The sequence below is a fragment of the Carcharhinus amblyrhynchos genome, chromosome 15 (assembly GCF_965287045.1).
Source record: "Carcharhinus amblyrhynchos chromosome 15, sCarAmb.v2.hapA, whole genome shotgun sequence".
In the NCBI taxonomy this organism is placed as follows: Eukaryota; Metazoa; Chordata; class Chondrichthyes; order Carcharhiniformes; family Carcharhinidae; genus Carcharhinus; species Carcharhinus amblyrhynchos.
This window is the reverse complement of record NC_137338.1, coordinates 34664622-34736710: the sequence shown is the minus strand read 5'-3', so window position 1 is coordinate 34736710 and position 72089 is coordinate 34664622. Positions and strand designations below refer to the sequence as shown.

General features: G+C 42.7%; 1 protein-coding gene across 2 annotated transcripts; it reads right to left on the bottom strand.

The window, feature by feature from the left end:
• Positions 1-28863: 28863 nt before the first annotated feature.
• LOC145353233 (uncharacterized) lies at positions 28864-57562 on the bottom strand. 2 transcript variants are annotated; one of them, XM_080203778.1, is made up of 7 exons: positions 57272-57562; positions 43515-43820; positions 40075-40350; positions 38386-38502; positions 33075-33134; positions 32942-32983; positions 28864-29069 (listed from the first exon to the last, which is right to left on the bottom strand). In XM_080203778.1, the coding sequence occupies exons 1-7, from the start codon at positions 57408-57410 to the stop codon at positions 29050-29052; spliced, it is 960 nt and encodes a 319-aa protein (XP_080059904.1). In that variant the 5' UTR covers positions 57411-57562; the 3' UTR covers positions 28864-29049. The 2 variants fall into 2 exon arrangements, with proteins under 2 accessions (XP_080059904.1, XP_080059905.1); XM_080203779.1 differs by lacking the exon at positions 32942-32983.
• Positions 57563-72089: the final 14527 nt, after the last annotated feature.

Here is a 72089-nt window from a genome sequence, read left to right as displayed (position 1 = left end):
CACAATGGCAACAGCCGCCCAAACCCAAAAATAATAACCTGCAATATCACTGGGCAGCTGTGTGTGTGGTACTTATCCGGTCCCTCAAAGATTGGCCCACACTGCCATCAGCACCAATGGAGAACACCCCACCAGATGGATTGTGTGTTGCATGTCCATTATCATTCATAGATGGAAGGATGCTAACAAGGTGGAGTAAACTGGTGTTTATTAAAGTGTTTAACTCTGGTGGGGATGATGTCTGGAGTAGGGAGTGAGTGGAATACACTGCTAGATACATTCAAAACAGTCTTAATTTTCACTGTGAGTTGGTAAGTTAAAATGAATTCTCCTCTTGAGAGATGACACACTGACAAAAGTGCTGAAGCAGTCCACAGGTCAGTCACAGCATGTGAGGAGAGGCGTGCCTCTTCATCAGACTTACAGGCTGGATTTGACACTCCCCTGCTGGTGGGTTTGAACACAGTAAGAAGTCTCACAACATCAGGTTAAAGTCCAACAGGTTTATTTGGTAGCAAAATCCACTAGCTTTCGGAGCGCTGCTCCTTTGTCAGGTGAATGGGAGTTGTGTTCACAAACAGGGCATATAAAGACACAAACTCAATATGCAAAATAATGGTTGGAATGCGAATCTTTATAGGTAATCAAGTCTTAAAGGTACAAACAATGTGAGTGGAGAGAGTGTTAAGCACAAGTTAAAGAGATGTATATTGTCTCCAGACAGGACAGTTAGTGAGATTTTGCAAGCCCTGGCAAGTCGTGGGGATTACAGATAGTGCAACAAGAACCCAAGATCCTGGTTGAGGCCGTCCTCACGTGTGCGGAACTTGGCTATCAGTCTCTGCTCAGTGCCTCTGCATTGTCGTGTGTTGTGAAGGCTGCCTTGGAGAACGCTCACCCGAGGATCAGAGGCTGAATGCCCGTGACCACTGGAGTGTTTCCCAACAGGAAGAGAACAGTCTTGCCTCGTGATTGTCGGGCAGTGTTCATTCATCCATTGTCATAGCATCTGCACGGTCTCCCCAATGTACCATGCCTCGGGACATTGGTAGACAACGTTGGCCAAGCTGTGAAAGTATGTACCATGTACCTGATGGATAGTGTTCTCACGTGAGATGATGGCATCTGTGCTGATGATCTAGTACGTCTTGCAGAAGTTGCTGTGGCAGGGTTACGTGGTATCGTGGTCACTGTTCTCCTGAAGGATGGGTAGTTTGCTGCGGATAATGGTCTGTTTGAGGTTGTTTGAAGGCAAGAATTGGGGAATGGGTTTGAAGGCAGCAGGAGAAACATAAATTCCCGCTTTTGACCCACTGCCCATCCTCGAACCATCTGAAATCTTACAAGAGGGTAGGACAGGCATCAAGGATGATCTGCCCGCCCCTGGGCATATTGAGGCCCTTCAACAGATGACTAATGGTCACTTGAAGGCCTCACCTGTCCTTACTGATATTTTACCCAAGGCGAGGGGTGGCCAAACAGATAGCCCAAGCAGCTTCAGCTTTGCAATAAAGGCAAAATACTGTGGATGCTGGAATCTGAAACAAAAACAGAAACTCAGCAGGTCTGACAACATTTGTGGAGAGAGAATAGAAGCAATGTCCCGAGTCAGGATGACCCTTCGTCAGGATGGGTGCGACTGAGGCGTGGACCAGGGTGCCACACAGGGAATGGTCCCTTCAGAATGCTCACAGGGTGGGCAGGAGATATGGTGTCTGGTGGTAGGATGACAGTGAAGATGTTGCTAATGCAGAAGGTGACCTGCTGAACGTAAGGCTGGATATAGGGGTGAAAGGTGAGGACAAGGAGAAACTATCACCATTGGGAGAAGGAGGGAAAAGGGTTGGGGCAAAAGTATGTGAACTACTCCGGACACGGTGAAGAACCCAATCAATCATGGTGCGGGAGGAGAGGGAATCCTTGACTAAGGAAGAGGAAGACATGTGGATGTGCTAGTTGGGAGGCTGCATCATCTAAACAGATGGTGACAGAGGTGAAGAAACCGAGAGAATGGGATGTGAGAAAGTGTAGTTAAGGTAACTGTGGAAGACTGTTGGAATGGGGTGAATATTAGTTCATGTCCTTTCCCTAGAGACAGAGGGTCAAGGAAGGGAAGGGAAGAGTCAGAGTCAGAGGGTAAAGGTGGTGAAAGGTGGAAACTGAAAACTAAATCAATGACATTTTCCAGTTCAAGCAGAAAGCAGCACCAACACCATCCTCAAAAGGAGATGAATTTGGGGTTCCCTGGGATTGGCGCATGTTCCACACATCAAGCGGCACGGTGGCACAATGGTTAGTGCTGCTGCCTCAGAGCGTCAGGGACCCCAGTTCAATTCCGGCCATGAGTGACTGTACGGGTTTCCTCCGGATGCTCCTGTTTCCTCCCACACTTCAACGATGTGCAGGTTTGGTAGGTTGGCCATTGTAAATTGTCCCTTAGTGTCCCAAGATTTGTGGATTAGGGGGATTAGCCATGATAAAATGCACAGGGTTACTATCACAGGTTGGAGGTGAGGGCCTGGGCGGGATGATTTGTCGGAGGGTCGGTACAGAGTCAATGGGCCGAATGGTCCCCTTCTGCACTGAAGGGATTCTATATCCTGCAAAAAGTAGGACCTGTGTGTTGTCACAGGAATATCTTCTATTTGCAGGAAGTCAGTGGAGTTGAAGGAGAAGTTGTTTAATAAGAGCCCGTTTAGTCTGTGGGCAGGGCCTGGTTGCAGATGGGGATTGGTCAGCCCTCTATTCAAGAAAGAAGTGGAAAGGCCTCACACTGTGTTGGTGGGGGAGGGGCTGTAGAGGGAATGGATATACTTGCTGAAGAGATGACATGTAGGGCCTGCACACTGTGGACATCGTTTAGAGCTCCCATTGCCTACTGCCCTACTGTTTGTTTCCAGTGTTTTCTTGTATTTTGTTTCAGATTTACAATGTCTTTAATGTTTTTCTTATGTAACATTGAGTTCTTCGAATCATTATGGTGCAACATCCCCATCTGTTGACAATTGCTAGTACTACAAGAGCACAACAAAACAACAACTTTTCAGGGGAATTCTCCTTCATGATCCCGCCCAAAGCCTAGTGTGGTTAGAATCATTGAAATCCTACAGTGCAGAAAGAGGCCATTTGGCCCATCAAGTCTACACTGACTACAATCCCACTCAGGCCCTACCCCCATATCCCTACACATTTACCCACTCCTCCCTCTAACCTACGCATCTCAGGATACTAAGGGGCAATTTTTAGCACGGTCAATCAACCTAACCTTTCCCTTTGCATGAAAAGGTTTTTTCTCAAATCGCCTCTAAAACTCCTCCTCCCATGGAAAATTCACCACTCCAGCTGCACATTTCCCTCCCCTGCCCATGCTTTCTGCCATCACTGCAGCCTGTTCCATCCCTGCCCAATGTGAACTAATGAAGGTGGGGGGAAAGTTAGGCTCCTGGGAGGTTCTTTTGATTCCTGAAAAGTTTATTGCTGATTCCAGGGGCCACCATGTGGATGGTGGGTCTGGGTCCCGAGAATCATAGAATCATTGGATCCCAACAGTGCAGAAAGAGGCCATTAGGCCCATCGAGCCTGCACTGACAACAATCCCACCCATGCCCTATCCCCATAACGCCACATATTTACAGTACAAATTACCCTGACACTAGGGTCAATTTAGCATGACCAATCCACCTAACCCGCACATCTTTGGAGTGTGGGTGGAAACCAGAGCACCCAGAGGAAACCCACATGAGGAGAATGTCCAAACTCCACACACACAGTGACCCAAGGTCAGAATTGAACTTGGGTCCCTGGTGCTGGTTTAGGACCTCAGCACCATAGCTGGTATCAATCCAGAGGTGGGTGTTATAGAGTCGCAGAATCTACAGCACAGGAAGAAGCCTTTCAGCCCATCACTTCTCCACCAGCCATCAAGCACCTGTTTTCGAATCCCATTTTCCAGCACTTGGTCTGTAGTTTTGTTTACTATGGCATTTTAAGTGCTCATCTAAATGCTTCTTAAATGATGTGAGGGTTCCCACCCCTACCACCCTTTCAGGCAATGAGCTCCAGATTCCCACCACCCTTTGCTTGAAAAGGGTTTTCCTCAAGCCACCTCTAAATCTCCTCCTCCTTACTTTAAATCTATTCCCATGGGTAATTGGCCCCTCTACTAAGGGGTAACTCTTCTTCCTATCTACTATTCTATGTCCCTCATAATTTTGTACCTCTCAATCAGGTCCCCCCTCAGAGTTCACTGGCTCGCTAGGAATGGTTCGCTATGGCACATTTGCTTGTAGGCTCCCTTGTTCAAAAGAACTCAGTGCTTAACTAAGGGACCTGGCACCAATAAAGGGGAGAGCCATCCACCTATGCCAAGGTCACTCCTCAATCCTAGGTCTTGGTTAGGTGTCAAATGGCAGCAGCCTCCGCCTCCCAGGTGATGCTGCTGAGTATAGAAGAGCTGCCAGCCTCAGATTGGGTGGCAGATATTGGCAGCTGACTCTTATAGGGTCATTGATCCCGGGGAAAGACCCACAGCAGACTCCACTAGAGGAAACATCTGCTCTATTTCTATTTTGTCAATAACTTTTATCATCTTAGCAAGTTCAATTAGATCTCCTCTTGTTCTTTTAAACTCTAGGGTGTGTACGCCTCTACCGCTCAATCTGTCTTCATAAGGCTTATCCCTCATCTCTGGAATCAATCTGATGAATCTTCTCTGAACTGTTTCTAATGCCACTACATCTTTCCTCAAATAAGGAGATCAAAACTGTACACTGTACAGAGATAGGTGAGTTTTCACCAATACCCTGTATAGTTGCAGCAACACTTACTTACTTTTATACACTATTCCTTCAGCTATAAAAGCCAAAATTCCATTTACTTTCCTTATTACCTACTGCACCTGCATACCAATTTTCTTCAGCTCATGCACAAGGACATCCAGATCCTTTTGCACCGGAGCATCCTGACGTCTCTCCCCATTTAGATAATAAGTTGTCTTTCCATTTTTCTGACCAAAATAGATAAGCTCACACTTATCCGCATTAAACTGCATCTGCCACATTTTGGCCCACTCACCTAACCTATCCATATCCATTGTAAATTTCTTATTTCCTCATTGCAACTCCATGATCAGAGATGTGGAGAAGCTGGCTTTGGACTGGGGTGGGCACAGTAAGAAGTCTCACAACACCTGGTTAAAGTCCAACAGGTTTATTTGGAATCATGAGGTTTTGGAGCGCTGCTCCTTCATCAGGGGAGTGGAGAGGTGGGTTTCACAAACATGACATATATAGACAGAGACACAATTGCAAGATAATGGTTGGAATGCAAGTCTTTTCAGGTAATCCCATCTTTAAAGGGACAGACAATGCAAATTGAGAGAGGGATGATTTGTCTCAGTTAGTAGGATTTTGCAAGTCCAGGTCAAATGGTGGAGTTACATATAGTGTGACACGAACCCAAGATCTCAGTTGAGGCTGTCCTTGATTACCTGAAAAGACTCGCATGCCAACCATTATCTTGGTCTATAAATGCAGTGTTTGCAAACCTGCCCACTCACCTGATGAAGGAGCAGTGCTCCAAAAGCTCGTGATTGCAAATAAACCTGTTGCACTTTAACCTGATGTTGTGAGACTTCTTACAATGATCAGAGAGCAGAGTTTGATGAAAACAGGGAGTAGAGTACTTGCAGTTTGGTTACTGTTTTTCAACAAACATTGAGGGGCCCCACAATAAATCCAGTAAAGAATGCTGAGAGAGGCACTGAGAGTAACCACAGAATTTGTAATATTATGTCATTGATGCTTTTTATTGTCGTGTCTGCAAAATGAAAACTTAATTCTTTCCCTTGGATTTTAAGTTATGTTTTTCCTGTGCAGAATAATTTCATCCCTTCCATTTCCTGGTTTTGAATTTGCAATGCTGACCTCTCATCAAATAGCCAACTTCCCTTGCCACAGTGACTAAAGCCATTTTTAGTTTACAAGCACTTCTATTTCTACAGTGCTTTTACACAGTAAAAAGGTCCCAAAACCCTTCACAAGTGTTATGAAAATTTGATGCCATGGGCACAGGAAATGTAATCAGTGCCTGAAAGGTGGCGACAGATGGAATGGTGGAATACTAAGGGAGGATTTTTGAAAGCTTAGGGCCTATATAACTGAAGGCACAACTAACAATGGCAAAACACCAGAAAGGAAGAAGTGCAGATATCTTGGAAGTGTTACTGGGCTACCGGTGGTTACAGAGTTACAGAGAAAGGTACAGGGTGGAGGGAAGTTGGTGTTAGGGAAGGTAGTGTGGGGAGAACCATGGGGATATTTAAAAATAAGGATGAGAATCTTAAAACTGAGTTCTTGCCAGATTGGGGCCAACATATGTCAGAAAATTGGGGATATCAGAATAACCTTTTTGTAAGTGTTTACATAAAATGCACAGAATGCTGCTGAACCTGAATCCAGCTCAACACAAACAAGATGGCTTCCGGTGCCCATGAATGCCCGCCACCTTGTAGCAGGCCATCCTTTGAAGAAAAAATTACAATGTAAGCATAATATGTGTGTGGAAATGTGCTTGCATGGAAATGTTGCTGATTTACTCCTTTGTATTGCACTTTGTTTTAACATTGGGATAATTTTGGTACTTATATAATGGTTCATGAAATTGCTATTCACACAAATAGGGATTCTTTCACGTATAAGGAGGCTACATGATTATCAGACTTCGATTTTCTTCTTGGCCATCTGAAATTTATTGAAATGCTCATTCACATTGTTCAGGTTCGTGTCACTGTCTACAAGAGTGTGGACTGGTTAATTCATATAGACTAGGTTAGTGTCACTGGGCGTGATTCTCCCAAAAGTGCTGAATTGGCAGGAAAACTAATCTGGATCACGACTGCTTTTTCAGTGCAACTTCAGACCCGAATCTCCCCATTCTGCGCAATGTAGAGATCACAATCGTGAATATCATTAAAAGCTCAGAGGTGGGGCCTATTCACACCAAAGCGCCTGAAATTGGCAGGATGAGTAGGGAACCCACGCATGCACACATCTCTGGGAAATTGCTGAAAAGACCTCACAGCATCCAGATCACTGCCATCCAACCCCCATAGACATCGCTGGCCTCAACGCTGGCCTCCACAACCCCCCCACAGATATTGTTGGCCCTCACAAGCTCCCCCACAGACATCAATGGCCCTCCTCCCCCAGAAAGCCATCGCTGCCCCCCCATCTCCCCCCACACACAGATATGGCTGTCCACTCACCCCATGGATCCGGATAATGTGGATACCCAATCCCTCCATCTCTTGAACATTCTGTCCTCACCGCTGCCCTGCAGAGAACTTGCGTTGTTCTGACATGCACAACCCAGCTTGTGATCATTCCCCCTCTTGAATGGAAGCCTTGAGTATTGCATCCCCTCTCCCTCCCGAACACAGCAGCTTATCGATTAGGAGCCCTGAGTATTGGAACCATCCCCCCACCCCTCTCCACTGTCCTGCCCCGTCTCAGACACAGCAGCCTATTGAATGACAGTCAGTCAGCTCCCTGAGGGATGAATGACACTCAACTGAAAGCAGCCTTCAAAATTTCTCACGAGTATTTGTTGCCAGCTGACCGTTGACTGGCCACACTCATTGCACCTGCACTCCGCTAATAAGCCAGAGCTGTATATAAGCTGCAGGAATTGACACACAGCCAGTCATGCCACAAAGATGTCTGTGTGCAAACCTGCACCCAGATTTACAGGAGCACCTGCTTGATGCCACGGAGGAGAGGCTTGAGCGGATGTACCCCAGCCAGGGCCCTCACCCAAGGGGTACATCCACCATGGCATCGTGGGAGGAGGTGGCAGAAGCGGTGAATGCCAGGAGCTTGACACCACATTCTGGCCAGCAATGTCGGAAAAAACATGTACAACTTTCTTCAAGCAGTAAAGATGAGTGAGCATCCCACTTGAACCCTGGCACAAGCTTGACATGGATCTCAAACCCTGCTTAGATACCTGAAGAGCATGCAACAAGTTACCCTTCTCTCAGGACCAGAATCTAACCCCTTCCCCTCACCCCTCAATGAGCAACCTTCAGTGGTGACCACTTTCCCTGAACCTGCCCGAGACACAGGTATGCATTGTGCACCATGCACTGCAATATATTAATGTTGCTATCCACCTTATATTCCCACAGGAAAAGAACATTCACAACGTACGTGAGACAACACAGACTGATGGTCATTGCCTGACCTGCAGCAGTTGATCAGCATCAAAGAGCGTGCCATGGAGCTGGCAGGGGATGATGGGCCATCACGAATGGTCACCGACAGCCAGGTCAGTGTCCAGCATGCAGGTGAGCTGAAGCGCATCCTCAACCTAGGTCCTCCTTGAAGTAAGTGCAATGTTGCATAGAATGTTTTGCCTCCCTCTCTCTAATGTATGTTCTTTGTTGCAGTTCTGGACCCAGAGGAACCTGGCCCTTCAGATGTTGCCGCCCACCCCTGCAGCCCACGATCCCCTGGAAGACATCCTGGAAGGAGGTACCACAGAAAGGGCACTGGCATGTACCACACAATCCACCAACTCAGAGATGATCAGCACGGTGGACACCTTTAGTGTTGAGGCTTCTGGATCACTAACTGGTGAGCACATCATAGATACGCTCCACTAGCTGCACTTACCACCTCCTGCCTATTCAAGGCTACCATGCCAGGCTGAGACTTTTATATACCTATAAAAGTCAAGGCGACATCACACCAAAGAGGTGGGAGACGCAATCATGGTGGAGACTGCGTGTTGATCCCAATAATGGCATGCTAAGGTGTGGAAAGTAATGCAAATCAGCAGCACACCAGTTTTCTGCATGGTCCCATCAGCGCTCCTTTTGTCCGGTTGGAAGATGCGCGTGGGTTATTAACACTTGCGGGGATCCCGCAAAATGGCTGATATGCGCATCTCCTGATCTGACCTGCCAAAAAACTTGCAGGTTGCAATGGGAGAATCGCCTCCACTGTCTCTGAGAGTCTGGACTTGTTAATTCACATAGTCCAGGTTAGTGTCACTGTCTACAAGAGTGTGGACTGGTCAATTCATATAGTCCAGGTTAGTGTCACTGTCTACAAGAGTGTGGACTGGTTAATTCAAATAGTCTAGGTTAGTGTCACTGTCTACAAGAGTGTGGACTGGTCAATTCATATAGTCAAGGTTAGTGTCACTGCCTACAAGAGTGTGGACTGGTTAATTCATATAGTCCAGGTTAGTGTCACTGTCTACAAGAGTGTGGACTGGTTAATTCATATAGTCTAGGTTAGTGTCACTGTCTACAAGAGTGTGGACTGGTCAATTCATATAGTCTAGGTAGTGTCACTGTCTACAAGAGTGTGGACTGGTTAATTCATATAGTCAAGGTTAGTGTCACTGCCTACAAGAGTGTGGACTGGTTAATTCATATAGTCAAGGTTAGTGTCACTGTCTACAAGAGTGTGGACTGGTTAATTCATATAGTCCAAGTTAGTGTCAGTGTCTACAGGAGTTTAGGCTGGTTGATTGACATAATCCAGGCATAGTCCATAGAGTCACTGTTTCAGAATCTAGACTGTAGATTGCCATGCACTAAATAAAGCAACATTCTTAATGCAGTAAACATAATGTGTGTTTCAGCAGAAATGATTGCAATTTCCTTATTGTGAAACAACGCCCAGAACAGTGCAATTTTAAATAATTACATAAACTTCCTCAATTGCTCAACAAATCTATAGAGAATTGTGGCCTATTTTCAAGAAGATTAGGGGATGATCTAATTGCAGTGTTTAAGTCTATCAAAGGAGTTGATACAGGAGATAGAAATTATTTCGTCTGGTGGGGGAGTTCAGCACAGCCTTAAAGTTCAAACTACGCTGTTAGGGATAGCATCAGAAATCTTCACACAAAGTGTAACAACAATCTGGAAACCTCTCACCCAAAAAGTTGTTAATACTTTAGCCAACTGATAATTTCTAAACCGAGATTGATCTCTTTTTATTAGGCAAGGATAATAAAGGTTATAAAGCCAGTGCAGGTAGATGGCTAAGATCTATCTGAATGAATAGAACACATTTGAGGAGTTGAATGGCTTATCTTATACCTATTCCTATGTTTCTATGAAAATACTGAGCTTTATTATGCTATTGGATGTTTTGTGTCTCTACCTCTGAGCTAGAAGCTCTAGATTCAAGTTCCACTCTGGGAGTTGATGGCCTTGGAAGGTTTGTCCATAGCGTGATCAAACAGGTTGATCATTATGCCTATAGATGGTGAGAGTGGGAGAGTTTCCTGACCGGCCAGAACCTGTAAAGGCAACAGCAAACCTTGCCATGCATAACTGTGAAACCAACACATGGAACTCCAGGATTGCCAATGCTCTCTAAAGGCATGTTATGTGAAGAGAGGGAGATTCTGCTGATCGGAAAGAAGGGCATTAATGCATGTGAATCATGGAAATAGTTCTCTTAACCATTAGCATCATACTCAGTTACTATGCTGCAGAAAGCAGGCAGTCCCAAAGGATTTCTGTTAGCTCATGTATTGGATTTTATAGCTTCTTCATGTTTAAAAGGAACAATCCTGTTAGTCCTTTGAGGACCTCAGAACAGTTTCTGTCCCAGAATTAAAAACGGAAGACTAAACTTTTAGTAGCTTCTTCTTTTGACAACTATTAATTGAGAGATTGGACATTCCTCCAAATTGCTGCCTGCTTTGTTCTGGATTTGAAGTATCAGATGGAGTATAATGCGCCACAGATCCCCACAAAATCAAAGGTTCCTTTTCTGGCCCATGCGAGCCTGCTCCATCGCACTTACAAGGAATTTGGTGCGTGTGACCAAATTCTGAATCCATCTCCTCAAATTCCACCCCAGTTTACAGCAGGTCATACAAGTGGCGGTAGAAGAACTCCTTTCAACAAAAGTCCGAGTGTATAAAACAGTTGTTGTCACCACATTCTTACACTGCATTGAAAGCTGGACTGTGTATCAGTGACACATAAGATTGTCAGAGAAATTCCACCAGCAACGCTCCTGCTGCATCTTCCATGCTCAATAGGAGGACCATTGAAGAAACACCAGTGTCCTCCTGGAAGCCAGTTACACAAGTGTTCAGGTAAAACTCCTACAAAATCAACTTTGGTGTATCCGACACTGTGTCTGGATGACAAAAACCCATCCCTCCGCCAGGTCCTGTTCTCTCAACTCTTAAATGACCAACATTTCAGGGAGGACAAAGAAAACATTTCAAAGACTCTGGAACTCTCCTAAGCCTGGCAGCACTGACCTTAAGGACTTTGAGGAGTTGCTACCAATCATTGACAATTTGATAATGTGTCCATTAAAGTGCACCATTTTTTCAGCCTTTTGAGTGGCATTAGAGAAAGAAAGGGAAGCAAATCCTGCAGTACCTTATTCGCCCTGCTCCATGTGCCTAAATATCAGTAGATTGAGAATGGCCTGTTCATTATCATGATGACCCAAGGTAGAAACTCACAATCCTATAGATAAGAACATAAGAACATAAGAAATAGGAGCAGGAGTAGGTCATCTAGCCCTTCGAGCCTGCCCCGCCATTCATTAAGATCATGGCTGATCTGTCGTGGCTCAGTTCCACATTCCCGCCCTCTCCCCATAACCCTTAATCCCCTCTCTTATCAAAAACCCATCAACCCACTTCTTAAAAATATTTAGCGAGGTGGCCTCCACCACTTCAACGGGCAGAGAATTCCAGAGATTCACCACCCTTTGAGTGAAGAAGTTCTTCCTCAACTCCATTCTAAACCGCCCCCCCTTTATCTTGAGGCTATGCCCCCTAGTCCTACTGTCCTTTCTGAGCGGGAAGAGTCTCTCCACCTCTATCCTATCCATCCCATTCATCATCTTATACGTCTCAATGAGATCTCCCCTCATTCTTCTAAACTCTAACGAGTACAAGCCTAGTTTATTCAGCCTCTCCTCATAGCTCAACCCCCTCAACTCCGGCATCAGCCTAGTAAATCTCCTCTGCACTCCCTCCAAGGCTAAAATATCCTTGCGTAAGCACGGCGCCCAAAACTGCACACAGTACTCCAGCTGCGGCCTCACCAATGCCCTATACAGCCGCAGCAAGACCTCCCTACTTTTATATTCAATCCCCCTCGCTATGAAGGCCAGCATCCCATTTGCCTTCCTGACCACCTGCTGCACCTGCAAGCTGGGTTTTTGCGACTCATGCACAAGGACCCCAAGGTCCCTCTGCACCGTCGCCTGCTGCAGTTTTTCGCCACGTAAGTAATAATCCTTCCTACCATTATTCCTACCAAAGTGGACCACCTCACACTTGCCAACATTAAATTCCATTTGCCAGTTCCTGGCCCATTCACCCAGCCTATCTAGATCCCTCTGCAGATCCTTCTGCAGATGTCATTCGTGAATTGAGGGACAGCCAACAATGATGGGTAGGGAATTCTCGATGTGGATATTGGTGCAGCTGAAGATGGGTGTTGTCTTTCCTGTGTATCACATAGGTTGTTCATTTGGTTCTGTCACAGGCAGAGACTTCATTTCAAATTCCCTGCCCTTCATGGGGGAACGGTTCAGTCCTCCTCTTTCAGTTCCAGTTCCTTATGTTTACTAGCCTTCGTGCCTTAGCAAGTGAAAACATTTTGCCTCATTGACTGCTTCTTTCTGACAAGGGCTCTGCACTGGTGCTTGCATAGCTAAGATACAATAACTAAGTTAGTGATAAAAATTATAGTAACACAGGAACTGGAGTAAGCCACTTAGCTCCTTAGGCCTGTTCTGCCATTCAATGACTTTAATTGATAGCAATATCTGCCTTTGGCCCATGTCCCTTAATACCTTTGGCTAACACAACCTCAGTTTTAAATTTACCAATGATCGAATGTTGCTTGCCATTTGTGGAATAAGATTTCCAAACTTCTGTCATCTTTCATACTTGAAATGTTTTCTAATTTCATTTCTAAAAGGTAGTCTAATCTTTAGACTATGCTCCCTCGTAGCAGCAGGAACAATAGTTGTGAGGTCAATCCCAGCTGTACAGTGTGGGATAGAACCACATATGGAAATGATCCTGTCCCTGGAATTTGGGATAGGTCCTCCAGCCTAGGTACTTGTAGGTGAAAATTCTGCCACGCAAATCTCGCCATGACAGAAAGAAATCCCAGAAATTTTGGGGCTGTGGTTGTTAATCATCATTCAGCCATACTCAAAAGCATGGGTGACATGGATGACAAAGCAGACAAATACAAGCTATCACATTTATATATGGGGTAGCATGGTGGCACAGTGGTTAGCAATGCTGCCTCTCAGGCCAGGGACTGGAGTTCAATTCCAAACTCGGTCACTGTCAGTGTGCATTTTGCACATTCTCCATGTGTCTGCGTGGGTTTCCTCCAGGTGCTCCAGTTTCCTCCCATTGTCAAAAGATCTGCGGGTTTGGTTGATTGGCCATGCTACATTGACACTACTGTCAGGGAATTAGCAGGGTAAATGTGTGGGGTTACGGAAATAGGGCCTGGGTGGGATTGCGGTCGATGGGCTGAATAGTCTCCTTCTGTACTGTAGGGACTCTATGATTCTATCTTAATCAGGCATTGCCTGCTCATTATATATCAAGAAACAGCTTAATGCACTGAACACAGCAAAAACAATGGCCCTGACAACATCTTGGCTGTACTACGGTTTTAGCTGCTTCACTAGTGAAGATTTATTTTCCTATTCATCGGATGTGGGTGTCACTGAGAACTGAGTGGCTTGCTGAGTCACTTCAGAGGGGATTGAAGAGTTAACCATGTGGATCTGCAGTCACATGTAAGTCAGACCTGGTAAGGATGATTGATTTCCTTCCCCAAAGGACATTAGTGAACCAGGTGGGTTTTTATGACAATTGACAATGGGTTCATAGTCATCAGTAGAGTTTTAATGCTGGATTTTTATTGAATTCAAATTTCATCACGTGTTGTGGGGGGAATCAAACATGAGTCCCCAAAGAAGACCCTGGGTCTTTAAATCTATGGTTCCCAACCATTGTATCATGGTACACCAGTGTGCCGTGGCTTGCTGCAGGTTTTCTTTTTGTTTGCTCTCCTATCAATCAGTACCCTCTCAGTTCATTTACACAGAATGACTATCATTTATTTCAGGCTCTGATTTCTCTTCCAATAGCTGCACTCATGCAATGGCAAGTTACAGAACACCTTACCTCATGAATTGTTAGCTGAAATCATGAAGCGTGTGTGTGTGTGTGTGTGTGTGTGCACATGTGTGTGTGTACTGGGATTGGAAAGGGGGGCTAGCATTTTAGATGTTGCCTTACTATTCCTCTTTTTTTCCCCAGATGGGGTTGCACGGTGGCACAGCGGTCAGCACTGCTGCCTCACAATGCCAGGGACCTGGGTTTGATTCCTGGCTTGGGTCATTGTCTGTGTGGAGTTTGCACATTCTCCCTGAGTCTGCATGGATTTCCTCCAGATGCTCCAGTTAGAACATAAGAACATAAGAAATAGGAGCAGGAGTAGGCCATCTAGCCCCTTGAGTCTGCCCGCCATAGAGTAAGATCATGGCTGATCTGAAGTGGATCAGTTCCACTTACCTGCCTGCTCCCCATAACCCTTAATTCCCTTATCGATCAGAAATCTATCTACCTGTGACTTAAACACATTCAACGAGGTAGCCTCCACCACTTCAATGGGCAGAGAATTCCAGAGATTCACTACCTTCCTCAACTCTATTCTAAACTGACGCCCCCTCCCCGCCCTTATTTTGAGGTTGTGCTCCCTAGTTCTGGTTTCCTTTCTAAGCGGGAAGAATCTCTCTACCTCTACCCTATCTAGCCACTTCATTATCTTATATGTCTCTATAAGATCCCCCCTCAGCCTTCTAAACTCCAATGAGTACAGGCCCAATCTACTCAATCTCTCCTCATAAGCTAACCCCCTCATCTCCAGTATCAGCCTAGTGAACCTTCTCTGTACTCCCTCCAAGGCCAATATATCCTTTCGCAAGTACGGCGACCAAAACTGCACACAATACTCCAGCTGTGACCTCACCAGTGCCCTGTACAGTTGCAGCAAGACCTCCTTGCTTTTATATTCTATCCCCCTCGCTATAAGGGCCAGCATTCCATTCACCTTCTTGATCACCTGCAGACTGGGTTTTTGTGATTCGTGCACAAGGACCCCCAGGTCCCTCTGCACAGTAGCATGCTGCAGCTTTTCACCATTTAAATAATATTCCTTTCAACTATTATTTCTTCCAAAGTGGATAATCTCACATTTGCCAACTTTATACTCCATCTGTCAGGTCCTCACCCACTCACTCAGCCTATCCAGATCTCTCTGCAGGCTTTCCATGTCCTCCACGCAATTCGCTTTTCCACTCATCTTCGTGTCATCAGCAAATTTTGTTACCCTACACTCAGCCCCCTCCTCCAGATTGTCTATATATATGGTAAACAGTTGAGGCCCCAACACCGATCCCTGTTACCACCTTCTCAATGATAATTAGGTATGGACAATAAATACTGGCCCAACCAGTGATGTTCTCATCTCAAGAATGAACAGAATAGAATGGAATCACTACAGTGCAGAAGGAGGCCATTCGGCCCATCGAGGCTGCACCCACCACAATCCCACCCAGGCCCTATTCCCATAGCCCCACACATTTAACCTGCTAATCCCTCTGACATTGGAGAGAATTCAGCATAGCTAATCAACCTAACATTCACATCTTTGGACTGTGGGGGGAAACTGGAGTACCCAGAGGAAACCCACATAGTCACGGGGAGAACATGCAAATTCCACACAGACAGGAACCTGAGCAAGGAATCGAACTTAGGTCCCTGGCACGTGAGGCAGTGGTGCTAACCACTGTGCCACCGTGCCACCCTGAATAAATCAAAAAGTAATTATGTGACAAGGATCTGACCTGCTCCAATGGTTGGACAACACTGGCTTAAAGCATATTGCCTATTACTCTTTTTTTTAGAGGACCAGATCATGTTCTCAGCAGATATGTACAAAAATATAATTTTTCACCCAAAAGATTCAGGAGAGTAGGGAAGCTGGTCATTTTTCCTTTCACTGCACATCAACTGTAATAGGGCATCAACAGACCAGCAGAACGGGAAGGTAAAATTAAGAAAATGAAATAAAAAGATAATAATGGAAATGATGTAACCTGCAAATCTACAGATCAGGTGCTGGAAGGTGGGATTGGAATGGGCCGCTGATTTTTAAATGTTTACTTCTACAGATGGCACTGACACGATGGGCTGAATAGCCTCCTTCTGTGCTGTAACTTTTCTAATGTCCTACAGTTCCAGAACTGATAGATGGAATTTAATACAAAGAAGTGTGAAGCAATGCAGCTTGGCAGAAGGGATGGGGAGAGGCAACAGTTACTTAATGGCACAGTTCAAAAGATTGTTCATGGACAGAGAGAGTCAGATGTGCTAGGAGATCTTTGAAAGTGGTAGGACATATTGAGGAAATGGTTAGCAAAGGATCTTGGGCTTGCAGGCACTGAAAACAAATCCAGCGATTTTATGCTGAACCATTATAAAGCTCTGGTTATACTACAACGATAGGATTGCCACATCTTAAGAAGGATGTAAGGATCTTCAATAGGCTGCAGAGGAGACTTAGCAGAATAGTTCCAGGGATGAGGGAATTTAGTCACAAAGTTAATTTGGAGAAGTTGGGGTTCTTTTCTTTGGAGCAAAGGAGAATGAGAGGAGATTTGATCAAGGGACGGAAGTTTTGGGTAAGGTAGACAAGGAAAAAGAGTTCCAATTAGCTCTTGGTACAAGAATTAGAGGTACAGGTTTAAGATTCTGACCAGGTGATGGGAATATGAGGAAGAACTATTTGACAAAGTGAATGATAATTATTTGGAACTCCCTGTTCACGAGGGTTCTGGAAGCAGAGAGAAACAATGATTTCAAAAGAAAATTGAATGGGTATTTGAAGGAGATAGATTTGCAGGGCTAGCGGGATACATCAGGGTAAAGGGATAGACTTGCTTGCTCTATGAAGAGCTGGCATAGACACAGACGGGCCACATGGCCTCTTGCTGCACTATAAATGACTCTATGACTCAACAAACCCACCCGTAAGTCAGCCCCAGGCGCATCAGAATCAATTGGAGTGGCTGGTACTGAAGCTTTCACCCATCTTATGTACAGTTAACTCAGTGCAGCAATTGAATTCAGTATCTCAGTCCAATATTTGTAAAAACTAACTTTATAAACAATGTGGAAGGATGAATGCCACCTTTGGATTTTATTTTAAAAATAACATAACATTGCCTCCCTCACAAATTCCCAGGTTTATCCAATCAGTAGTGGATAAATTGGTGGTAGGTGGGAAAATATTTTTATTTGCATAAATGCTACAAAGCAGCAGTTAGTCCAGAAACAATAATTTTTTTAAAAAAATCAATTTCCATTTGCAGAGGAGGGTTCCAAACTTTGACCACCTTTTGAATTTCAAAGTGTTTCCTAATTTCACTCCCAAAATCTCCTTGACTGCCCTAACCAGCAGGAATAATTTCTCTTACCTACCCTGTTTCATATTTAAGGACATCACTGCCTTCTCAGTCAGAGGTTTTATTGAACTGTCTTTATGTTGTCTGCTTCCAGAGAGACAGCCTCATGGCATAATCACATGACTATGGAAAGCTAGATGTAACATTTGACTGATTACATTTCAAAACCTACACATCCTCTTTTTCATGTCAAATAAAGAATACAAACATCCACCTTTGCCTAGCAAACAAAAGACTCATTTGCAGGCATGATCCTGTGTGAAACTATGAGTTACTCAAGTTATCCACCACATTCCCTCGGTTCTCATGCATTCGGAGCTGTTTGTTCTATTAATCAGTCTCTCACATATGGTCTTTAAATCATGCAGGTTTCTTAACAGAATCTGTGTGCATTGACATTGGCTGGCTGCCTGGGTAAGATTCTTGTCCAAAGAGTGTCACTTCTGTGGCCGTTATGGCCTTGGTGACTTGTTGTTACATTGCGGTTGTTCAGGCCACATGGATCTCTGGGATTGATAGTCACTCTCTACTCAATATGGAGTAATTCAAGTTTATGTGTCTTCTTTATGTGACTGTTCTGTCTGCTGTATAGCCTTGCTGTACATCTGATTGAGTTTTTCTTTGCTAACTATGGAATTAAGGGCCATTATTCCCACCAGGTCCCTTTGTGTCATTGTCTGTTTGTTCAGATCTCACACAGCTTCGTTCATTGAAGACTTCAGTTAATTGTACATGTTCAACTGTATAAATTCAGCTTTAATCTTGGTTTTGAAATCTTTCAGTTCAGCTCTGATGTGAACATTTTCCGGTAGGACTTCATGTACCTTTGGCTTGTGCACTCCATTGATGTGGTCAGCAACCATCTTGTGTTTTACTTGAATATTGTTTCCCACTCTTGGGGCTCTTCTGTCTCCTTTGTCCTGAAGTCTTTTGTTTCCCTCTTTCTAAGGTTTTCAGTTGCCTTCTCTCTGGGTTCTTTCTCTGCCTTTCCTCTGTTGGAATGTTCAGGGTTATCAGCATAAGCTTCAGGCTTGCTTCAGCTGAGATGAATTGCTGTTGCATTCCATCTATGACCTGGAACTTAAGGATGTTCTCCTGGCGACATGAGTTCAAACCTCACCATGGTAGCTGGTAGAGTTTAACCTCAATAAATAAAATCTGAAAGCTATTCTCAGTCGTGGTAACCACGAAACTATCATTGATCTTATAAAAAGAAGTGGTCCTGTGGTCTCTTTTAGGGAAGTAAATCACTGAGGGAACATATGTAGATGAAAAATAGGAAAGGTTAAAGATAGATCATAGGGGCACACTAGAGATAACAATATGGAATTCGAAGAGGAGACATTACAGGTGATTCTTAGGCCACGGCCAGGTAAATTCTCTTCCTGTAAGTACTGTGACGTATCTATATCAGATGTAGATTTGTTCAAGAAGGCAGCTTGCCACCACCTTCTCAGGGGCAACTAACGATGGGCAATAAATGTTGGTCAAGCCAACAATATTCACATCCCTTGAATGACTAATAAAAAGAATAGTGAGTTACACTCCCATCCACTGGATGGCAGTGTAGAGACATTGGAGAAAGAGGATGTGGTCAACCATGTGAAAGTTGCAGAAAGGTCAAGAAGGATGACGAGATTGCCTTTGTCATTGTCACATGGGGTGCTATTTGTGACTTTGATAAGAGTTGGCTTGGTATTTTGATGGGACAGAAACCTGTTTGGAGGGAAAGATGGAACAGATTAGGGAGATAACTGTATGTTCAAAGAACTTGGTGAGTAGTTTTCAAGATCCTAAAAGTCAAAAGTTAGATTGAGGAGAGGACTGCAGACCCTATAAAACAAAACTGCAATGCCCATCTATCTATCTGTGATATTTCTGGGCTTATTGGGAATCCTGTAACCTGATCTCAAGATGGTTTCCTCCATCTCTTTCTCCGTGGAAGCGGGAAACACACTAACATAGAAACATAGAAGATAGGAGCAGGAGGAGGCCATTTGCCCCTTCGAGCCTGGTCCGCCATTCACTATGATCATCTAATTCAACAGCCTAATCCTGATTTCTCCCCATAAACTTTGATCCCTTTTGCCCAAGTGCTAAATCCATCTACCTCTTGAATAAATTCAATGTGTTGGCATCAACTACTTTCGATGGTAATGAATTCCATAGACTCACCACTCGTTGGGTGAAGAAATGTCTCCTCACCTCCATCCTAAATGGTCTACCCTGAATCCTCAGAATGTAACCTATGGTTCTGGACTCCTCCACCATTGGGTACATCCTTTCTGCATCTACCTTGTCTAGTCCTGTTCGAATTTTATAAGTTCTATGAGATCCCCCCTCATTTGTCTGAACTCCAGCGAAAATAATCCTAATCTAGTCAATCTCTCCTCATATATCAGTCCCGCCATCCCCGGAATTAGCTTTGTAGATACTAGCTTTTAGATACTAGCTTTGTATCCTTGTATTAATCCTAATCAATTATCTCTGGTCACAACTACCTTTCATCTTAGAAACAAAAGGGCAGGTTCCAGTACAACTGTTTACAACTTGACGTCAGTAACACATTCCTAGGTATTAGGGTACTTAGGATTTTTTCATTTGGACTTAAAAACAACTGTCAATGTTGCTGAATGTCAATATTGGGCACCTCCCTTTCAACAGAACAACCTGAGTCTTCAGTTTGATCTTGCAGTTAAACGCCCAGATTGACTATCGGATAGACTCCAACATAGATCACATGACATCCTTTCACTTGACCTGCATTTAAAGATACTGTCCCAAACTATGATCATCTTATAAACCAAAGGATATAGTCCTAAAACTTAATAATCTTATAAACCCCACATTTGGAACACAGTCAGGGTGCGTGGCACATGATGGATATTGAGGAAATCCCCTGGGAAATAAATTGTACAGTGGGATTGCCTGGAAAGAGCAGCTGCAGCTAACAATCCTGTCAAAGTGCAGCTTTGGTATTGGATCTATGTGACAGTCCCATTTGGGCGGCACGGTGGCACAGTGGTTAGCACTACTGCTTCACAGCTCCAGGGACCTGGGTTCGATTCCCAGCTCGGGTCACTGTCTATGTGGGGTTTGCACATTCTCCTCGTGTCTGGGTGGGTTTCCTCTGGTTGGTCCGATTTCCTCCCACAGTCCAAAGATGTGCGGGTTAGGTTGATTGGCCACGATTAAAATTGCCCCTTGGTGTCCTGAGATGTGTAGGTTAGAGGCATTAGTGGATAAAATATGTAAGGATTTGGGGGTCAGGGCATGGGTGGGATTGTGGTCAGTACAGACTCGATGGGTCGAATGGCCTCTTTCTGCACTGTTCTATGATTCTATGATGCGCTGTATTCATCAGTACCAGTTAACATAGAATTATAGACAAACTGTGCTGTTCATCCAGGACCACAGGGAATTGGATTGGTTGAATGCCCAAATTCATTCAGAAAGTGGAGATTTTCATCTTATCAGTTTGGACCGGATTCAGCTAGTCTTGGAGGTAAAGGAAATACCTTCAATCAATGGTTGCACCCAATCCCTTGACTCTGGTACTCGCAATGTCACTGGAAACAATCTATGAGTCAACTATACAATTATTTACACAGTTCAAAGAATCAGAGCAAAAGATAAGGAGATACGAATCCTCTCCACACGGACAAGTCATTCCACAAACTCAAATATCAAGACAAAATCCCACTTGGAAGGTGATATCAATGGAATTGGCTTGACTTCAGGACTGCTATTGAAAGAATTAATCTCTATCCACTGCCATACTTTCCATCCACATTCCCCCCCCCCAAAATGTTTCAGTGCTCCTTTCCTGAAGATGCTGACTCTGTACTGAAGTAGAGTTGCAAAAAGCTGTAAGCCCTCCTTTAACTTAATCAAATTGTCACTGTTCCTGCCTAAACCAGAACCAAATTGTCTCGGTCCCAATCTGCTATCATAGCCATGTGGAGTAGGAACACTAGCTCGTCAGTAAACTGCACTCTTGATCCTGCTGCAGAATCCAGGGTTCGGGTGGAGATATCCAATTTAAATCAATCCAAAAGGTGCCCTGGCAGTCTGAGTGCTGCTACAGTCGAGGAGAGGAAGATATGATGGACAGATGCCGTGGGAGAAAGTAGCTTTCTGGTCAGGTTCCAAAAGGTGTTCATCAGTGGTAAATATTTGCCTTTACAATAGGGGCGTCTTGCCAAGTACATAAATAGGGTGGGAATAGAGGGATATAGTCCCCGGAAGGGTAGAGGGGGGTTAGTTAATTCGGGAAGCATGGTCGGGGCAGACTTGGAGGGTCAAAGGGTCTGTTCCTGTGCTGTAATTTTCTTTGTTCTTTGTTCATGAGGTTTCCTTTGGGATTACTCCAGGCCATGATCCAACCTTGGTGTAATTCCCATTTCTGTCATCCCTGATTGCCAGCGCCTTTGCAGTGTCAAGGATTCTCAGTGCAAAAGAAGGAGGAACAGTGAGAGTTTGAACAGGTGATATCCTATCAGACTTGCCCCCCGTCTTTTCACATTTCAGGTAATTGCTGGGGAATATGGAACTTCCACATATCCCTGCTGCCAGCAGGAATTCCTTGATGGGATGTTTACAAGGTTTGCTGCCAAGGCCACATTTATTACCCTTTTCCTGATTCCCTGGAAAGATTGTGCTGAGCTGTCAGCTGGAACCCCATCAGTCCTGATTAGCCCCACAAGGAGCTAAATAGGTAAACAGGAGATTCTACAGTGAAGGGATTATGTATGTCCAATGTAGGATAGTGTGTACTTTCATAGAATTATAGAAACCCTACAGTGCAGGAGGATGCCATTCAGCCCATCAAGACTGCATCAACACCAATCCCACCCGGGCCTTATCTCTATAACCCCACATATTTACCTCGCTAATCTCTCTAACCTACGCAAACCAGGACACTAAAGGGCAATTTAGCTTGGATAATGCACCTAATCCGCATCCTTAGACTATGGGAGGATACTGGAGCACCCGGCCAAAACCCACGCAGACAGGGGATAATGTGCAAACTCCACACAGGCAGTTACTCAAGCCAAGAATTGAACCAGGGTCCTTGGCACTGTGAGGCAGCAGTGCTAATCACTGTGCTACCACGCCGCCCCAAAAGGTGTTCATCAGTGGTAACCATTTGCCTTTACATAGGGGAAACTTCATGAGATCTCCTTTGGGAGTATTCCTGGCCATGATCCAGCCTTGGTGGGATCCCCATTTCTGTCATTCCGTGATCTCCAGCACCTTCACAGCGTTGAAGATTCTCAGTGGAGAGGAACTTGTAGGTTTTGCTAGTCCGATGAAATTTTTGGTTATGCCCTCCATAGTAAACAGCTGTGGGGGCTGGGGAATAGTGTGGAAGCTGTAGATAATACATACTGCAGTCATAGTCAGCAATCTTATGATAATTTTAAATCCTGTGCTTGTAATAGTTATGCCTTCCATGGATGTTCACAGAGTGGTGCATCATATATCTCACTGTTTTCACACCTTTAACAAGATGTTGTTACAAAGCTGTGCATTTTTGCACATTATTGGCATAGAAACAGAGTGCTAGACAGTACAGGTGTCTCATGAATGAGATCTTGGCAATTAAAATGAACACAGAAGGACTCGGAACAAATGGATTGAGTTATTAACAGACAAATCACACACTTTCCAAAGGCCACAGCAAGACAAAGTACAGTGGATACTGGAACGAAAGGCCTGAAACATTGGATGGAACTCTTTGGCTGCGCTGGACTAAAAGCCAGAAATTCCCCACCCGACTATCAGTGGACCTTCATATTGTCCGCAATCCGCCCGCTACAATTGCAGAGGCAGGCAGGGTGGGAGAAAATTCCAGCCATTAAACTCTATTTCTCTCTCTGCAGATGCTGCCAGGCCTGCTGAGTATTACCAGCATTTTCTGTTTGTATCTGAAAGACCACAAGCGCCTTTGCCACACATTCACAATCTGGGCTAGTTGATCATTTTCTCCTTCACAGAAGTGGGAATGAGTCCCTTTTAAGCAAAAGTTGGGAAACTGAATTTCTGAAATGAAAACAGGGAATGTTCAAAACATTCATCAGCTTAGACAGCATCTTCGGAGGGAACCAGCTAATTAGTTCTGTCATCAGAGGATTGGCACCTGAAATGTTAACTTGACTAATCTCCGACAGATGATGTCTTAAGTGCTGTGTTTCAAGATCCTGAGGGGTATTGATAGTGAGGAGGCAGAAAGGATGTTTCCTCTAGTTGGGGAATTTGAAATGGGGGGCGCGATTAAAAATAAAGGCTCACTCATTTAAGAGATGAGGAGTAATCATTTGGGAAGTAGTAACCTATTTCCTTTTACTAAGGGAACTATTATGTAGATGGATAAATATTGTCCCTAATGTACAATTAGTTTAATGCCATAATCTTCCCTTCCAGCCCAGAATGTATCAGTGTTTATTCACAGCAGGTCAGCCTACTGTATGACAGGTGGAATGACATACCCACATCTGCATGTTCTGGCATGTGAGGTCCAGCTTCCCTTTTGAATTCACAGCAGTACCTCAGTGAAAAAGCAAAGATTTGTAACTATACTGCTCCTTTTATGACCACAGGATTTCCCAAAGTTCTTTACAACCATTGAAATACTTTGTAAGCCTAATCTCTGCTGTGGAAAAGGAGCAGCCAATTTGTGCACAGCAAGCTCCCACAAAAAGCAATGTGATAATGGACAGAAAATCTGTTCTTGTGATCTTGATTGAGGAATATAAGCCTGCCAGGATAAACTCCTGCCCTCTTTGAAATGATGCCATAGAATTTTTTTAATGCTGTGTTTATTTTATCCTTATTCAGTTGTTTATCTAATAAAGAATGCAATATGCATGCAGATGGGGATTAGAATTAACAGCTCCACGTTTGGAGTTCTTCCTGTATCATTACAATGGAATCTAATTTTCTCAGGGCTCTGTAACAGCTACTGTAATATCATATCCCAATCATTTGATAAAAGTTAAGATGCCACCGACTGAGCTGTGGTTAATAGTGAGTATAGATTGGATGTTAATGGTCAGGTTATGATGGAATTTGCTGAGTGCAAATTAGCATTTCATACAATACTTCAAAAATGAAGTACTTCTTCATTAGCTGTGAAGCATTTTGAGATGTCCGATGGTCATGAAAAACACTTTGTAAATGCAAGAGTTTCTTTTCAGACTTGCCTCATGCTGTCACATTGTTTGGGACCACTCACCTCAATTTTGGGTACAGAGGCATTGTGTTTGATTCCATCACCACCACGAGAATAATCCTACATCTCCAGCAGCAGTGAGGCACTTAGCTCTTAATCTCCAAGGTGCTTGCAAGGATGAACTTTGAATTGTTTTTACATTCCAGCAAGCATACTGAACCATCATATGTGCACTGTTTGCGAACTTCTCAATGAACCTCTTTAATGGTGGAGTGTTCAATCAATAACGCTTTACTTTACACATGCTCCAATAGATTGCATATCAAAGATACATGAAATATCCTTACTGACAGATCAATCCAACTTTCAAAAATGAAATGAGACTTGCATTTGTGAAATCTGGAAGTGTTCATTTAATTGTGTAAGTGTCCTTGTAGAACAGGGAAAATGTCCGCTTTCTACACCGATTAGTCATCACATGAAGAGAATCCTGCATACTCTAAACCCTGTAACTGTTATCTTAATACCATTTCACCACAGCAGAGCAAACTGAAAAAAGGGTGGGGGGGGGGGGGTGCTACATTTTCTGTAGTTAACTATATATAAATATGCTATTTCTGAAAGAAAAGATATCTATTGTTTTCCTCCCTGGAAATAGTCAGTAAAATATCATAGCTGACTTTACTTTAAAAGTCACTGTGGTCACCCATACTTTCTTTTCTATCACTTGTGAAATGCTTTACCATAGACAGACTATGTGGAGAATATGATTAATAAGTGGAAAGTGGATCAGAAACTTACTGGACACAAAACCAAAAAATACACTCAAAACATCATCCACTGAAACATAATTACAATACTGATTTTGCATATTACATTGTTTATTGAATATTTGTACAATATTTAGCAAGAAGGCACACATATACAATAAAGCAGAAAACACTATGAACAGTACACAGCAAATATGGGCTTAAGTTATGACCATCTCCTATAATGGGATGTGTGGTGTCTAGAAAGCATACAAGTGGAGGACAATGGTAATCTTCAATGGGATAGAGATGTGGGAAGTTGAGCATTTCCTTCCCTAGACTCAGGGCATGATTTGTGCTTACAACATATGGTGTGTTCTTGGGCATCTGTGTCCTGTAACAGGATCTTGAACCTCAACATTGCCCACTGTGGCTCTGTGTATATTCTTTCTGGTTTCACTGATGATTTAAGAACATAAGAACAAGGGGCATCTGGCCCCTCGAACCTGCTCTGCTATTCAACAAGATCATGGCTGATTTTTTCGTGGAGTCAGCTCCACTTGTTTGCCTGCTCACCATAACCCTTAATTCCTTTACTGTTCAAAAATTTATCTATCCTTGCCTTAAAAACATTCAATGAGGTAGCCTCAACTGCTTCACTGGGCAGGGAATTCCACACATTCACAACCTTTTGTGCGAACAAGTTCCTCCTCAACTCAGTTCTAAATCTGCTTCCCCTTATTTTGAGGCTATGCCCCCAGTTCTAGTTTCACCTACCAGTGGAAACAAATTTCTTACTTCTATCTCATCTATTCCCTTCATAATCTTATGTTTCTCTAAGATCCTCCCTCAGTCTTTTGAATTCCAATGAGTATAGCCTCAGTCTACTCAGTCTCTCCTCATTTATCCTGGTTAGTTTGTCAATGTTATGCTTATAAAGCTTTTCTGTAACATTTCTAAATTTTTGACAATTTCTTATGGTTTTATGTGTTTACTGCTTATTGACATGCTATTGAACTGTTTTTCAGGTATCACGTCAGTTTACTGTGGTGATAAAGATGCTGTCACTAAAGAGTATTGCATTGTGCGTCTTCCCTTTCTACCCAGCTCTGCAATGCCCGGCAGCTATGGCTCGAGGCTGTAGATCAGTAATCAGCACCTGAAAGAGCAGCAGAGACTCCAAACCCATCTGTGGGCAAGGCAACAGCTACAAAACCTACCCATGTGTTATAAAAACAAACACTCAACTAGTATCAAACAAGTAAAGCAGAAACACAGCAATTTGCAATGACAACTATTCCTTTCAGTGATGATGCAATGGCATTGAACAATGCACTTCAAGTTAATACCGTATTTCAAAATGAAATGCTGCTGTGGCCCCTTGTGCCTCAGAGAATGCTATTTTTTACTCATGTTATCTGCCAATTGTAACACTGGCCAACGACACACATACTGGAGAATACTTTTAATAGTCTGTATACTGCATAACTTGATGACAAAATAAAAAAACTGCCATATTGATCTTGGTTTCCACTTTAATAAATTTACTACATGTAAAATGATACATTCGTCAATTCTTTCCATTACCCTATCATTTAAATATTCAATTCTGTTTATGGCCCATAATATTTCATTAGCGTGAGAGTGGGAGTGGGGATTGTAGTGTTAATTGTACACAGACAGAAAATAGAACCCAATTCCAAATGTTCAATGTTTGAAAATAAAAAAGGTCAAATGTTTTTAAAAAAGGTTTACAGATTATTTCAAAAATTGAACACCATCGCTGTTGAATACAAAGCCTTACGATTTAAAGAGGTAAAAAGCTGAAAATGTGAGTTAACCCATTAGGTGCAGTTCCTTCCTCTGATTAAAGACCTATGCCAAAATACCTTTTTAGGTTTTTTCCTACTGTTAGGTGCTGGTGGACCTTTTGTGTTTCTTCAGCACTTTCAGACATACACAATATTAAAGAAAAAATTCAGAAAAAAAATTAACACTCCCTTGAATGAAGTTTCATTTGACTGGGGTGGGGGTAAGAGAACTAGATACAAGGAAGACACATTATAGATGTGCTATCGACCACAGGCAGCAGTGAATTTAGAAGGCAGTGCACGTTGATTTGATTTGTTTTTAAAAAATCATAGAATCCTACTGTGCAAACTAGGTCAAGTCTGCACTGATGTTTTGATAGAGTACTTTATCAAGGCCCTCTCTCCTACCCTATGTCTGTAATCCCATACATTTACCCCACTAATCCCCCTAACCTACGCACCTTGGGACACTAAACAGGCAATTTTAGCATGGACAATCCATCTAATCTGCATATCTTTGTACGTTGCTCCGATTTTCTCCCACAGTCCAGACTCTGCAGACAGTGAGCCAAGCAGGAACTGAAGATGGGTCCCTGGTGCTGTGAGGCAGCAGTGCTAACCATTGTGACACCCATGAATAAAAAATATCAATAATTTACATAATTAAAAAATTTCCATCCATTTCTAAAATGCAAATTTTTATTATCGCAACATTTCTTCAAAAATTGTTTTAGCTTGAAATCCATTTTCAATCCTCAAAGAAACGGAATGAATTTCACTGACAGGAGGTAAACAAAGTTACAATATCAAATGGAACAATTAGCCTTGGCATTCAGCAATAATGTAGCTGCAGTAACAATTCTCAGGAGTTTTAACCATACAATGGAATTAGCTACTGATATTTCGGAAGACAATTACTGAAACATATTCCAGTATGGTCATCACGTAGTGAACTTAAGAGCAGATGACACTGGTTCAGAAAACAGATTAAAGATTCTTCTCCGCTCAAAAGCGCAGCAATGATTAGAAATATGTAGACTTGGCATTGAAGCCTATCAATATAATTGACAGGCTGAACAGGGAGCAGAAATGCAAATATCCTTGGGCAGGATGGCTTCCTTTTCTCAAAATGTTTCCCCTATTTTTTGAAGGGGCTGATTCACACTAGAGCAACAATTGTTTTCTGTTATTTCATCCAAATCATCTTCCTTCATATGAGAGCATAGATGGTGACGATGCCTGAAGCGGTATCTACTTATGTTCATGATTAGAAGTCTATTCCTTCCTTTGACTGTTAGTTGTGGATTTAATCCAAACAGAACAATTAATGTTCTATCAATCTACACTCAATCACCAAAATGATGGGAGAGGTCGACTGTGCTATCAAATGATAATTACTCAGTAGAAATCTGCTCACAGCTGTTCAGTTTTGTTTCCATCATTGCCACTTGGAGTGTATCTGCATCACATCGACTGTACTGGTTCAAGAAGGAAGCTCACCAACACTTTCTCAATGACATTAAAAATTTTGGTGTAGCCAGCAACGTTAACGCCCCGTGAAAAAAAAATTTAAATGGTGAGGACGTAAATTAATTGCTCTTACACTCAAGTGGTTCATCCCAGAATAGTTGGATAGCAATGCATTCAACAGTTACTGACAGTCAGAGGACCTTATCTTCCTGGTTTTCAGTCTGCAATTCTCCGTCATTATAGAAAGCTAAAGTATCTTTAGATCATCAGTATCAGCGCCGTCTTCACTCGTTCTCAGGTTCATCTGTAGCCAAATAAAAGAGCAAGCAGTATTCTATACACCATGCAGTAACTCCCAACTCTACTAATTTCATACATTTAGCATTTTTTAAAAGAAGAAGGTTAACATATAACTGACAGGCTGAATGGGGAGCAGAAATGCAAATATCCTTGGGCAGGATGGCTTCCTTTTCTCAAAAGGTTTCCCCCATTTTTGAAGGTGCTGATTCACACCACCAGAGCAACAATTGTGTTCTGTTATTTCATCCAAATCATCATCTTTCATATGAGAGCCTAGATGGTGACAACAACAAAAACTTACATTTGTATAGCTCCTTTAACATAATAAAATGTCCCAAGGTGTTTCATAGGAGTGCTATTAAATGGGATTTGACACTGTAACACATGTTAGGCTTGATGGCTAAATGCTTGTTCAAACAGGTAAGATTTAAGGAATGTCTCATAATAGAGGAAGGCAGCAATTTCAGAGCTTAAGGCTTTGACTGCTGAAGGCTTGACTGCTAACAGTTGCTTGATAAAAAAAATTGGAATGTTCCAGAAAACAGAACTCGAACAAGCAGACTGGGGGAGCGGGGGTAATTTCAAAACTGAGGTGCTGGTCAACTGGGAGCACGGAGTTTTGGTGACTGCGACTAGGTGCAAGTTAGGCAGCAAGCATTTGGATGGCTTAATATTTATGGAAGCTAGAATATGGGAGGCTGGTCAGAAGTGTAGAGGATCAATCATGTCTAGAAACAACAAAGGCACAGATGAGGTGTTAATAATGTTACAAAGACAGTTAATAGGCAGTCTTAGCAATGAGATGGATGTTATCAGGAGATCATCTCAGGAAATTGATAGCCCCAGTTATCAGGGGGATGGAGTTGGTGATTAGTGGCACAGATTGGACTGAAGACAATGGCTTCAGTCTTCCCAATATTTAGCAGGGATGGAAATATTTAGTTATGCAGTAGCGAATGGCGGACAAGTAGGCTGACTATGTAGTGACAGAGCAGAGGTCAACAGAGGGGTTGAATACCAGTACACATGTGGGACCTGACAGCATATTTTCAGGTGACATCACCAAGGGTGAGAAAGAGGAGAGGGCCAAGGATAGATCTTAAGGGAAACATAAAACAGTGGAGGTGCAGGAAGATAAGTCACTGCAGGTGATTTTCTGGCTACAATGGATAGATAAGAATCAGTTCTGAAGAAGTCCTATTGGATTTGAAACACTCAGTTTCTCTCTTCACAAATGCTGTCAGACTCACTGAATTTTTCCAGTACTTTCTCTTTTTATATTAGAGAAGAATGGAACCAGGTGAGTACAACTCCATCCCACTAAATGATTTTGGAAAGGCATTAGAGATGGCTGGTGTGGTCAAAGTTTATGAAGGCTGAGGAAAACCAAGAAGGACAACTTATCTTTTTCAGTCAATGGATGCCATTTGTGACAGAATTGTTTCAGTGTGGAGGCAGGGATGAAAAGCTGATGGCAAAGATTCAAACACAGAGCTTGAAGTGAGATGAGTAAAAATTTGGAGAGGCAGCATTTTCAAGAACTTGGGGAGGAAAGGGACGTTGGACATAAGATGGCAATCTGTAAAAAGGGAGGGATCAATTGTTGGTGACAGCAGATTAGAGAGAGGGGGGGGGGGAGAGAGAGAGACGGGGGGGGAAGAGAGAGAGAGAGAGAGAGAGAGAGAGAGAGAGAGAGAGAGAGAGAGAGTCAGTACCTGAGGAGATGGCATTGTTAAAATGAAATAAGATGGGGAGCAGTAAGGACGGATGGGTGGGTAGCAGGTTAGTAAGAATTGAATGAACTGAGTGGATGCTGAATTATAGAGACAGATGAACTAGGAGAGAAAATATGACAAGCTATAAGCTCAATGGTAGGGGCAGGGGAGGGAAATTGTGTGCGCAGGCTATTTAACAGTGGAGGCAATCACATTTGAGTCATGTTCTGTCTTTAGCAGATGCTTTCAAGTGCAATTGCAGTAGGAATTAATGAATAGCAATCAGCAAGAATGGGACAGTGTTTTCCTTTGAGTCCAAATGCTACCCTCACTAAGATCATGGAAATCCATTTTATGTCCTTAGGATATCTCTCTTTTCTTCAGAGACAATACTTCTATAGACATTCTTATGAGGGCTAATGAGACAATATGGTCCCATGAAATAAAAAGTGAAATAAATGACCAGCTCATTTGATTTTGGTGATGTTCTTTGAGAAATAACTTGCCATAAATGAAGTTGACATTTAAACTGAGTAAAGCATGTCCATAGATCTAATATTTATCATATAATGGAGTATGACCTACTCCTCAAAGTAATGAGCACCAGATCACTTATCATTGCACTGTTACAACCCCTCTAATCAAAGCATAAACATGTGTTGTACCCAATCAATTGGGTTTGACTAGTCTGGGTTGTAGATCTTGGCAATGGAACATAATCAAGGCGGACACAATGAATAAGTGACAAGATTCAGAGATCCAGTCTCCTGGCAACATCTTCCTTAAAAATCAGGCTTTTGCGATAATGATATGGCAAATCTGTCCTCCATGGTATACGAATCATAATACTTTTAAGCTTTAATGTCCAATGTCACATTCCGCACATGCTAATAACCTCATGCAAGAAGCCTTGGCAAGCAGGCAGGCTGTAAGTTAAACTAACCTTTGCTGTGCTGAGTTACAATGTAGACTATAGTCTATCAGCAAAAAGTTGCAATCTTGGTTACAAATGCACCATGACCTTTTTTTTGGATCTCCCATGTGTATTGACAGAAATAACCCTCTGCATTACATTAAAGGTCTCAGAACCATACAAATGGGACGTTCAAATGTAACATTCATTGAGAATATGCTCATTGAAGGCAAAAAAGACAAGTCTTTCACCCCTTTTCAGCCAAGAGAACTGTGTTCAGGTTACACCTCCAGGTGGCATCTCCAAAGTTATGGTAAACTTTTACAAATGATTGGTTATATTTCAGATGCTGTTTCATGTAGAATTTTGGAAATCATAGACTAGGAAGGTGGTTAAGGGCTCAGAAAGGGTACGGAGAAGCAGACTTACCAGGAATAAAGGATTTCAGTTATGTGGAGACATTGAAGGAACTGGGATTGTTCTCTTTGAAGCAGAAAAGGGTAAGGGGAAGGGGGAATCTAGCAAATATTAAAAGTTATCAGACATTTGGGACAGCAAGTACAGAGAAACTGTTAATGCTGGAAGTTCCAGGATTCGCAATAATTTGCTTTTGCAGAAAAACTGTTTATACTTTTGGTTTACCAATGTTTTTTAGGGAAGGAAATCTGCCATCCTTACCTGGTCTGGCCTACATGTGACTCCTGACCCACAGCAATGTGACTGACTCTCAATTACCCTTGGGCAACTAGGATTGGGCAATAAATACTGGCCAGCCAGCGATGCCCATGTCCCAGGCAAGAATAAGAAAAGGAACTAGAAGGGAAATTAGGAGAATTTGCCACCTTCCTACATGGATGATGTAGTGCATTCCAAACAACATGAAAGGGCTCTCCGGTCCTGTGAGAATTTTCCAAAGATACCTGGAACACTTCTTAAAAATAACTAATTTGCAGAGTCATGGGGAAAAGGGCAGTGTGGGACTAAATTATCAGCTCATTCAAAGAGAACCATGGGTTGAATAACTTCCATGGTTCTACTGTGAGTAGGGCACACAAGATTTCAGCTGACATTACAACAACACATTTTCAAGAAGAAGCACTACAATTCTTTCAGAAATGCCTGAAATCTACCCTCTCCACCCCCCAACCCTCACCTGACAGAGCTGGACACGGTCCAGTTCCTTCCAAAAGATAAGTGAGCAAGAAAACAGGGAAGCAGCAATTACTCAGCAAGGGATAATATACTCACTCGATACTGAACCATTCTGATCTGCCAACTCCTCCAAATTTTCTAAATAAATAAAATTATAAAAAATACTCATCACAAGAGAAATCAGAAAGATAATGATTTATGATAATTGATTAAAACTGTAAAATGTTACCTTGTGCTGATTCAGCGTTTAGTGGCTTACAGGAGTTTGATTCTCTGTTATTGGAAAAATCTATCAGAAAAAGAAACAGATTTGGAACAAATCTTTGGCATAGCCATCATAAAGAACCCCAAGAAACCCAGAAGATTATTTCCTACATATAAACCTGTTGGACTTAAAGTAGTTTCACAACACCAGCTTAATGAATTTTAATATCAGACAATTAAGGACTTTGCTACATGTTAAACTTATGAATGGCTGATGGATTTGAACTATGTCTGGAAATAATGAAATGGTTTAGTTGTTCATTCCCAGGTGGCTTTCAGGGTTTGATAAATCAGTGCACAATTTAGTTGGCTGTACTGTTCAATTGCAGGATGTCTGGCGTCTGCCTGTTCGCCTAAAACTTTGTCAATACATTTTTAAACAATGGATTTCAATTAGTAATCATTAGTATGTAAAAAGGTTTTGTAGCAACTCTCAGGATCTTGCTCACAATGAGTGCAGTCATGTCATAAATTATCCAGGACAACACATGAGACCAGAAGCCTAAAAAGAGGCTTTCCTTTACAATTTGTAGAGACAAGACATCGGATGAAAGTTATGTCATTACAAGAACAACTGTGATTTTCTTTCTTGCTTCATGACTACTGTTTTGAGACATCAAGATGGTCAAATTTCAGTTGAATGTGATACAAATTGCAAACTTTGTTTCATATCATATTCAAGTTATTTTACAAAACATCTTTGATAGATATGTTACTGAGACATTTATTTATTAGTATCACAGGTAGGCTTACATTAACATTGATGAAGTTACTGTGAAAATCCCCTAGTTGCCATACTCCAGCTCCTGTTTGGGTGCACCATGGGAGAATTTAGCGTGGCTAGTGTACCTCGCCAGCACACCTTTTGGACTGTGGGAGGAAACCAGAGCATCTGGGGGAAACCCACACAGACATGGGGAGAACATGCAGACTCCAAACAGACAGTGACTTAAGCCAAGAATCAAACCTGGGTCCCTTGCGCTGAGGCAGCAGTACTAACCACTGTGCTCCATAATGCACAGTTATTGACATCCACAAACTGTATAAATACCACATTCAAAGGGAACACTCTTTGGCATTTATGCCATAATTCAATAGTTTTGTTTAAGAGCATTAAAATGGCTGAGTTTTCCAATGAAACGCCCTTTCTGTATGATTTTTATTTGAAATGATAGCATAATTATGCTATGGACTAGCAATCCAGGGACGAGGAATAACGATCCAGGGACATGGGTTCAAATCCTACCATCCCGGCTAGAGAGATTTTAAATGCAATTAATTAAATAAATCTGGAACAAAAAACTGGCATCAGTAATGGTGACCAGGAAACTTAAGTTTTAAAGTTTGAAGTTTATTTATTAGTGTCACAAATAGGCTTACATCAACACTGCAGCGAAATTACTGAAAATTTCCTACCGGATTGCCACAACAACCCATCAGTACACTTGGGAAGATTTGCTGCCCTTGCCCTGGTCTAGACTGCATGCTACTCTAGATCCACATTAGTATGGCTGGCTCTTAATGGGAATAGTCAAGAAAGCCAAGCAGTTATGAAGAGGATTTCTACGCCACCTTTTCAAATGTAGGAACTGGCAATAAATGCTGAGTTTGCCTGCGACAATCACATGCAATGAATAAATAAGTTAGGAGGTTGCTTTGGTGTGATTGTTGTGTTCATTTCTTTGGAACAACTTTTTTTTTGGTGCATTTGAGGAAATTGTAAATGCCAGAACTTCTTTTCTGTAACATTTGCCAGGAATGCTGCTACTAAAAATTTTTACATTTTTGTTAGAATTGTTCATCACTTTGTTCAACGGTTCTCTAGTACAATCCTTATCGTTATTATTGGAACAGAATTTCACTGAGCAAGGGAATGTATACTGTATTGAACCGAATGTCTCGAAAAGCAAACAACAAGTCAGGATGGCAAGTTAAGTAAACTCATGGGAATGCTATCCATAGATTATATCAATGTAGTTCTGTACCAACAGAAGCCACTTAGGAAGAGGAGTCAGTTCAATTGTATTTCTAGCATCTCCTAGAACTTACTAATTGTAATTAATAAATTGACATTGCTTGTGAGTGTAGAAGGTGGGGGGTGTTGGTGGTGCAATTGCGAGAGGCAAGAAGAGGAATGGGCAGTTGGAAGGGGCTTTAATTTGGGATTGGGGGGAGCAGTCCTGTTCTTCATAGCTTCACAATCTGGCTGACATCTTTAACAAATTTACATTCAAGACTATTTGTTGAGCTGCATGCAGACAAATTTCTCCTGAAGGCAGTTAGGGGGTTGGCTGTTGCTCATCCATCATCATTGATGAGGACCGCGACACAATTAATCATTTTGATGCTGGATGTGGTGTGTCCGAAGAAGATGACTGATCAGGCCAATTCAGGCATGGAATGTCCTGGCACGTATTGGGCAGACTTGTGTAGGCACTGTAGTTGTTACACTGGTGGCTCTGGACTTGCGCAGCTCGCGCTTAATTTGTGCTTCAGCAATACACCTTGCTTCATAAGCTTGACCGCCTTTGTGGATGAGGCAGCGCCAGGTAGGGCAGTTTTGTGCCAACGTTTCCCAGGTGGCTGTATCTATGTCAAGTGACTTCAGGGAGGCCTTGAGTGTCTTTGAAATGTATCTTCTGCCCTCCATGCGAGCATCTTCCAGCAGAGAGTTCCCACAAAAGGAGCTGTTTGGGTATACATTTGTCATCCATATGGCAGACATGACCTGCCCACCGGATCTGAGCTCTCATCAGCAATGTGTGGACTGATGGTAGACCTGCTCTAGAGGGAACTTCAGCGTCTGGAACTTATCTTGCCATCTGATGCATAATATTCTGCAAAGACAAGTCACGTGGAAATGATTGCGCTGCCTTGCATGCTTTCGATACACAGTCCACATTTCACAGGCATACGTGAGGGTAGTGAGTACCGCGGCACTGTAGACCTTCAGTTTTGTTGCTGGGCTGATTCCTCAACATTCCCATTCAGTGGAGCACAGTCTACTGAAAGCAGAACTTGCCTTTGCTATTCTGCAGTTAAACTTCTGTATCAATAGTCACTGCTTGGGAGAGGGTGCTGCCAAGATAAGTGAAGTGAACTGGTCCACTGCCTGTAGTTTCTGCCCTTTGATTGTGATTTTGGGTGCATGAGGAGCAGGCTGGTGCATAACTTTGGTCGTCTTAATGTTTATGGTGAGTTCAAAGTTGTCACAAGCCATGGAAAATTTGTCCATACTGACTTGCATCTCTGGCTCTGAGCCAGAATACAGGGCGCAGTGAGTGGCAAAGAGGAAGTCTCTCAGATCAGTCTCCTTCACTTTGATAATAGCTTGAAGTCTCCTCAGGTTGAAGAGCTTCCTATCCACTCTGTACTTGAGGCTGATTCCAGCAACACTGTCCTGGAAGGCATCATTCAGCATGGCAGTAAACATCATGCTGAACAGTGTGGGTGTGAGCACACAGCTCTGTTTGATGCCGTTGGTGACTGGCAATGCCTCAGAGGATTCTCTGCCATCCAGTACTCTGGCCATCATGGAACTGGCATACCATCTGAATGAATTTGGGAGGGCAGCCGAACTTTGACATGATCCTCCACAGGCCTTGTCAGCTGACAGTATCGAAGACTTTCACGAGGTCAACAAAGGTTGTGTACAGCTCACGATTCTGCTCCTGACACTTCTCCTGAACTTGGCGCACAACAAAAAAAAAATCATGTCAATAGTCCCACGATCTTTGCAGAAGTCACAACAGAAGTGAGGGGATGACACATTTGTGGATAACCAATTCTGCAGAGGGAGGCCTTAAACAGATGTTTTCCCCTTTATTTGTCCAGATAAAGCAATCAATACCTCTCCTTGGGCCTGGATCTCTCTTTTTAGCTAAGGCAATAATAGAAATCTCATCTATCTTCTCAAGTAAGAATCCACTGGATAGATTCCATGGCATTATTCCGAAAGAGACAGAGCAGTTCTTCTAGTACTCTGGCCATCATACATTCCTCAATCACCATTAAACAGACTGATACTTTGTGGCACCTTCCAATGTGCAAATCGATGTCATATTTCCCCTCATTCCAATAATGGCTACACTGCATGAAATAGTTGTGGACGACGCTAAATTTCAGTTGATTCCATAACAACACATTAGTGAAAAGCACCACAATTCTTTCAGAAATCCTTAGCATTTTTGTTCCCCCAACCCCCTCCTACTGTTTCATAGTGACTGGTCCTCGTTTTTCTGGAAAACAATTGTGAAAGACAAAAAGGATCTGCAATCACCACGTGAGGGCTGTAGTACATTCACTTAATGTTGGGCTGTTACCAATAAAAGGTTACAAAACACACACCAGAGAACAGAAAGAATACTTAATCATCATTAACAATAGTGGTAGGGACTATAACTTCTGATGCACTCTTGCTCCCAGGTTCTCTTTTAGTGTTACCCAAGGTAAAAAAATCAAATTTGTAAAAAAAACTGGCACATCCATCAGAAAAGAAGAATTACGCATTATTGTGGTGCAAAGCCATTAAATTACTGATGTTGGGAAGGATGGCAGTGTCAGTTAAAGAACAGATAGACTTTGGTAGTGGATGAAGTGAAGCATGGGTTTTCTGAATGTTACAGAACATCGGTGTTAAGATAAACAAGGTGCACTATGTATACAAGGTATAAACATCTATATTAAAAAGACACGTCCATGCATTTCTCAGCAACTTTTCCACTTTAAATTCCTACGTCCATATTTATAACAGAAACTTGTTGGACTGTGGATTGTAAGAATATCCACCGGCAACATGGACACTGCAGCATGTGACAGTTTTCATTATAAATCTAGTCCGAGTGCAGTCTTCAAGTAAAACGGTTAGAGATTAGAGCTGGACGAGGGCACACAGATCTAACTGTTCCCATTTTAAATATTATTTGTATATTTTCACATCATGCTTTCATGTTATATCATTTATGATTAGATAACAAACGATATCAGTGGAAACAATGTTTCTCTGCAGTGCCCACTCCGGAACTGGAAGATGAAATAAAACAGCACAATTCTGGGAAAGGTGTAATTATAGGGCGATGGAGTTTAAATGGACAGTTTCCTTTATCGATGTGAAGTCAGTAATTTCATTCTAAATTCCTGCGAAGAGTGTGCATAGATGGAACAGTTTTTAAACGTACAAGATAGAGATCAAACAGCACCACTGATAAAACATTAGAGAAAATTAGCTTTGTTATCACTAATTGCAATATGGTTAAGAAGGCAGTGAAGGTTAATACCTTTCTTTTGCTTTCGATGGTTCAAGCAAAATAGAAGGCTAACGACGGCAAGGACAAGGCCAAGGCCAAGGCAAAAGAAAACGCTCAATATAAATGCGTTATGGTTTCGAACATTTTCTGAAAAACGAAACAAAATTTAGATCAGTTTTCAAGAGTCAGATTAAACACAAAGAAATTATTAGCCTGGATCTTCCAATTATAACTGTGGTGAACATTTAGACGACATTTGCCGCTGTTGCACATCGAGATCCAGAAGTAGTCCTGACCTGTACACATGCGTGGTATTTACCTGGGAAGGTTAAACTTCCAATGGTTATTATTTTGCTGCCTGGGCCCTACTGAGGATGTCTCTGACACTGACTCAGCTTGATGCCATAGACTTGTACTTTTTTTAACCCCATCCATCTCCAACTGTTACTCTCAGATGAAGGACATCTGCATACCCAAGTTCAATTGTCCTCTAACCCCACATCCCCGGCCCCTTCACCTGGGCTACTGAGATGGCCTCAACTTCCTGTGAGCTTACACAGGGAGATGAAGTCAGCAGTGAGGGAATGAAGTTTTGAGCAGGGACTAAAGACAATGACTTCACCCTTGCAAATATTTAGAGGAAATTTTTGCTCATCCACTACTATACGTTGGTTAAGCAGTCTGATAATTTAGCAACAGTGGTGGTGGCGGCGGGGGTGGTGTTTGAGAGAGGTGGTGGAAAAGTAAGACCGGGTGTTCAGATCATTCTGCCTTCAGATTATTTTGCTGGGGTGAGCAACATGCAGATCAAAAACAAGAGTCACTACCGATAGATCCTTGTGGATACCAGGAGGTAACCATGCATGAGAGAGAAGGGAAGCTTTCACAAGTGACACCCTGTTTATGATTGCTACCTCTCGTCTTAGCAGTTACTATTTAGAAATTACATGCTATTTCACTTAACACACTTATGCCAGTGTTTTAGTACAAGTTTCTTCATATATTTAGATTACAGCTTAATCTATTAACACAATGTTTTATTCCTTTCTCCCTCCTATATTTATACAGCTTCCCCTTAAAGACCACAATTTGAATGGCCTCAATTATTCCATGTGGTAACAAGTTCCACATTCTCACCACTTTCTGGTAAAGTGGTTTTACTTCTGGTCTCTTGTGTATTAATACATTTCTCTACAATTTATTAAATCGCACATTCTACAGCAGGGGCATAAAATACTTTTCTGTGCACGTTCTGTAGAATACTTATGAGCTCTACACAACAGACGGTACATCCAAATACATTACTGCTGGCAGGACTCTTAAGATCTAACAGAAACCAACAGGCAGTCTTCAATCATCATTTCCCGAAGGTGATAAAATGCTAGTTCTGTGCTGATTTCCAATGAAATGATTCAGCTTTTAGCATGTGAAAGAGAATTAGATGGATGGTAGAATCCAAATGAAAATTATTTCAGTAAGACAGTGACTGCCAGGAATTACATCACATTAGGAAAATAAAAGAGTTTGAAAGAAGTTAATCAACTTCAACGTGGTCCCAGGGAACAGAACCAAGGCTTCTCCTGCTGATGGTTACATGCATAACTTGGTAACAAAATCACTGCCATCATATTAAAACAAAATGAGCTGTTTGCAAAAATATCTGTATTCCCCCAGGGTTTTGGAGCTCTACAAATAAATGTTATATTTGAAAAATCTCACCTGTTGTTTCAGAGCAACTCTTTGCAAGAAAAGGATAACTCTGATTTCTGACTATGTGTTGTTTTACGACACAGATAAATTCTCCAGGAAATTGCCCAAAGTTGTCTATTGTTAAACGGTCACCCTCATTATATAAGCCAGTGGTCTTATTTGAGATAACAGAAGAGTTTTGATACTTCCATTCAATGGTATAGGAATCAGTGCCATTTAGATCACAGCTGAGAAACGCAATGGAGTCATTTACAATGCAGGCAATTTCCGGACGTGCAAGTGGTTCTACAATTTAAAAGAAATGAGAGAAAAAGCATTTGCACTTTTGAGAAAATTAACATTCTTTCAAATCAATGGTAAGTTGTCTTGATAATATTCAAGTATTATACATGCTCCAGGATTTGCATACTTTGTCAGGATAGCATCCAGTGAAAGTTCTCTCCACAGTCATACATTATACCTTGATATCCTGACCTACAGAAAGGATTGAAGGCTACTAATGTATCAATTCCCTTTGTAGAAGTTTCAACTCTTCAGCTTGGTGAGCTGAACATGGTCATGGGCAGCACTGTACTGAAACTTACTAAAGACACAGTGGTAGGAGATTTGTTAGACAACAAAAGGAAAGCTGTAATGATGTCAGAGAAATAGACAACACAAAAATGACATACAGCTCGAGAAGTACGAAAGAAAATGCTCTGGAAGGGGAAAAAAAAACAAATTAGCATGAGCATTGAAAAGGTGCAAAAAAGAGAATAGCAATATTATGTCTACAGATTTGAATTATTGGGGAGTGGACTTTCAAAAGGCCACCTGGTGGCATCTTGCCTGGGCAGGAATTCAAATTCACAATCCTGATGCTTCTGGGACAGTTTGCAATTTTCAAATTATTTGAAGAGGGAGAGGGAAATACAAATTAACAGCCCCCTAAGCTCCTCTAGGAGCCCATTATGGATGCAGTCCATTTGGCACTGCAATTTGAAATGAATTTTTGGGCAAACCCAAAAGGTTTCACCAATGAGCCAAGTAAGTTCCTGTGTCCTGATTCTTCAAGACAGGATTTATTCCCACTTGGAAATTCGTGGACATACTAGTGAGAAGCAACATGGTTTTGTGAAGGGGAGGTCATGTTCCACTAACTTGATCGAGTTTATCGAGGAAGTGACGAAGATGATTGATGAGGGTAGGGCACTGGATGTTGTCTACATGGACTCCAGTAAGGCCTTTGATAAGATTCCTCATGGCAGACTGGTGCAGAAGATGAAGTTGCATGGGATCAGAGGTGAGCTGGCAATGTAGATACAAAACTGACTCAGTCAAAGCCGACAGAGAGTAGCAGTGGAAGGGTGCGGTTTCTGAATGGAGGGCTGTGACAAGTGACGTCCATCAGGGATCAGTGCTGGGACCTTTGCTGTTATATACTATATATAAATTATTTGAGGGAGAACGTACCCGGTTTGATTAGCAAGTTTGCAGATGACACAAAAGTTGGTGAACTTGCAGATAGTGATGAGGACCATCACAGAATACAGCAGGATATAGATCAGTTGGAGATTAAGGCAGAGAGATGGCAGATGGAGTTTAATCTGGATAAATGTGAGGTAATGCATTTTGAAAGGTCTAATTCAGATAAGAAATCTACAATAAATGGCAGAAACCTTATGAATATTGATAGGCAAAGGGATATGTGTACCAATGCAGGTAGAGAAGGTAGTCAAGAAGGCATTCGGCATGCATGCCTTCATTGGCCGGTACACTGAGTTTAAAAATTGGCAAGTCATGTCGAGCTTTGTAGAACCTTAGTTAGGCCACACTTGGAATATAGTGTTCAATTCTAGTTGTCATAATACCAGAAGAACATGGAGGCTTTGGAAAGGATACAGAAAAGATTTATTAGGATGTTGCCTGATATGGACGGCATTAGCTATGAGGAGAGGTTGGAGAAACTTGGTTTGTTCTCACTGGAACAACAGTGATGACGTTCCAGAAGTCTACAAGATTATGAGAGGCATGAAGAGAATGGATAGTCAGAAGCTTTTTCCCTAGGGTGGAAGGGTCAATTACTCAGGGAAACAGGTTTAAGGTGCAAGGGGCAAGGTTTAGAAGAGGTACGCAAATTTTTTTGTTTTTACACAGAGGGTGCTGACTGCCTGGAACTCATTGCCAGGGGAGGTAGTGGAAGCGGACATGGTAGTGACTTTTAAGGGGTGTCCGGACAAATACCTAAATAGGATAGGAATAGTGGGATATGGTCCCCAGAAAGGTAGGGGGTTTTAGTTAAGTCAGGCAGCTTGATTGGTGCAGGGATGGGGTGCCAAAGGGCCTGTTCCTGTGCTGTCATTTTCTTTGTTCTTTACATATTCAAAATGTATTTGGCCAACTAATGCTGGCTCAAGGTCTGCCCCTAACTTTGCCCTCCTTAGCCGTTTTCACATTTGACCTGGCCATCTGATTAGTTGCCTGATCTAATCAGCAAGGTTGCTGCACTCTGATCACAGCTACCACCTGCTGATGCCAGGCAGCAAGCTTTTGCCCCCTAGTGGTGCTTGGCACCACAAATTGGGTTCTATGCTTACCACTTACCCAATAAGACAATCTGCATTTAAAAATAGCATTCCCAGAGTTAAACAACTGAGACATAGGTGTAAGGAGTTGTAAGTCATCCAGGCACTGGGCTCCTGAAAATCCAGCCCCTGGATTTTCGCTGGAACATAGATTTCATGGAGGCCTTTTTGAATGATTCATGTATGTAGTGTTCCGAAAGTGAAAATGCAGGTTCGTAAAACTGTCAGGTCAACAAGTTTTAGTATTTTGTGCTCCTATTTGTAAACAAGAGAAAAGAGCAACAATAAATTGGTACAAGGCAATAGTTAGGTCACAGTTGGCATAGCATGTTTAGTTTGGGGGCCCAACTCTACAAATGACAATAACGTTCTTAAGTCCGTACAAGATAAACTCACCAAGTTGGAGCCATGGATGGAAACTATTATGAAGGTAAAACGCAAGACACTGGGATTTTTTTTTACAAGAACAGAGAAGGATCAGACCAAATTTCATTGAGGTTTTTAGTTTCCTGCAAGACTCTGATTGTGTTAACAGGAATGCAACCTTCTAATTGGGGGCATTGCGTAATGAAAGGCCAACAATTTTCCTGACACCAGAAGAATTCTAGGAACCATGACGACTCTTGGGACAGTTAATATTACTGAAAAGAAGTTTTAAATGAGCCACTTAACTATATTCAAAGAATGAAGACGTATTTACATAGTACAAGAAATTTAAGGGCCTGCATCAGATATTTCCTGGTGTAATAGTGATAGTCACTTACTCAGGTGTCTGAGCATCTTACATTCGGAGCTGTAGCAAGTCTCCCCGTGAGATCTGAACTGGGTGTTTATAGTTCAATTAGATGCAGCAAGAAATAAATCACCATAAAACAGATTACTTACCAAGCACTATTAGGGAGATATTTTGTTTTATAATGACCCCGTCCGTATCTGTGAACTCCAGTATGTAATGGCCTGTATTGTTCATCTGCAATCTCTTTATCAAAACACTATTGTCTTGGAGCTCAATCTTTCCCAAAAATGATTGAAAATAAACTGGCGGATTCTTGTTTTCCTGTTCAAATACCTTGTTGCCATCAAGCTTGCACACCATTTCATTTGTTGTATTAGGTTTTGAGAAAGGTAGGGATACATTATGATGCAATAACCCATAGATGGTTTGAAATTTCAAGGAATTGATCGTAAAAACTGGAGGAAAAGAAAAATGCAGAAGATTAGAGCTTTCTTTAAAACAATAAAACAACTTTCTGAAACCATAAGCTTGATCATGCTAGTTGGCACTTGAAAGCCATTACATAAAGCAGCAAAATTGAAAGTTGTTTTGATTAATGCCAGCAAAGAAATTAACAGATTATTCACAGATAGAAAAAAGACTTACGTTACCATGTCATATTTACATTTAACAAACAAATATTCCAGCTTGTTATTTAGTTCTAAGGTCGACACAGCAGTTGTTCAAACTAGAGCACTGGCTGGAGTTAGGCTGAACTGGTACACCACAAAAAGACTGCATAAGAGTTTGATTCAAATTCATATCTTCTGTAAATGCTAAGCTTGGATCATGCATGTATTTAGGAAGAGAATGGGTATCACAACTTCCCATCTAAAATTACTGCTTTACCTCTGTCTATTCCTATGAGGCAGACAGGACTACCGCTAACATGAAGGCTTTCATTTATATTGTCCCCTCAGTCTAGTGGCACTTCAAAGAAGGAAAACAAACAAAAGTTTGCTCAAAGGAGGAGATATGAGGAGGGGTGGTCAGAAGTTTGGTCAATGAGGATTTTTACCTTGGATGGTTTGTCCTCTATAAATTTGAGTTCATTCAAAACTCTGCTACCCATATCTAAATTGCACTGAGTCTTGTTCACTGATCACCATCGTCCTGATGCAGCAGTGCCTCAATATTAAAAGTTTTATCCTTGTTCAAATCCCTTCATAGCCTTTTGTAACTTCTTCCAACCCTACAACTCTGAGGTCTCTGCACTCCTCCAATTTCTGCTTTTTGCAATTCCTCGATTTTAATTTCTCCACCACTGCTTTCAGCGGCCTCGGCCTTGAGCTAAATTCCCCCCCAAAACATCTCTGCTCATTCACTTGTCTTCCAGTTGTTCCTTAAAACAGCTAAGCCAAGCATTTGGTCAACTGTCCTAATATCACCTAACACCTTGTGTCAAATTTTGTTTATTGCTGCTCGCAAAACTCTGCATTGTTTTGCCATGTTAAAAACGATTGTAGTCAATCTTAAAACATGGTGGCACAGTGTTTGGCACAGCTACCTCAGTGCCAGGGACTCAGTTTGATTCCCTGCTCGGGTTACTGTGTGGAATCTGCACATTCTCCCCGTGTCTGTGTGGGTTTCCTCCCACAGTCCAAAAGACTTGCTGGTTAGGTGCATTGACCATGCTAAATTCTCCTTCAGTGTACCTAAACAGGTGCCAGAATGTGGCGACTGGGATTGTCATAGTAATATTCATTGGAGTATTAATGTCAGCCTACTTGTGAAACCAATAAATAAAACTTAAAACAGAGGTGGGAGGTTGAGGTAAGTTTAGGGAGGGCATTCCATAGGAAAAGACCAAATTGCTTATAGGTAAGGCTGCTGAGGGGGAGGGAGAATGCAGATGATCAGAAGAATGGAGAGTTCAGATTGAAGGGATTTGTAGAGCAGAGAAGTGAAGCCGTAGAGGTATTGAAACACAATAATGAGAATTCTACATTTGTGACATTGAGATCAGGTGCCAAACAGGCCAGTGAAGACTGGCAAACAAATGGAACTTGATGTAGGATAGTCACAATCAGCAGAGATTTCAATGAGCTCAAGTTTGTTTGGAGACCAGCCAGAGAGACTAGTGAAGCAATTATCTGAATAAGACCATCGCTGTAACCCTACTATCACTGAGAAATGTTTTCTTTTGTCAAGTTAGAGGTTTGGCACAAGGACAGTACTTCTTATTGTAGCATTTGATTGCACAAGGTCTCAAATCAGTGAAATTCTCTGATGGCTGTTCCATTATTTCACCCAAGTCAGCAGGATGGGAATGGAGGGATATGGTCCCATGAAGGATAGGGGGTTTTCGTTCAGTCAGGCATGGTTGGTGCAGGCTAGAAGGGCCAAGGGCCTGTTCCTGCGCTGTAATTTTCTTTAGATCCTTCTCTCTCAGCAAAATCATTTACATTCTATTTATATGAACATTCGGTCCTCCGAGCAGCAGTTCTGTGATCTGTTGAGCCCTCTTCTTTTGTTCTGGAATTCTTACTTTCACTGCAAGTTCAGTTCCAAGATGCCATCGATGGGCTTGCACAAACATTTTTTAAAAATTTCATGGAATGAGAGTGTTGCTGGATAGCCAGCATTTATTGCCCATCTCTAGTTGTCCTTGAGAAGGTGGTGGTAAGCTGCTTTTTTGAATTGTTGCAGTTCAAGTGCTGTAGGCATATCCACTGTGCACTGGGGAGGGAGATCCAGGATTTTGACTCAGTGACAATGAAGGAATGACAATATATTTCGAAGTCAGGATGGTGACTGGCTTGAAGGGGAACTTCCAGATGGCAGTGTTTCCATTTAGCTGTGGCCCTTTCCTGAGATGATAGTAGTCGTGCATTTGGAAGATGCTGTCGAACTTTGGCAAGTTCTAGTGCATCCTGTAGACGGCACACACTGCTGCTGTTACTGTGTTGCTGGTGGAGGTGTGAAAACTTCTGGAAGAAATGCTAATAAGACAGGCTGCATGTCCTGGATGGTGTTGATTTTGAGTGATGTTAGAGCTACATTCACCCTGCAAGATGCAGTTTTCCATCACATCACTGAGTTGGGCTGTGTGGATTGTAGACGGTATTTGGGGATTCAGGAAGTTATTTGCCAGAGCATTCCTAGCCTCTGAATGCCCCTTGCATTATACTGGCAGTCCAGCTGAATTCCTGGTCAATGGCAACCCCCAGAATGTTGACAGTAGAGGATTCAATGATGGTAATGCCATTGAATGTCAAGGGACAATAGTTTTTTAATTTGTTCACGGGATTTAGGTGTTGCTGGCTAGGCCAATATATATTGCCCATCCCCAAGAGTATTGGCTGTGGTCTGGAATCACAAATAAGCCAGACTAGGTAAGCATGACAGATTTCCTTCCCTAAAAGACATCAGTTAACCAGATGGATTTTTATTGACAATGGTTTCATGGTCATCATTAAGACTTTTAATTCTAGATTTACTAAATTCAAATTTCACCATCTGCTGTTGTGGGATTTGAACCCTGGTCTCTAAGCATTACGATCAGTCTCTATCAGACTAATCCAACGACAATATCACTATGCCACCACCTCCCCGAGTTAAATTCTTTGTTTGAGATGATTGTTGCCACGCAGTTGTGGCAGAAATGGTATTTGTCATTTGTCAGCTTAAACCTGGATATTGTTCTGGTCTTACTGCATTTGGACATGACCTACTTCATTACAAATGGTGCTGAACATTCTGCAAACACCCCACTTCTGACCTCATCATGGAAGGAAGGTCATTAACAAGCAGCTGAAGACGGTTGGGCCAATTTGCATAGAAGTTATAGTGTTTATGAAAGTCACCATATCCTTTTGGCCCCAGACCTTTCTTGATAGTAGACCAGTAATAGACAAAACTTTCCCTGGAGACACTCAACTCACTGCCTTCAAAAACAAATCTTCCATTACTACAACATATTGCTCAGTCAGTGATGAACTTTGATGTGCAGCAAGCTCTGCAACCATCCCTATAAAGCTCCTTCCAGACTGACCTCAATCCACTTGAACGTGTTATGCAGGATCCGAAAAGGCTCAACGTAGGGTGCACTGCATAGGACAATGCACAACAAAAATGTGAAAATTGCAAACATTGATTACACAGCAGCATGCTGGTGGAGTAGACAATGAGTACTATTAATAGAGTGAAAGCTGGGCTGCTTTTTAAAGTGTTTTATGTTCAGAATGATTGCTTAGAGGAAATGAGAGGATAGTTCCGGGCATTTGGAGTAAAACAATACAATGCCTGTTTGCTGTGCAAGTAGCCCTGCAACAAAATAGCACAATGTAAACTGTACGATCTTCTGGACACTATAAAATAATAAAACCTTGTTCCCCCACCCTCTACCATATAGAGCAACTCGCATTATGTAAAGGGTATCTTCTCTGCTGCTTTGCACAAGACTGCAACGCCAACCAATATTCAAATTAAATTTGTTTAGCTAATTACTGTGAAGAAGTCCTAAAGTTGTGAAAGGCACTATGAAAATGTAGTTTTTTTTTTACACAAAGTTGCATAACAAGCTTGGCAGATATGAAGCTAGATCTTGTGGTTAACATTCCCTGGTAGAATGAAAAAGAATGTGTTTTTGACTATAATAATGCAGAAACAACAGTGTTAGAATAAAACAGAATACCTACAGTGCAGGAGGAGGCCAATCAGCCCATTGATGTTGCACTGACCACAATCCCAACCAGGCCTTAACCCCTTAACACCATGTAGTTATCTTGCTAGTCCCACTGACACTATACGGCAATTTACTATGGTCAATCAACCCAACCCGCACATTTTTGGACTGTGGGAGGAAACTGGAGCAGCCAGAGGAAACCCACACATACAAAAGGAGAACATAAGACTCTGCAGAGTCACCCAAGCTGAAAATCAAACCTGGGTCCCTGATGCTATGAGGCAACAATGCTAACCACTGTGCAGCCCATGTTCAAGTTAGTTAGAACGAAGTACTGGAACAGCTGAAGCTATGAGGACTATACCTTATGTAGAGGGCAGCCATTCAAGGAAGAAAATAAAAGTTTGTGATTCAAAAACAACAATCATATACAGATGGTGGGTACAAAAAATATCATCTCCAACGCCAAGTGCTTTTATTTCATGCATTTATAAAATGGCCGATGGTGAACTTGGAATACCTGAAGAAATCTTTATCCCAGCTTCATTCAACATTAAAAATAAAACTTGAAAATGATCACTTATTCCCCTCTGGCCTTTGTTCTAGACACGCAAAACAAAATCTCACAAATGGCACTGTGAAGAGGATTTTAGATTAACATAAAGTAGAAAAATGACAGGTGGCAGAATCACTTACTAAACCCACAGTCACGTAAAGCAAAAATCCACTGTGGAAAGTGACATGCTGAAAACAACTACTTTGAAAGCCCAACTTCTGCTGATCAAGTTTTGTAACAGATAAGAAAATCCAAAGATAACACTGAAGTTATTATAGAACTATTCTAAATATTAGTGACAACTTGTTGGGAGTTCAATTTGCCCGGACAGTAGAACAGAAGACAACAAGATGTAATAATTTTCAAATTATTTTAGTTTTAAAATGTAATTAATTTTGCACAAATGATAAGCTCTCTGAAATTCCAAGAGCTTGCAGGTCAGCACTAACCAAAAGATTACACCATTCACATATCAGAAGTCTAGTACATTAAAGACAGAAAGGGGTTAGGATACAGAAATAAAGATACAATTGTAAAGTTTAAACTTTATTTATTAGTGTCACAAGTAGGCTTACATTAATATTGCAACGAAGTTACTGTGAAAATCTAGTCGCCACACTCTGGCACTGTTTGGTTACACAGAGAATTTAGCATGGCTAATGCACCTAATCAACACATCTTTAGACTGTGGAGGAAACTGGAGCACCTGGAGGAAAACCACACAGACACGGGGAGAACATGCAGACTCCACACAGACAGTGACCCAAGCTGGGAATCGAACAAAGGTCCCTGGCTCAGTGAAGCAGCAGTGCCACCGTGCTGCAATTGTACATGGCTGTGGTGAAAGTACTACCTGCAGTTTTGATCTCCATATACAAGGAAGGATATAGTTACATTGGAGGCAGTACAGCAAAAGTTCACAAAGTTGGTTCTTGAGATGAAGGACTTGTCCTATGATCAAAGGCTGAATATATCGGGTATATATTCTCTGAAATTTGGAAGAATGAGAAGTGATCTATAATCTGAAGTGGCTTGAAACGGTTGGCCCAATTATTGTTTCCCCTGATTGGGCCCTTATTTTGAGATTTCCCCAATCATTTACAACTGATCGGAGGATAAACCTCTTCACTCAAAGGGTTGTGCATCTTTGGAGTTCTGTCCTAAATGCTCTATTGTTGAATACATTTAAGAGCTGGGACACACAGGTTTTTGGCCTCAATGGAAATCAATGGATATGGGAACGTGGAATTGAAATCCAACATCAACCACGATCATACTGAATGGCCAAGCAGGCTCAACAGGCTCCTCTTTCTTGTGTTCCAGAAAGGCGTTTGTCCGAACTTCTGCACCACGTACAACCCAGGGGACTGGAGATCTGCTTCACAGCTCAAATACATCAGTGTTCCAAGTGTCCCCAGAACACAACACGTAACAAACAGCTTGCACTTTGCCTCCTTTGCATACCGCAGGCTCAGTTATGCATTAAAAAGATGTCTGCCTGTCCTACCTCTTATAAGCAGTGGAAAAATTCCCTTTACTCAAAAGACACTTTTTGTTTTACATGCCACCAAATTAGTTAGTATCTGACTAATAGGCCTGGTACGTCCACATGAGCGACTGCAACTTTGTGGTGTGAAATTTCCCCAAAACTTCCCTTAAAATTTAGTAACACGATGCACATGCATTCAAATAGCAACTATACATCTATATGGTGGGTGCTGGGGAAGTGGAAACAGTCAGAGAATTAGAGTCAATGCTGATCCCCACCAGGTGTACACTAGGCAGCAACAAAAAAAAACCAAGGAACCCTCCAAAACAAATGGCGAGACCAATTGTAACCTAAACTGGTAAAAAAAAAAATTTCCTGATATTAGGATCAATGATCTTCCTGGAATCCACACTTCCAGATTATTCAAGTAAACAGTGTTCACAACATTGACATCTTGGGCGGGATTTTACAGCCTCGCTCATCCCAAAATTGTAAAACCTCAAAGGTAATTGGACTTTTCCATTGTCTGCCTCTTGCCCACTCTAATTTGCATGACGGGCAGGATGGTAAAATTCCAACCCTTATCTCAAAGGTTGTGTGCAGATACATGGATTTGGGCCAGTGTCTGTGGGAGTTTGCGCATCCTCCCTGCAGTTGCGTGGGTTTCCTCCGGGTGCTCCGGTTTCCTCCCACACCCCAAAGATGTGCTTTTAGGCTGACTGGTGTAACAAATTGTCCCTAAACTATTCTCCCCTGAATCTGGTTACAATAGGGGTACCATACGCATACACACGGGTCAAGGTAGGTGTAGGAAAATGCTGTAAGATGGCGGCACGGGCTCGTTGGGCCAAAGGGCCTGTTTCCCGTGCTGGGTTGTTCTTTGTTCTTTAGATATACTGTCTCCATCTGAATGACCACTCACTTATCATTGCAATACTGCTGTACCTCTAAAATATTCATAGATGGCTTTGTCACTACTGAATTCAGCTATTCTAGAGCTCCCTGCCATGGATGACCTATAGTACTGTTAGGAAGAGAGTTCCAGGATTAATGACAATGATTTAGTTCTGAGTCAGAATGGGGTGTGGCTTAAAGGAGAATTTGCAAGTAGTTTTCCCTTGTCATTTTGGGTGATAAAGGTTGCGTGTTTGTTTGGAAGATGTTTTCGAAAGAGCCTTGCCGAGTAGCTGCAGTGTATTTCAGGGATAGTGTATCAATCGGCTACTGTGACGTAGGGAATGCAAGTTTAAGGTGGTGAATGGGATGCCAATCAAGTAGACTGTTTTGTCCTGAATGACTAGGTCCTTAAGTTCTTCTAACCCATTGAATTGATTTGTCACACTTAATGTTATACAATGAACTGTATTGTTCCTAGCACACTATACAGTCAAAATATATTGTACATAAAGGAAAGGAGGGTGTAGAATGTAGTGTTACAGTCATAGCTAGGGTGTAGAGAAAGATCAACTTACTATAAGGTAGGTCAATTCAAAAGTCTGATGGCTTCAGGGGAGAATCGGTTAGGATGTAATCTCAGATATTTGTATCTTTTCCCTCAAAGGAAGAAGGTGGAAGAGAGTACATCCAGGGTACTTTATTATGCCGGCAGCAGAGTCCATGGATGGGAGGGTACTTTGTGTGATGGTCTGGGCTATATTCACAATCCTTTGTAGTTTCTTGCAGTCTTGGTCAGAGAAGAAAAGAAAAGGTGGGAAGGTCAAGGCCTGGGGAAACAGTTGGATTTCAGGAATGCTATTGGACTGATCAAGCAGAGGCCTGGAATAGTATTCTGAATTAAGAGTCGAAATTTCACCTGCAGAATTTAAATGGAATAAAATTGGAATACAATGCTAGTCTCAATAATGGTGACTGTGTAGTTACTGATTGTTGTAAAAACCCATCTGGTTTTCTGATGGTGAGGGAAGGAAATCTGCTGTCCATATCCCGCTTGGCTTATACATGACTCCAGACCTACAGTAGTGTGGTTAACATTTACTGTCCTCAGATATAAATGAGAAGTCGCTCAGATACATCAAGTTTCTGCAGAAAAGCTGAAGAATAAAACTGGACAAACAGCCCAGCTCTCCACCAGAGATGACAAAGGTACATCATGCCCAGTTGTCCCTGTAAAGTTCTCCTCACTAACATATGGGGACTCATGCCAAATTAGCACAGACTAGTCAAGCCACAGTCTGATAGCCATGTTCCCTGAATCATACCTTACAGCCACCCTTCCATCACCATCCCTGGATATAACCCATCCAACTAGTAGGACAGACCAGCCAGAGGTGGCAGCACAATGGTATACAGTCTGAGGGAGTTGGATCCCAAGAAGTCTCATTGCATCAGGTCAAACATGGGTTAGGAAATTTGCTGCTGATTTACTTTCCCTCAGCTCAATCAGTACTCTCCTATGTTGAACACCAACTGGAGGCACAGAATCTATTGTGAGCAGGAGACTTCAACACCCATCACCAAGAGTAATTCAGTAGCACCACTACTACTGACCAAGTCTTTTAGAACATATCAGACTGTCTGGATGGGGGAAGAACCACAGCAAAGAACTACCTGACCTCATGCTTCTCATTTACTCATTGTAGATACATCTGTTCATGACGGTACTGATGCAGTGACGACCTCATAGTCACCGTGGAGATAATGTTCTGCCTTCACACTTAGGACAAACTCCATCGTATTGTGGGGCCTGTGTTAATAGTACAGATTCAGAATTAATCCAGCAGCTCAAAACCGGACATCCACGAGGTGCTGTGGGCCATCAGCAGCAGTATTGTCTTCAACCACAAACAATTTGCCTTACTCTAACATTAACATCAAGCTAAGGGATCAGTCAAGGTTCAGTGAGGAGTGCAAAGAAACAGCATGCCAGGTGTCCAACCAAACCCAATCTGGTGAAGTTACAAAGGACAATATTTGTGCTAAACAGTCGAAGCAGCATGCTGAAGACAGAGCAAAGCAATCAAATGGCCAAAGGACTAAATCAAAGTTCTGCAGTTCCACCATATCCAATCATGAATGGTTGTGGACAATTAACCAACGAGAAGAGGGGGCTTCACAATCATCCCCATCCTCAATGATGGAAGGGCCCAGCACATTAGTGCAGAAGACACAGCTGAACTGTTGGTAACCACCTTTGCCAGTAGAGCCTTTGGATAATCTAACTAGGCATTTAGGCTGAGGCTCCTGACAGTTTCCTTTAAACTATATGAATACGCAATCATGTAACAATCGGGAAAGACTTGCACAGAACAAACAGATCATACATAAGCAATATTTCTTTAAGCTGGCATAGTCACACATCAATCTTAAAAGGACTGCACATTTCAACAGGCTGGCCATGCACAGTAAATAGTAGTTAGAGAGAACACCATTCCCTAACATCATGGATGTCAGACTTCAGCTAATTCGATTCACTTCCAGGTGATGAAGAAACAAATGAGCACACTAGATACAACAAAAATTTTGGATTCCTAGCAACTTCTCAGCTGCGCAAGACCGAGCAACACCGTAGGCAAGCTGCGTCCACACAGCTAAAACACTGGGTTGTAACAAAACGTGGAACATTTCCCAGTCATATTCTATCCACAAAATGTAGGGCAAATCTGATTTGACCAACTGAATATCAATAGGAATTAGGGGTAAACTATCCACATGCTGACGTTATATTTAGCACAAAGGAAGGTGGTTAATGGTATGTTAACTTCACTACTGAGATAAACAGGTGAAGTGTCTATTTAACTAAATATTTAGAGCAGAGTCTTCTGGGCCACCGGGTTGGCATAAAGACATGTGTAAAACTACATTCTGTAAATGAACGGGTTTACATATAGTTTCATACTTCTCCATCTGGCTTAGGGTCTGTTTATCAGTGATTGTTGTGAGGCCAATCATCTCAACCCAGGGCATTGCTGCAAGAATTTCTCAGGGTAGTATACCAGGCCCAACCACCTTTAGCTCTGAATCAATGGCCTTCTCTCAAACACAAGGTCAGAAGTGAGGATGTTCGCTGATGATTGCACTATTCAGAACTCTTCAGATAATGAAGTTGTCTGCCCTGCCTGTAGCAGGTCTTGGACAAAATTCAGGCTTGGAATAATTGCAAGTAATATTCATGCCATCCAAGTGTCAGGCAACGATTATCTCCAACAAGAGAAAAGTCTAACCATCTCCTTTTCATTACCCTCGCTGAATCCTCAACCATCAACATTCTGCAGGCTACCATTGACCAGAAACTCAACAAAATTAGCCAGATAAACACTTTGGCTACAGGAGCAGGTCAGAAGCTGGGAATTCTGCAGTAGGTTAACTCCCCAAAGCCTGTCTATCATCTACAAGGCATAAGTCAGGAGTGTGATTGCTTATTCTCCACTTGCCTGAACGAGAACAGCTCCAGCAACACTCAAGCTCAACGTCATCCAGCACCCCTTAAGCATTCATTCCATCTACTACTGACACACAACGTTGTGTACCATCCACAACTGCACTGCAACTTGCCAAAACTACTTCAACATCATTTCTAAACCCACCTACAACTGAAAACTTAGAAGACCAAGGGCAGCAGTCAGACGGGTCACCACCACTCAGAAGTCCCCTGCAAGTCCTATTGATGTTCCTTCATTGTCTCTGGGCCAAATGCTGGAAGCCCCTCTCTAACAGCACCAGGGTGGATTTACACCACATGGATAGTAGCACTGCAAGGTGGTGACTCACCAACAACTTCTCTTGGGCAATGAGAAATAGTGTCCCCACTCCTAGAACAAACAGAATAAGTGCATAATCCAACCAAACAGTCAAGTCTCTCAAATGATACATTAAACTGAGCTACCCTCTGAGGTGGGCAAAAATAAACAAAAACACATCACCATTTTGAAGGGCAAGGAAGTAATTCAAACGTTCAGGCCAATGTTTATCCCTGAAGGAACATAATTTAATCTTTAACCTACTATTCTGTTTAAAACACGATTGTCTGGACTATCTTCAGGCCACCTCTTTGGTGACTGTTTGCCAAATATCAAACTGAAAAGTACTTTATATGCTATGTTTTTTTCCAACTGAGATTCACTGATGTCCATCATTATTCGGTAGCCCAAAAGTGCAGCACAATGCCAAGGACCCAGGTTTGATTCCGGCCTCGGGTGACTGTCTGCGCAGAATTTGCAAGTTCTCCCCTTCTGCTTGAATATCTTCCGGGTCTCCAGTTCCCTCCCATAGTCCAAAAATGCAAGTTAGATGGATTGGCTATGCTAAGTTGCCCCTTACTGCCCCAAGAGGTGTAGGTTAGAGAGAATTAATGGGGGTAAATTTGTGCAATTATGGGGATAGGGCCTGGGTAAAATGCTCTTGGAGAGTCAGAGAGGACTTGATAGGTCAAACGGTCTCCTTCAGCACTGTCGGGATTCTATGATTCTAAAAAGTGCAGGTTCTGCAACATACAAACATTTTTTTCTTTTAACATTAAATACTAAATCGAATCACCTGCCTGACCTACAGAATACTTCCAGAATTTTCTTTCATTTTGGATCAAATTAAATGACTGTTATTCTCACAAATCCAACACTATCTGTACTCAGTAGGTCTGGCAGCGTCTGTAGAGAAAAGAGAGTCAACGTTTTGAGTTTGTATGACACACCTTTCTCTGAATTTGTAACTGAGTTTTTCCAGATATGCAATATTTTGCTTTTATTACACTTTCTTCACTCATTTGGAGTTTGTGGCACTACACACATCCAAAATTATTTTTTCTTTGCTTATCAGAAGACAAAGATGATAAATGAATGAACAGTATTTGTACTGATATGTTTTTATATATTAAATTTCAGTCTCAGTGCCGGTGGAAAATAAATTAAAACTGGATACTTCCTGGTACATTTGTATATATTCCATTTGCACATTTGAGGTCATTTAATAATTACCAAAATTGTTCCAATCAAAAAAAAGTTGATTTTTTTTCCCTACAGAGGAAAACTAGCTTTGCTTTATCAATAATGATCCTATTATTCTTGTTTTATTTTCAAATTAAGGATGTCAAAAACATTTTCAAATTGTTAATTTTCTTTTCCACAGTTCATAGAATCCCAACAGTGCAGGAGGCCGCCATTTAGCCCATCAAACATGCATTAATTCTCCAACAGAACATTTTACCAAGCCCCACCACCGCCCAACTCTTGTAACTCCATGTATGTAGCCTGCGAAACTCCCTAACCTATATATTTCGGGACACTAAGAGGCAATTCAGCATGGCCAATTCCCCTAACCTACACGTCTTTGGACTGTAGGAGGAAACCAGAGCACCCTGAAGAAACCCACGCAGAGAGGGAGGATGTGCAAACTCCACAGTCACCCGAATTGAATCCAGGTCCCTGGTGATGTGAGATACAGTAAGAAGTTTCACAACACCAGGTTAAAGGCCAACAGGTTTATTTGGTAGCAAAAGCCACTAGCTTTTGGAGTGCTGCTCCTTCGTCAGGTAAGTGCAGCCATGCTAACCACTGGGCTACACTTATGTGCAAAACTGTAACTAAAATTACTGAAGACTGAACAGTCTTTATCTTGCATTAAGTTGATGTTTCTCTACACCCTAGCTTTGACTGCAACACTACATTCTTGTTTCCTTCTCGATGTACACTATGCTTCATCTGTTCAGCGCACAAGAAGCAATACTTTTCACTGTCTACTAATACAGGTGATAACAATAAATCAAATCAAAAGACTTCAGTTATTCGACAAAAGAGATGGTTTTGTGGCTGGAGCAGTAGGCCTCGGCACCCGAGTGAAAACTAACTACAGTGTTAAAACTCGAGCAGAAACAGAGGTCATGGCAAATCACAGAAAGGGTTTTGGAACAGAGGCCCAAAGATCTCAGGCCAATTATTGACAGACTAAAATGTCTATTGAAAGCACTGAGCAAGGAAAAAAAAAGACACGCAGAAAACTTGGTGATGAAGCCATTGGGGGTTTTTAAACCAAGAGCAGCGATGCTTCAGAGAGTAGGATAAACCCCAGGTTCCGGTTCCCCACCCCGGCAGCTTTGCCAACTCCAGCCCAGGGCTTTCCGAGCTTGTGGGATTACTATCAAATAAACTGGTTGGACTTAAACCTGGTGCTGCGAGACTTCTTACTGCGTTTACCCCACTCCAACACCGGCAGCTCTACATCGTGGATGACAGCACCGACTCACCGGAGGAGAAGCAGAGGAGAAGGAGGAAGGGAGCAGCATTGGCACTGACCGACCTCATGATCCACTCTGTCAGCCACAGCTTCAGCCTGAGCCCGCGGTTTTGGAAACAACACCCAGTCCGGGGAAAAATAAAAATCATCAAAGAGAACGCGAAACCTAAGAGCAGTAATTCCGATGTTTTTACATATTAAATAAATAAATAAAAGACAGGGTGTAACCCGCAGTATTAATCACTATGGACTTCTTACACTGATCAGCCCACAACTTGGACACTATCCTTCAACATACATCACCTCGCCCTTCCGCAGAGGATATGAGCTGAGCGCTTGCGTGGTCCGATTAACCAGTCTGCCCGCTCTTCAACAACACCCTGTCTCAGCTACAAATAACCACTGCACTCTGCCGAAAACTTCCATTAAATCATTTGAATAGCAACGTTTTCCTTCGTGCGCACCAGGTTGAGGATAAGTTTATATTTTTAAATAACAAAAATCCAATGGTGTATTTGTCTCGATTGTCTTCTTTTCCAGCCCCTACCCCGCTCATGAGCTGGGGTCCCTTCTTCTGTCTCTTAACTCGCCCCTCTTGGAACCTCACGTTGCTGATTGTGAGCCCGCTGAGGAAATGTATTGGACTGGGTCAGAATTATTGCCAAAGGAATTAGAACTGTGTTACATCAAATACGATGTGGATATGCCGGCGTTGGACTGGGGTAAACACAATAAAAACTCTGACAGCACCAGGTTTTAGTCCAACCGATTTATTTGATAGTATACTCACTCGACTAAAACCTGGTGTGGTCAGACTGTTTACATCAACTATGCAGAAAACATCATTACAACTTTGGAAATGCCAGTATTTAACTACAGGTTCTTTGTAACCCAGTTAACGCTGAATCCATAACTAGCACATTATGATAATGCACACACAATTAATCTGAATGAAGGTCATTGACCTGAAATATTTGTTTCTCCTAGCACAGTTGCTGCCAAATTTGTTTTTTTTCTTAATCCAATTCAATCAAATCAAGTCCAATTCAGTGTCTCAACAAATTGAGACATTCCTGATCCAAGATAACAAGACAGGACTCTCACTTCCTGTCTTGGGCTTGATCTACATGATCCAAGCTGATTGGAGTAGGCATAGCTCCCGCTCCAAGGCTTGATCTCATTTGCATCTTAGCCAAAAGGCCAAGATGTCGCTTTTAAAAATTGTTTCACGTGAAGCTAGAATGTAACCTAATGACTTCAACCAAGTACAGCATGTTGATACTACATTTGATCTTAGCCAAAAGGTCGAGAAGTGATATTTCCATTTCCTGGTTTTAGAAACATAGAAGATAAGAGCAGGTGGAGGCCATTTGGCTCTTCAAACCTGCTCTGCCATTCATTAAGATCATGGCTGATCATTCAACTCAGTGACCTAATCCTGCTATTTCCCCATAACTTTGACCCCATTCACCCCAAGTGCTATATCCAGCCGCCATTCAAATACATTTAATTTTTTGACATCAACTAGTTCCTGTGGGTGAAGAAATGTCTCCACACCTCCATCTTAAATGATCTACCCTAAATCTACAGACTGTGACCCCAGGTTCTAGACTCCCCCACCATCGGGAATACCCATCCCTGCATCTACCCTGCCTAGTCCTGTTTATAATTTTATAAATCTTTATGAGATCCCCTCTCATTTGTCTGAACTCCAGCAAAAACAATGGTAACCTGGTCAATCTCTCCTCATCAGTCCTGCCATCCCCAGAACCAGCCTGGTAAACCTTTGCAGCACTTGCCTGAGAACAAGCACATCCTTCCTTAGAAAAAAAGACCAAAACTGCTCACAATACTCTAGGTGTGGCCTCATGTATTGTAACCCAAATGTACCTAATGCAAAAACTATTGTAATGAAGTGTAAAATTTCCTGAAAGCCTAGTTTAAAACCGGGCTCTAATCCAAAAGTGAGTCATGGTAGTTAACACTACTGTCTCACAGTGCCAAGGAACCAGGTTCGATTCCCATTTTGGGTCATTGTCTGTGTGGAGTCTGCGCGTTCTCCTCGAGTCTGCGAGGATTTCCTCTGGGTGCTACTGTTTCCTCCCACAGTCCAAAAGATGTGTGGGTTAGGTTGATTGCCCATATTAAGTTGCCCCTTAGTATTAGGGGGGTAAATATATGGGATTACAGGGATAGGACTTGTGTGGAATTGTTGTCAATGCAAGCTCTATGGGTCAAAGGGCCTCCTTCTGCACAGTGGATACCATGATTCTGTGAGTCACTGAGGCATCCTTGACCCTCAACTTCCAGCTCGTCAAGTGACAAATTCTGGATCTCAGATGCTACTGGGGACTGAGGCCCTGCTATATTTCCACAAGCCCTTCCAATATGCTTGGGCAATTGTGAGAGCAGACACTGAAGTTAATCTCATGCTTTCAGATAATCTTTTGGCCTCCCAGTCCTCTAGCATCAGATCAACTGTTCTCCTACTGTTCTGTGGTGCCACAACATGATGGGTGATAAACTCACAACGTAGGATTGGCAATCCAACGTCTGCTTTTTTTTAGTTTCATTCAAGGGATTGGATGTTGCTGATTAGGCCAGCATTTATTGCCCATCCCTAACTGCCATTAAGAACACAGTGGTAAGCTGCTTTCTTGAACTGCTACAGTCCATGTAATGTACATACACCTACAGTGCTGTTAGGGAGGGAGTTCCAGGATTTTGACCCAACGACAGTGAAGGAATGGTGGTATATTTCCAAGTCAGGAAGGTGAGTGCATGGAGTGGAACTTCCAAGTGGTAGTGTTACCATGGTGAAAGACAATCTGAATTAAGTGTGTTTCAGATGGAGGGCAGTGATATGTTTTGAATTAGATGTGCTGTGTCTGATATATGCACACCCAGATCCCTCGCTCCTTGAACATTCTTTGGAAATGTGTTCTTATGTCTATATTACCTTACCAAAATGCACCATCTAATTCTTCTCTATTTTAAATTCTGTTTGCCACTTGGCTGCCAATTCTACTAGCTTATCCATGTCCTGTTGCAGCTGATTGTATCATATGTGTGAAACACATTTACTTATAATGTGTGTAAGATAGTTCTACTAAAATATTTTCATGTGGCTGAAACAATGGTCAGAACTTTCATTTGCATGCAGTGGTGCGAGGGGTTGATAGGCTAGCTGTGGGTGGAAATAGAATTTTTTGTAGTGTGGACTTTGGCCAGGCTCTTTAACTCAGTCATTCACAAGCTGCTTCCTGAACAATGACAGAATGCAGATGTGGTATTGACCTGTAACTGACAATGGAAGGGTTCATATTTAAAGGAATCCCTGTTTGGCTCAGAATGACTAGATTCTACATTGATGCAGAGGAATAGAAGGGAGATCTGGGAAGTCTGCTACCCAGTTCTCTGTGGATAGATTGAAGGAGCCAGCCTCTCAAAACTAGCAGACATGAAGGAGGCCAGCAACAGGAATATGGCTTCTTGAGCCTGGAATCAGGGTCAAAGAATTTCAATTACGTCATGAAGGCAGGAATGGTGAATGGTGTCCCACTTTATACCGTCACACTTTGAGTTCCCCAGCATTGTCTTGTCCTGCACCCTTCAGAACAACACATCATTCCTCTCTCTTGAGGCACCTCCTCACATCTCCATTAAGCAGCTAACAATGATACCTGTCCTTCTCATCTTAGTGCCATCTCACACCATCCCTCACAGTCACCCTCCATAAGTGTTATCATTTCATCCTCTGCACACATTCCAATTCTCACACTTATAACACTCTGCATTCTGTCTTTGCGAGAGGAGAGTGTGTAACACCATAGAGGCACTGCTGAGAACATTGGCGGGGGGGGTGGGGGGTGGTTGTTGGTGAATGGTCACCCGGTGATTGCAACTGTTGCAAAGGAGGTCTTGGAGATTGATTATGAAATGCTGCTAGTAGCAAATTCCTGAGGTAGCCTGAGTTCACAGATTACAGAGTGGAAGGTAGCACTACGGTATATTGCTATATCATCCTTTCTGACATTCTGGTGGTAAGAGATAAAATATTTGCCAGAAACTGATACAACATTGTCTCATCTTGTGTGAAACATTACACCCTAGAGCTTTCAACCTTTCAACCCGAATGTATAGAAAAATTTGCAAACAGTAAAACTGTTGAATTAGTTTATAATGTAGCAAATGTAGTTTATACTGATTGCAAGCTAGTAGCTGCAGTGTTGGTTCCATCTTGAAGTGCTATTTTCCCTACTCAGGAACCATCTCTGCACACTTAACAGGCAGGATATTTGAGCCCTGCTGGAAATGACAATGGAAGCAGACAAGACCCAAAAATACTGGGCTATCTGGTGTATGCCTGTTCCCCAAACCCCCAGCTGCTTTTGCCAAGCTGGGTTTGGGGGCAGCAGGGCTACCAGCTTCTGTGTGGCTGATATCTGATTAGCTTCATGAAGACAAACATAGAAACACAGAAGAAACATAGCATTGTTAAGCCCACATGACTCAAATTTTCCTGTCAGCTTCCAGTGTCCCGCACCAATAGGGTCAGACTCTTGGAGGTAGGTAGCCAGTGGCAGGCCGGAGTCCAGCACTCGACAAGTCCTAAAGAGCCCCCCAGTCACAGGGGTGTGAGAGGCAGCCACATGCTGCCCTGTGGAGGGACTTGTAGTGGTGAGCCATTTTGCAGGAACCATTTTTCAACTAAACCTTTGAAAAAGTTGGTGCAAAGGTACTTCCATGTTGAAGTGCCACCTCTGCCGTCACAGCCTGCTGCACCTCTTGAGGTTTATTATCCACCCCTGAATGGACATAGAACCTGCTGATTAAGGGGTCATTGCAAAATTCCAGGTCAGTGACTGTTGTCCAGCTCCACACCACCTCCACCCCTGCTTCCCTCCCAAACACCACCCCCCACACCCTCCCCCCCCTCCCCCACCACCCCAGCCAAGGGGGAAGGGAAATTCAGCCCATGATTGCTGTTAAATTTCTATGTTTGCTTTGTAATAGCCAGTAGAGGGAAACGTTGGAATGCCAAAAAGACCTATCAAACCAGTTTGACTGACACATAAGCAAGTGCAATAAAAATATAACAGAACCTGTGAGATTCTGTTACCAGCACAGGGCTTTGCTAAATACAGGCACTGACCAGAGGTAGGGCTACTACTTTGCAGGCTTGATTCTGCAAACTACCATGCATTTGTATCTACTGTCATTTTGTACCCATAGTGGAGTCTCACAGTTTCTGAATATATAGTTATTTTCTCTTTTTTTGGTTCTTTTTTTCCTTTATCGTTAGATGGAATCAAAAGATGCAACCATGAGTTAAACAGGATGAGCACAAAGTAGATCATATTGAAAGTGATTGCTCCAAGTATTCATAAATGTAATCATGAACATCCTGACCTGCGCAAACATATCCAAATTGCTGTAATGTCAATAACTTCACTATAAATGAAATGGAAATGTTTGACAGGCTAAGTGTGATTAAAATAAATATAACCACAGGGACAAATTGTATGTATCCCACACTACTGCATGATTTTTAAGTATTGCCAATCATTCTGAGGGAATGAATGGAAACTGCGATGGTACATCAAGACAGGCTCATGTAGGATATTAGTACATCGAAAACAGGCTAATATGGAATACTCAAAATGGTGAAAAAAACAGACACCCCAAATACAGATCTCTTGGTCATACTTCCACTCCATGTATAATAATGGAATCAATTATCCAAAGTTGAGGAACATCTGTACAAGTGTAACCAAGTAAACATCATCCAGTGTGGATTCAAGAAAGGAAGAGCCTATAATGAACAATCTCTTTGAGGAAGTGGCACATTCAATTACATGGTTTAACCTCAACCATCAAAACACTTTTAATAAATGTTTCTATTGTTAACTAAACTCAAATGACTCCTAGATAAGAGTAAAATACTGCAGATTTTTAAAAAATTCATTTGTGGGACATGGGTGTTGCTAGTTGGCTGGCATTTATTGTCTATCCTTAGTTATCCTTCTAGGGCAGTTGAGTCAACGACATTGCTGTGGCTCTGGGATCACATGTAGACCAGGCCAGGACAGCACATTTCTTTCCCTTAAGGACATTAGTGAATCAGATGGGTTTTTCCTGACAATCAACAATGATTTCATGGTCACCAGTAGATTCTTAATTCCAGATATTTTTTAATGAATTCAAATTCCACCACCTGCTGTGGTGGGATTCAAATCCAAGTCCCCAGAACATTAGCTGAGTTTCTGGATTAATAGTCCAGCAATAATACCACTGGGCCGTTGCCTCCCACTGTTGCTGGAATCTGAAACAAAAAGTGCTGGAGAATCTCAGCAGGTCAAACAGAGTCTGTGGCAAGAGAATAGAGCCAATGTTTTGAGTCCGGGTGACCCTTCGTCAGAGTTTCAAATAATTCCTCTGTACCCCCTTATATTGGGACCAATGAATCTTCAAAGGAAGAAGCAGAAAGTCTGATGTCAGAAGACCCACCACTCCTGTATCATTCATGGTTCTGTGTGCCACTATTCAGATCTGTTTGCTTCTGGGTTTAAACTGCGACGTTTATTTTGACACTGCAGCAGCACTGGATTCCACATCCCAGCAGCGAGTTCCGAATGGAAGACACTATTCATATTGGATTAAGTCTGACTCCAGTCTTAAAATGAGGTTGACGTCAGTACTGAGGACTTTGCAGTGTCGACCAGACAGGGTATGCCTTTGCTGTTTCTGGTACTTGTTGATAGGATAGAGGTGGAGAGACTCTTCCCGCTCAAAAAAGACAGTAGGACTAGGGGGCACAGCCTCAAGATAAAGGGGAGGCGGTTTAGAACAGAGTTGAGGAGGAACTTCTTCACTCAAAGGGTGGTGAATCTCTGGAATTCTCTGCCCGTTGAAGTGGTGGAGGCTGCCTCGCTAAATATTTTTAAGAAGCGGGTTGATGGGTTCTTGATAAGAGAGGGGATTAAGGGTTATGGGGAGAGGGCGGGAAAGTGGAACTGAGCCACGACAGATCAGCCATGATCTTATTGAATGGCGGGGCAGGCTCGAAGGGCTAGATGGCCTACTCCTGCTCCTATTTCTTATGTTCTTATGAACTCAGTTGTTCTGTGTGGTTTTATTCTTGTTAGATATATTTTTAAGCAGCTTAGTGCATCCAAATGGCTTGCTGGGCAATTTCAGAGAGCAGTAAAGAGTTAGGCACATTATTGTGGATCTGGAGTCACATGTAGGATACAGCCTGTAAGGAAATCAGATGAACCAGATGATAATCCTGTAGATTCATGGCCAATTCTCTAATTCCACATTTTAAAAAACATATTTGAATTTCTTACCTTCAGGTGTCTGGGTGTGAGCTCAGAATAGAATTGTGTTCCCACCAAAGAGCTCAAAAGCAGTGGGGGGAGGTGTCAACTCTCCGCTAGTCAGTGGAACTCAGCCTTGCACCTTGACAGTGGCAGCCAGGGATGACTGCCTGCTCTCAGGGTAGCTGATCAATCACAGGACTCACCTGATGATTTCCCACATGGCAGAAGACCAAATGCTAAATGCCAATGGAGGCAGGAAGAGTGCCTTAGTTAGCCACTTACATGTTTCAATTTATCTCTGGGCAGAAGGGCCTCCACCACATTCCCTTGGCAAGGTGACATAGCAATGGAAAAACAACAGCCATCCCACCCATTCCTTCCTGAGCCATTTCATATGTATCCCTCATATCTTAGCCCATCCCTAGAAGACTGGTAAAACCTAGCCCAAAGATGCAGAACAGATAGTGCCACGGACTTATGGCAGAAGATGCCAAATAGTGGCTACCGATGTTCTCTGATACTGCACTGGAACCCTTGATGCAGGAGATGCCTGGGCGGAGAAATGGCACCAATCTACAGAGAGTCAGGGGACAGCCAGACAATTTCTCAGATGATAATGGGAGTTGATAACTATCACAGTCAATGCCAGGAACATAGCTCCAACGACCAGAATGTAATGCCGCAAAAAGTTCACGAGTGGTCAACGTTAGTGAATGCACCTTCAAATGATCACTGAAAGCCTCAAATAATGCACCACAACCAATAACTCAGCTATCAAAAATCTCTATCAGTCATTCTTCATATATTCATAACTTCATATCACCTTCACACATTTAGCATTGCCAGGTATTCAACCATGTGTGCATATCTCACTGTACCACACTCACTTTCCTCTCTGTTGCAGGTGAGGAAGATAATAAACAGATGTAGCACCTAACTAGCAGCAAGGGGAAGATGAGAACAGGCATGGCTGGATCTCCTCACCTCCAATGAGGAAGGAGATGATGCTTGCTACTATTGTAATAGCCAATGCTGAGGCTATGACCAGCAGTGGGGCTAAAAGGATTGAAGATGATGATGGGTTCCAACCTAATCTCTCTTCTCATATCCCACTTGTCCCTCATCCTGCAATCTCCTCTGATCTGCTAGCTGCAGTTGGGAGAAGCACATCTTGATTTTATGTCTTCCCTCACAACTATCCTAGCCTTGTGCTTATCAGATACCCAAGAACTGAAACCTTGGCCTAGAAGTGGTGGAAGAAAACAAGGTGGAATAGAAGGAAGACAGTGATGATAAGGAAACAATTACTCACTCTCACACTCAGCTACTGACACAAATGTACTTTAGATGATAGTTTAGGAGCAGGATCGGTCGACTGCAGATAGGGCAGGGACAAAGACAGCACAGTGAAAGACAAGATTTCACACAAGTTTTGCTGCTGGGAGCACAGATGAGGACTTTGGTGGAGCAGCCTTCATAAGGTTTTTGAGTATGCACTCAGAAATACCTGGTTCGTTGGTAGGGGTGGCACAGTAGCACAGTGGTTAGCACTGCTGCTTCACAGCTCCAGAGTCCTGGGTTCGATTCTTGGCTCGGGTGACTGTCTGTGTGCAGTTTGTACGTTCTCCTTGTGTCTGTGTGGGTTTCCTCTGGGTATTCTGGTTTCCTCCCACAGTCCAAAGATGTGCGGGTTATGTTGATTGGCCATGCTAAGAAATTGCCCCTTAGTGTCCAGATTAGTGGGTATAATATGTAGGGATATAGGGGTAGGGCCTGGGTGGGATTGTGTTCGGTGCAGACTTGGTGGGCCGAAGGGCCACTTTCTGCACTGTAGAGTTCTATGATTCTTCAACAACTTCTTCCCTGTTGCCCTCAGACTTTTGAATAGACATACCTTGCGTTAAGTTGATCTTTCTCTACACGTGAGCTATGAATTTAACACTACATTTTGCACTCTCCTTCTTTATGAATGGTATGCTTTGTCTGCACAGTGCGCAATAAACAATACTTCTCACTGTACACTGATAAATGTGACAATAACAAGTCAAATCAAAAATTAAATCAAATAAAGCAAATCAAATAAATCAAGTCAAATTGTAATACAAACAGGGCCTAGTTTTAAGGCTGATAAAATTGGATATCCTAAATTAAAGAATTGGACATATTAAAAATAAAACACAGCAAAACCTCGGGCAGGCCAATTGTACAACACACAAACCTGTCTGGGCCTGCTTCATCAATCTCCCATCAAAGGTCACTGCACCCTACAGATACTTAGCAGGACATTGCGCTCCATTGAAATATACCGGCCTATTGTTAGCAGCTCAGATTAAGCCAGACTTTCTGTCACCACGAGTTCTTGCAGTTGGCCTAATCTGATAACAGGTTACACATAAGTAACAGCATGGTGATGGACATCTGGGGGCGGACCCTGGTGTCCTGTCAGGCAGACATCAAGAAACCCACTGGGTATTGGAAACCCCTTCTGGGACCTCATTGGCCAGAAGCCAGAGAAGCTTCTGGAAAGGTGAGCAGGCAGGGAATAAAGGGACACATTTTCAGACTTGATGAAGGAGGCGACCCTTGACCATTCGGAAGACTGACCAGAGAAGGAAGAAGCTGCCACCGAGACTTATCTTCGTGACAACAGACCAGAGGGGCTCAGAGAATCGAGCCTGCAGTTTTAACCAAACCATCTTTGCGGGTAGTACACTTGAATCTGGGGTATCCTCTTGTTTTATGTGGGTAATTTAAGGGTTAGTAGTGTTATTATTAATAATCTTGTTGAACCTTTACTTGTGTTTGTCCTTTGTCCATCTTGCAAATAAGGGCACCTGGGTAAAATATTGGAGGAAGCAAACTGGTCGAAAGTATCTGAGATTTAACAGCTACAACAGTGACGACCCAGATGGGACTTCGATAAGAAGTGATACGTTGCTCCGAAGTCGAATCTTCAACCCGGTATTCTCCAACACTCCGTCTGAGCCTGAATTAAGAGGGCAGGTGCCCCATGTGATGGCCAGTCTTAAGTGAGTGAAGGACTAATACAGATTTGACCAGTAAGTTGGGCCATAAGCCCAGTGTCTGTAACACAAGATGGACTACACAGTGTAGTTAGAACTAGAAGTCTAGGAAATTTGGGTAAAATCTGCGGGGGGGAATTTAGTGGAAACCGGACCCCTACCCCGATCCCTTACCTATTCTCAAGTGACAAATCCTAAAAGGAAATAATTATGGCCAGTCATGCCAAATGGGAGGAAGTTCTCTGTTCATATTTGAACCATAAGTGGCCCAAATGGGTATTGTGGGGTGATGCCCTGGAACCGGATCTGTGATCTGAGGGAGAGAATTGTTGGAGTCGTGCCCATAAGGACGTGGGTAAAAGGGCTCCCAAGCTTAGGAAGGTGATTGTGATTGCCAGTTGTCTAGAACAGCTCCTTGGTAGAGAAGCAGAGATTATCCGGGTTAAACAGGACAGAGAGGCTCAGGTAACTCAACTAAAACAGGACTTAATGAGTGCTACCGCACACATACAACAATTGGAAGCGGAGGTAAACACACGAGAGGAAAGGAACTAAATCAATATGATACACATAAGCCAGTTCCAGACTCAATGTGATAAAGCCTACCAAAAGGCACAGCATGCTGTCAGTGAGAGAGAGGCTGCGCTGCAACAGGTAGAGGAATTTAAACGTAAATGCAGCGACCTGCAGGCTGCTGTAAAAGTTTTACACCAAGCAGGAGAAGCAAATACAGACCGCACAATAGACCACTCCAAATGCTTCCGTGAGATTGCAAATTTAAAATCACAACTAGCTATAAAAAGGGGGGTAAGGTGTGCATACACGACTGAAACAGGGGATAGTGACCCAGGGCAAGAGTGGGGGGATTTAGAAGAGGATGCCTGCCATTATGCAACAGTTAGCGTCACTGCCGACTGGGGACCCCCACCTCCCTTCCTGGTAATGGAACCAACGGCAGCACCTAATCCAGCCCCCATCTCAGAAAACTCAGTCTCAGCTCCTAGTCCTATTACCATCTCAATAAGCCCAGCTCCTGTACTGATGAATCCGATCACCACCCAGCGACTGGACCGACAGAACCATAATGTAACTTATGTAACTCCATACACCATGCTGCCGACTATGCAGCCAATTTGTTGGTTTTCAGCCAATTAAATCGAGTCCAATTAAATGCACATCACCAGTCCATATGGATCCGGACTCTGATAGCACACGCCACTGAGGGGAGTTGGAAAGCCTGTGAGAATCTTGACTCTGATGATAATACACATACAGAAGCCTGGGCCATCCGCAAAATGACTCGCGTGTGGGAACGGGAAGTCAGACAAACAGACACCCCCAAGCCCACAAGACACAGGATGATGAACCCGATCCACACAGACCCAGCCACTGTTTGGCGTAATGAAGGGGGAGGTGGAAACAGGGGACAGGGAAACTCAGGGCACCCACCCCCATATACCCCTGCCAATCATCGATACAGAAAACTGCAGCCCCATGCAGAACCCCGGTATATTCCCAACCCCAGGTACAGAGAACAAGACAAAGCCACTTCCAGATATCTACGCCCACAAGCACAGTGTTATAACTGTGGGCAACCCAACCATTTTGCTCAAAACTGTAGGGCACCACCTAATTTCAGGAGACCAGCAAACCCCGCACACCCATGCACTCGTACTGATCGCCGACACAGGGAACCACAAGGCCGCACAGGACATAGACCCAACCCCTGACACCGAGAACGATATAGAGCTGAGCCCAGAGCCCATGCCCACAAGCACATTGTTATACCTGCGGGCAACCCAACCATTTTGCCCGGGATTGTAGGGCACCACCCAACTACCCCGCACAACCATCTCAGCGATTCACCAACGCTGGACCCCGACCCATGTGCCTCGAAGGATCGGCCCCATAAGCCACTATAACCCCCACCCAGTACCCCTTGAACCAGCACATGAATAGGCGGTTTCTGCCCCAATTTACAGGGCTTCAGGAATAAAACCCTAACCCAGGGGTCTGCAACCAAAAGGATGGGGCACCCCGCAAACCTTACCCCCATGGCGCCCCTGGTACTGGAACTCCCAGAACCGTTTGATCCAGCGCTCACTACCAGAGGTGGTAATGCAGTGGGTATCTGGCAGCCAAAACCCACCACGTAGGTTCCCTTCACTAAGGAAAAATCTGGACATCATAGTCCAGATTGTAAATAGTTTTATCCATCCACTCTACACATCACCCAGTTGAAGAGGGTTTCCTATCTGCCCACATTATACTGAGCCATAATCTTCCCACACACCACATTTGGTTGTGCAATGAGGAATCTATTGTTATACTGTGCCATAGTCCTCCAACAACAAGGACACATGCCACATACCCAACATTTTATTTTCACACTCTGTAAACTCCTTACCCCACTCAACCCCATTAAACACTGATTGCTGACCAACCCTTCGTATGACACTATTGGGCCTTTATTCTTCATTTACTTATTTCTTTGTTTCTTTTTTTAAAAAAAGAGGGGAATCGTACTACATTCTTGTAATGAAATCGAGAAGAAAATCAGATATTAATAAGAATTAACAGGTGCTACCTTGATCTCCCCCAGAATGAACTACATTCTTCTCTGCTATCTGGGACTCCTCATCTCAGACCAAACCACAGACACCACCTCAACCAAAGACCAGAAGAGCAGCCTACGATACCCTGAATATATGTGCTTCACCCCAACAGATGCAGGCAAATGTGAGGATGGCATCCTACGGTATACCCCAATAAAAGTATCACCTCTGGGTGTAATAACCAAAGAGAGGTGTACAGGAAAGATAATGGGAGCTCTGATTACTGCTCCCTAAGGATGACCCTCACTAGTGGTTGGTGGGCATACACTATCCATGGGTACATGGAGATAGCCTGCCGAGCCCATGGTCCAGAAAAGGGGCAGGAATTAGGAAAGAAGTTCCCCGGTAAAGTTACTCAGGACGAGTGTATCTACTATGAAATTAAAATGGTTAAAACCAACTGTTAACATACCCATCTCCACTTGTCCCAAAACCAACCCCAGGGCCCCTAAATGGGTTGATACTAAAACATACAGGGAAAATATTATTCAACAACACACACTACGAATTGGTACCAGTAGTGGTAGATTTAGCCAGAATACAATTACCAGACTGGTGTCCTTCCCCACTTAGAAAATTGTACCTCCACTTGACCCAGAGGCTGTTAAGCCAAAAAGCTGGGACACACGCAGGGGAAGAGATGCCCAGGTCAAAGGGGTGCAAAAGAAGGGAAATCCTGAATGATCTGGCGACTGCATACAGTGCATTAATGCCCTGGATCTGGCTGATTTGGATAATAAACTCAGAGTCCTAATCCAGCAAGTTAAACAGATCTTGGACAGCTTAAATGAAAATGCTCAGCAAGATGCTGAGGGAGATTTGGCTGAGAACAGGGCTAGTGGCTTTATGGTTACTGTACTAGAAGGATGTGCCCAAACTATTAATCAGATCGCCCGAGAGAGGGTGGAAGATGATGCCAGGCAACAGAACCGAACGCTATGTAGCATCTATGAGCAATGGATGGTCGAGCAGTTAAGAGAGGATCTCGACCAGGTTAGCAGGGGGAAAGTTCCGTCCTGATCAGTGATGAACAGTTTGAACACCTGTACCTGGGAAAAAGACACCCCAATGTCACTAACTGCCAATTACGGCAACTGACTAAGGACTGCTCTAACGATAGTTGTAGAGGAACTCTGGGGATTGCTCTAAGAATGGTAATAGTTGGGGATCCCAGTAATTTTAAAAGATAAGGTCTGGTTGAGACTTTTTGAAGCCGAAAATATAGAGATTATTAAAGGAGGGATGTGGATGGGATACCAGGGGACTCTACCGTATGTGGTTGAGAAAGGAGGGAAGCTCATTGGCACCAGTCTAGAGAAATGTGAACACACAGACAAAATGGTTGTGTGTCCATATCTGGTGCATGAAAATGAACATGCCCTGTGTGGATTCAGAACAACCACTGACCTAAATTGTACATTGGAAATTCGAAATTTGGAAAGGGATATCACCTGGGTGGCCTACAGTGGGGAAGGAGAATATTATATTACAACCTCGCTAGAAAATTACCAGTATGGGGCAGCCATTTTTAACATCTACAATACTACCTATTGCATTAAACCACAGATTCCCGCTAGGATAGGATTAATTGAGATGATAGACATTCACAGAAGAGAGAAAACACTAATAAATGCTAGCAAGAAGTTGAGACAAAGCGTGGGAAACTATTTTGAAAAATTTGATACTGGGATAACACTTCTCCCTGAGAAACTTCAACAAATTCAGACACAACTGATCATGGCACACAAGACCTTTGTCAAAGTGATGCAACAAACAGGGGAAATAGAAAAGAACATTAGTGAAATTAGAGGTACTACATGGTGGGAGGACTCTGGGATTGGGGTTCAAATGTCCAAATCCACCCA

Coding starts and splice junctions, on each gene's coding strand:
- LOC145353233 (XM_080203778.1), bottom strand. CDS start 57,410: ATGATTTTTATTTTTCCCCGGACTGGGTGTTGTTTCCAAAACCGCGGG. Junction 40,351..43,514: donor TATCTCCCTAATAGTGCTTG/GTAAGTAATCTG, acceptor TTTAAATTGTAG/AACCACTTGCACGTCCGGAA. Junction 32,984..33,074: donor AAACGCTGAATCAGCACAAG/GTAACATTTTAC, acceptor TTATTTATTTAG/AAAATTTGGAGGAGTTGGCA.